Source organism: Haemaphysalis longicornis, unplaced genomic scaffold (genome assembly GCF_048455015.1).
Source record: "Haemaphysalis longicornis isolate Haplotype H1 unplaced genomic scaffold, Haemaphysalis longicornis Haplotype H1 scaffold_3, whole genome shotgun sequence".
NCBI classification, from domain to species: Eukaryota; Metazoa; Arthropoda; class Arachnida; order Ixodida; family Ixodidae; genus Haemaphysalis; species Haemaphysalis longicornis.
In genome coordinates, this window is record NW_027526335.1 from 45,324,182 (window position 1) to 45,396,270 (window position 72,089).

At 47.7% G+C, this 72,089-nt stretch overlaps 1 protein-coding gene across 2 annotated transcripts; it reads left to right on the top strand.

Annotated features, from left to right (window-relative positions):
* The first annotated feature begins 3,449 nt into the window (after positions 1 to 3,449).
* On the top strand, positions 3,450 to 35,693 carry LOC144174377 (beta-1,4-glucuronyltransferase 1-like). Of its 2 annotated transcripts, XM_077703051.1 has the most exons (4): positions 3,450 to 3,596; positions 19,697 to 20,875; positions 30,654 to 30,925; positions 33,212 to 35,693. In XM_077703051.1, the coding sequence occupies exons 2-3, from the start codon at positions 19,715 to 19,717 to the stop codon at positions 30,918 to 30,920; spliced, it is 1,428 nt and encodes a 475-aa protein (XP_077559177.1). In that variant the 5' UTR covers positions 3,450 to 3,596; positions 19,697 to 19,714; the 3' UTR covers positions 30,921 to 30,925; positions 33,212 to 35,693. The 2 variants fall into 2 exon arrangements, with proteins under 2 accessions (XP_077559177.1, XP_077559175.1); XM_077703049.1 differs by having other exon boundaries at positions 30,654 to 35,693.
* The last annotated feature ends 36,396 nt before the right edge of the window (positions 35,694 to 72,089 follow it).

Sequence of the window (72,089 nt, forward strand, 5' to 3'; positions counted from 1 at the left end):
TCTGGTGACCCTTCCTTATAGGTACTTTACTGCTCTCCTTATGGAGGACTATGGTAGCTATGGACCGATGGTAGATATCCTCTAGTATTCTTACGTTATGCCCGTCTACACCCTGTTTCCGCAATGCCTGCATGGTTGCTGAGGTTTCTACCAAGTCAAATGCTTTCTCATAATCTATGGAGGCTATATATAGGGGTTGAGTATACTCCGCGCATTTCTTTATCACCTGACTGATCGTGTCAATGTGGTCTATTGTTGAATAGCCTTTACGGAACCCTGCTTGTTCATTACGTTGAATGAAATATAAGGTGGCAGAAATTCTGTTGTTGATTACCTTGCAGACGACTGACAGTAAGCTGATCGGCGTGTAATTTTTCAAGTCATTCATGTCACCTTCATGGAATAGGATGATGTTTGCGTTCTTTCAAGATTCCGGTACACTCGCGGTCATTAGGCATGCGTATACAGGTTTGCCAGCTTTTGTAGTACCCGCCATCTTTCAAAAAGTCTACTGTTATCTGATCCTCACCAGGTGCATTTCATTCAAAGCCTTCTTTACTTCTTCGGCCGTTACTTGTGGGATGTCTATCTCCTCTTAACTACTTTCTCGTTCGGTTTTATCCTGGATGTCGCGGCTACTTTACAGATGTGTATAGAGCTCCTCGGCTACTATGACTATTTTATCCCTATTTGTGATGACAATGCCTTGCTTGTCTTTAAGTGCTGTGGGATTATAGGGGTTAAAGTAGATTGGTTTACTTTTCCCTGCAATAGCAAAACCGGCGACGAGAGAGACTAATCAGTCTTTGTCTTCTCGTTTCGCCCCGCTAGCAAGCTATCTCCCACCCCGCGGCTGCGCGCTGTGCCGCGCCAGCCGCGGCGGGCCGTGGCTCACCGGAACAAAGGAAGCGACGAGTGTTTTCGCTCATTGACATTGATTACTGCATAATAAACATCCAAAGAGCATGCAGGCTTGCTGGTTGACGGCGAGGATCTAGTTCTTCGCCCGGGCAATTTAAGGGAATCGAGAGGTTCGATTCACCGCGACAACAGTCATCGCCGGGGCGCCGCCTCAGCGCGCTCGCGTTTGCCTCGCTGAGACACCGATGGCAGCCATTGTCGCCCTCCTTTTTGCCCGATCCTCGAAGGAAGGAGATCACCAGGCGCGTCCTGACGCCTCGCTTCCTGAGCTCCGACCCTAACCTAACCTAACCTAACCTAACCTAACCTAACCTAACCTAACCTAACCTAACCTAACGAAAAAAAAAATTTGCACATGCTGAAATTCGCATAACTATTGCATGATCGTTGGTGAGTTTTCGCAATAACACACCTTATAAGCTTGGCTCTCACACGAAATCTCTGAAGTGCACTAATGATGCGCATACGGGCTTTCACTAGTGAGAGGCCTATCTATGCCTTATCGACGAAAAGAAACAGGTACCTCAAAAAATTGCTTATTGCTTCCCATTACAAAAATTGTAGGCATACCGCTCACGTTACTTGGGATTGAAAGGATATTCAAAGCTCAACATATAGTAAATATGAAACACCGTGACAGATCGACAATTCGATCTAAATCTGACCACTCCATGTGGTACAACAGCAGTAGTTCAACTCCACACCATCAGTGCCCTCTTTGAACAGTTCAGAGAATATCAATGATAGGCGCTCTGTGCATGCATGAACAGCTAGCTATCTGGCTATCTTGTATGCAGTAGTTTTGGATGCTAAATTAAAAATTAGCATGGTGAACGTGGCACATTTTTGGGGAAATTAGTCGCTCGGCCTATTGGCAACCATTATTCAAGAAGAATTTCACGGGCAGAATGTGAGTAAAACGACATAAAAAAATAGAATACAAGCAAAAAAGACACAGGAACAAAAAATGTATACAAATGAAATAAAAACATTTTAGCAGCAATAAAGCCATAGGCCTATAAAATGCGCAAGCAACTGACACACTAAAGTCAAAATCCCTTTGTGAGCCGGCCGATAACGCTAGTCATAAGTGGTCACATTCCGTTCTCAATATAAGCCATTTTTGACTTGCCCATACGCGTGCGTGTCTGCACTCGTGTGGTCCCCGTGCGTTCAAAATACAACGAAAAATAAATGAATAAAATGAGCTGTCGGGGTTCCCCAATACTCATAGCATCCCGATCCAATCAACCTTAAATCAATGTTCTCACCCCCTTCTTACGCAGACACAAATCCCTTCTCAAGCTGCATGAGCATATGCTGATAGAACCGCCATAGCTTGAAAGAACCATACAGCAGTGCTTATTTTCACTCCAATAAATGACCATTTTGAAGTTGGTGACGTGCTCATTTTTGTTTCAAAAATCCTTTTAACAAAAAATTTTAGACGAACTTTTTAGGATTTCAAAACCTAAAAACCTGAGCTAAAAGTCGCCTGAACGGCTGAGACCTCCTTAATTAAGAGTTCTGTTATCCAGCATCTGCGTTCAATTCCGGCAATACGACTTTTTCCTTTTTTATTTTTTAAGCAGTGTACGTGTCCCACTAGAGAGTGAAGCTTAAGGCGAATATATCCGCCGTTCAAATACGTACAGAAAAAGTGTTTTTCAGCGCTGCATTGCATTCAGCACAGTGAACCTCCCGCCAGGGGACTATTAATGGAATCTCTGCCGCCGTACATTACGCAAATGTCAGCCCTGAGAAAAAAGGAGGAAGGGTGGTTGTGTCTTTTGCAAGAGTTCATTGGTAAAATTCAAAGATAGCAGCTCAAGAAAAAAAAAAAAAGGACGCAGACAGCATAGCGCTGCCCTTGTCGTGTCATGTCCATCCGTGTCTTTCTATGCGCTGCAATCTTTGAATTACGTATCAATAAGATTAATACACCGCGTTAGCTGGTGAGAAGGACAGGACATGTCTGTACTCCCACACAACTCCCCACACCCCCTACTTTCGCGAACACAAACGGACCCCGCGTCTTGACGTACAGGTGCAGTCAAAACTAAATGGAACGCGGTCTTGAAAGTTTACAGGAATGTCTTCTTCGGGAAAACTGCCTGGCGGCATTGGTGTGCGTTTAAAAGAGGCCTCATTATAGAAAAAGCTTTCTGGAAACCAGTAATGACTGTTGTAAAGCCAGTAAGACCAATATTTTGTCATATTCAGATATCCTTGTTCCAATTACTTACGACGGCATCTGTACGCACGTATACTCACGCACGCACGTACGAGGGAATTTTCGCTCGCAGGGAGGCATATTTGATATCCTATGACGAACAGCTGCAGACGAATGCGCACCCGGCACAGCGGTAAACGAACAGGAAGAATCGCTAGGCCCGCAGTTGGGTTGGGTGTGGGACCTGACTGCGGAAGCCGCGCCGCGGCGGCGGCGGCGTCGTCTGCTATCGCACCGGCGGCGGCGGCGGCAGCGGCGGCGCTCGGGTCCTCCGAGCGGCGGCGCTGCCCTCTTCCGCCGTCTCCCCGGACGCCCTCCATCCTTCCTCCGGCATCACCAGAATGAGACGGTCGGCCACCACCACTCCTCCCGCCACGGCCGAATGCCTCCTTCCTACGCCCCCGTTCCCCAACCAGCCCCGCTGCCCCCGAAGGACCACACGGTGAGTCGAGGCCTGCGGCTGGCCGCTTCCGTCTGCCGTGTCGCGCCTATCCGGCTTCCTCCGGGCATCGTTTCCGACACTCTTATATTGATCCTGGCTCTTTCAGCATCAACTCTTCGTCACCTGCTCTCTCTGCAGAAGTGAATGCGGGCGTTAGCGCAATTGATACCCCTGGAACTTGCCGCTCGCGTTCTGGGGCGTATCAGTGAACATCGGCTGGAGACAGCTGGCGAAACGGGTGTACTTGCCACAACCGCGCTTAAACTGAAGCTTTGAGAATTGTTTTTCTTGCTTCTCTTGTAGCATGCAGTAGATCCCTCTATGTGAGCTTGAGTAACATCTGCCCTTGCAAGGCGTGTAGACTATATTCCCTTTTTTTTATCATTTTCGCCCCCAAGACGTAGCGACTTACTGCATAGCGTGTAGCCACCGCTGAATGCATTCGAAGAGAAGAAAACCATGCGAAAGGAGTGAGCCTTTCTGGTAACTCGTGATTTCGATTTTCGCCGTATTTGATTGCTTAGTTTGATAAATGTATTACGCACCATAATTAAAAATGCAGGGTCGTGTAATTAAATGCAAGTACATTTTAAGAATTCACAGCGACCGCGTGTACGTTATTTTGCGTCAGCGTTTTATGAGCTAGTTTTTACGTTATAAAGTAAACCCAGTCTCCCAGTGCCTCCAGTGTGCGGCTTATCGAAAGGCAGCTCTCTTGTGTAGTCCTATTAGAGCGCCAATTTATTTTAAAAACCGAATAAAACATTTAGTTCTGTTTGTTTTGCTTCTATTAATACTTTTTTCGGTGTCGTCGATGTTTATTTCAGTCATTGTGGGGTTTAACGCGCAGAAGATGCGTGCCGTAGGGAAGGGCTCGGGATTAATTTCGACAACGTGGGGATCTTGAACGCGCGCTGAAATCTCGACACAAGGGCTGTTTCTCTTTTCACCTCCGCCAGGAAAGCTGCCGCCGCGACCGGTATCAAACCCGCGTTTTGGGCTCAGCAGCACAACGCCTTAGCCTTGTGCATCGATGTACCCGAACGGTAGTGTATTTAGTTTTAGCGACCACATGATATTTTACTGTCACTGCCTGGTGTGAAATATTACATTTTGAAAAGCTTGGGAGTTTCTCCCGCCTACTCCAGAGCTGATATCATTGGACACCAAGGGGGCCCTATGTAGGTACTACAACCATTCTATTTGGGTGACAAGAACACGCTGCCATCAGTACAGGAGTCAGACGCCGCGATGCATTGCCAGCAACCTCCTCTGCCGTCCCCGGCTGCTCTGCAGTCCGTCACCACACGGATAGGAAGCTGGAATCTCACATCAGAAAACAAAGTTGGGTGCAAGACATGATAGGGCAAATGACGAGGAAGAAGTGGGCTTAGGTTGGATACGTAATGCGGGGAATTGACAGCCGGCGAGCCACCACCACGGTAGCAGATGGGCTGCAGGGAGACGGGAACAGAACAAGAGGAAGACAATTAACTAACCGGACGGAGGGGCCCAATAAGGGAATTCAGTGGCAGAAAAAGAGAACTGCGGCACCGCAAGACAGGGACGGATTGGGAAACACAGGAGAAACCTTCGTCCTGCACTGGACACAAGCAGGCTGATAGGCCTGCTACGGAATTGAAGGTGATGATAATTTCTGAGATACCATTGGCGTCCACTTCAATTTGGCCCTGGCTTCGTTTAATGCAATTAGCACAGCTGTGGAGCAATTGCTGGCATCCCCTGCAAGTCTAAGTAGTCCGCCTGTTCACTATAACAATTCTCACACTCTCGCTGACTCCGGAGGAAATTCAGCGACATTAAATTGGACATCATAGGGTCAAGCGGAGCGTTCAGAGTTCCTAACGGGGGCCACAACTTGCATTTTCTGAAAACATGTATCGGCAGACAGGATTCCTTATTCACAAAGACGGGAACATTTAACAGCGTGAACAAATGTGTCGTAACAATCGTGCAAACTAGAAAATTCAAGCCTCCGCGTAAACACATGGCGATAAGGATAAGCAAATGTCCCGAGAAGATGCGTCAGCGGCGAATAATGCTACCCGTCCCCCTATTTCTCACTCTGTAGTAAGGACAGACGGCCGCTCCAAGTATAAGAATGAGCAAGACCACTGCGATAATGCAGTATGTGCGATGAGAACAGGAGGCCCACTGATGAAGTTTGCGGATGAGAACAGTCTAAGAATTATGAATGATTTCAGCTGATTCACAGGGGAATAAAGGAACTGGACGCAAAAAGACCGGAACGGCAGCAAACATTAAGGACTAGCACAGAAGTAAATTAAGATATGAAAACAAAGGAGCCTTTTGTGACGCTCCTTCGTTGTACCAGAGTCCTTCAATGCTTAGGACTCTGGTTGTACGGAACAAAACAGCTCAACAATGCTCTCGCTCTCTTCGGCCATTGTTTGTTGTCAAGACGAAAACCCATTTGCTATAACGACGCGCTATACCATGACGTCATTTTTCTTTCTTTCTCTCTTTTTTTGCATGCATTAATCGAAGAAAACACTAAGTTTTCAGGGGCAGAACTGCCATCCCTTCGTCAATGAATTGCTTCGTCCGGCAGGGACAATAATGTATTATAACTGTTCACCGTTGTAACCGGTCTCTGGAAGTGAAATTTTCTGCTAGTGTAGAACGACACAGTTAACCTAAGGCGCGCAATTGATGAGTAAAAGGTAATTAGTTTTCAGATGGATGAGTAATGCTGTAGCGTCAATAAATAAAATGACAAAAAACGTTCTTGATCACCTTGTAGATGTACCACTTTGGTAGCGAAGCCTACATGGTTCAAGTTTTCAAGCGCATTATCGATATTTAGTATCCTGGGAAGACATTTTTCCAGGCGCCGTATAAGAATCGGGTACCAAAGTAGAGGAAAGGTCCAAGGACATTTTATGAAGTACCTCAATGAGACCTGGTTTTTGTTAAATGCCGCCATAAGACCCCACAGGGGCTCCGGATGAGGGGAGCTCGAGCTTCTCCTCTTGTCAAAAAGAAGTGGCTCGCCCCCCTCCCCGGTCTTCTGCCAAACAGGCAAGGAATGGCTCCATAACAAAAGAGAGAAAAAATGACTCTATTGCTCTAAAGCGTTAGGTAGAATACGAAAGGGTTATTTTGCCAGAGCACAAGTCGCGTTTGTTACGGATAATCGCAATTTGATTCTCCATTCCCGTTGTTTGTTTTCTTTGCATAAGTAGTTTGTATAACCTTGTTTTTTCGGACCCATTTCTATCATTAGAGTTTCGTGGTTCGGGATAGGCGGATGCCATAACTTCCTTCCCGTAATTTTGTTCAGGAAGTAGATTGCACCGAAGGCGAAGGCATTTGCGAGTGCATGTCGAGTTCTCCTCAGAAGGTTCGACTGCTCTTCCCTAACCAAACAAATGATAGCCTTAAATATTGCATTTGGTAGGATTTTTGAAGTGTATAAAAACTGTTCCTTGAAGCGACTGGTATTTGATTACAGAACCATTGGAAATGCGAGGACCGCGACTTCTGCGAACAATGTATTCAGGCGCCCAAACAAAAAAACTATCTGTCTTATAACCACAGTAAATGTAAAAAAATTGAAAGGTTAACGGTGTAGGAAATCTGAAGTAGCGGAAAAATAAGAATCGAGCAAATGGTTTTTTAAGATTAAAAGTAGTCGTCGTCATCAACATCATCGTAATCATAATAACAATAATTATCACAAGAGATTTTCTCAACCCCTGTCCCCTAAAACACTTCCGAAGCCTCCAAGACTCCATGTATCCACGTAAAGCGCTAAATATCGAGCCTTGTCGACTCGTAGCTGTATACTGAACCTCGTTATAAATGGAAGTCTGCGTTCAAATCTACTTCCGTACGATACATAAACGCTTTGCTGGAAAGACGTTTTTCGTACAGAGAGCACAGGAAAGGGACACAAAGGAGGGACGCGGAGACGGCGCCGTGTCCTGAGCATGAAGGATGTCAAAAGTACCAACAAGCAGCCCAGAAAACGTTGAAAAGATGGGGGAACAGGAATATAAGAGTACTTGTACAGAAATATGAAGGCTGCATAAATCCCACTAATCCAGCCGATACACCGAGCTCCTTAAAGTACGCGTCACTACTGCACACAAATGCATTGCTAAGAATACAACATTCAGGGGCTACGTAAGGAGTGACATCGAAGCACGTAGTCCTTCGCGCCCTTTATCAATAGCATTTTCGCATACGGCCGAAGTGTGACACACCAAGCGTTAGAGATTGAAAGAGGGGGCTTCCTCACCGAGTCCACATATATTTAATCATTTAAAGCGCACCCAAAGGGTGCCACGGGAACAGCCGAACACTCCGTCAAGGTCTTCGGAAGTGATGGACGTCTCCTGTCTTCATTGTTCCAGTTGTTCTCTTCCTTTGACCCTTATCCGAAATCATCACTCAGTTTTTTGCCTCCTGCCGCGCTTGTCGGCAACCTCTGGGTGGAAGTGTGATTACAAAGTGTGCACTCTCTTCTTACTGCGCTCCTCCTCCTCCATAACCACGAAAACTTTACCATCCCTTCCCAAAGAAAGCTGAGAGAAGCGTGAAAGCTTTGTCACATCGAAATTGCGTCAAAACCGCCGCTAAAAGTGCGTCGAATCGATGGTCAAATCTTCAAAGACCCAAATCACAAACGAAGAATGAACTGCCGGACGATTTATTTTTCGCCCACTAATGATACGCAACTGCGAATGATTTAAGTGTGTACCGACATATGGATTACGGGATAATGGCATACAATTGTACCCCTTATTAATGATCGATGCGTGTATCGTCTTATCTAGACCCGTTCCTCTTTCGCGATTTTCAAGCAACCGTTTCCACACACGCAAGGCCGGTTTCGCGCACGCGCCGTGTGTCCGGAGATCTTATCGGAGCTTTTCGGTCGACCAATCGGTCAATTGGGAAATGCGTTAGTTTTTTGACACGGCACCGTCGGTCCCACTAAGAAAGCTTTCTGTTTACTAAAATTTTTGACTCGTTGAAGCTCTCGACCGGGCGCACAGTCGAACCCCTTAACATTGTTCTTAAAATAGCGCTCTTCGCTGTCCGGAGCTACCACGAACCTTCCAGATTCTTGCCCATAGCGAGATGTGCGCACTCAGCTGCGACGACACATCGCCCGTACATCGATCGGGGGTCCTCTCAGGCCCCCATGCACGTGCTACACAGGCGCGCGCGGTAGTCCGTGTGCGATAACCCGACGGTCGAAGCTGCTCAGAATGACTTCGTCCACGAGAGGCCTCGCGGTGGCACAGGCAATCGAAAAAACAAAAAAAACAAAAACGCCCTTACACCCGCCGCGGTGGCTCAGTGGCTAAGGCGTTGCGCTGCTGAGCACGAGGTCGTGGGTTCGATTCCCGGCCGCGGCGGCCGCTTTTCTGATGGAGGCGAAAAGCAAAAACGCCCGTGTGTACGAGATTTCGGCGCACGTTAAAGATCCCCAGGTGGTCAAAATTAATCCGGAGCCCTCCACTACGGCGCGCCTCATCGCCTGCGTTGCGTCGGCGCGTTAAAACCTACAATCAATCAATCAATCAATCAATCAATCAATCAATCAATCAAAAACGCCCTTACGAATGAATGGTGAGGGATACTTCTTCTACTCCCGATAACTCTATTCATGCAGGAAGCATCTTGCTCTGTGTAAAGTCCCTTCATAGAAGCGTACGGAGGCACTTTAGCTTTATACATAGTACTGACCAGCCGACGGACGTGAAGTTAGTTGCAGACAGAACTCCTAAGAAACGAGGAAATAATCACGGAATGCAAGAGAATTAAACATTATGAAAAAAATATAGTTAGAACCCTTTAACTATACTGTGAAGATGGAAGACCAGCGAAGCTGCATCGGTGGATAAGTATACTGAGCTATGTATGTGCACTATATTGATGAAATGACGACAAATACACATAAATTTCTTAGAATTATTTCTGGACTAATTATCATATAAATTGTTTCAGGATAGCTTCTGTGAAACAAGAGTTGCAGCTGTTTTCTGTAACGGTACCCCTTCCGTAGACGGCCTTGAATTGAAAGCAGACGGTGATTTCGTATCGTACCCGCCGCGGTGGCTCACTGGCTATGGCGATGTGCTGCTGAGCCCAAGGACGCGTGTTCGATTCCTGGTCGCGGCGGCCGCTTTTCTGAAGGAGGCGAAAAGCGAAAACGCCCGTGGGTTCGGGATTTTGGCGCACGTTAAATATCCCCAGGTGGTAAAAATTAATCCGGAGCCCTACGGCGCGCCTCATGGCCTTCGTTGCGTCGGTGCGTAAAACCCCACAATCAATAAGTTCGGTAACGTTTTCCCCTCCACTGCGAGTTAACTAATTTTGACAAGCAAATGAAACTAGCAGCCCTTTCATTTGCTTTATTGCCAAGTTTGCCGTATTTGCCGCATTTCAATACCGTACTTATAGAGTAGTCTCAGCGGCCAATTTCAGTTGGTTTTTCCCAAGATACCTACAGTAAATTAAAAACTACAAATCATTTTACAGCAGCTCTGGAGCGAGCGCGCGCGTTTCTTTGTCAGTGCGACCCCGGATAGACACGCGCAATGTTGGTCAGAACCAGTGTTGTACACGTTCCTCTAAAACAGGAACGAAAGCTCGTTCCTCGTTCCTTCCCAATTTTGAAACGAGTTCAGTATATTTTTATGAAAAGAATTCGCTCTTATGCGTAGCACACTTGGGTTACCAGCTTGGGGTTTTCGGGGGTTCGGCCGAAATATTTATGTACACGCGCGTAGGAGTTTTCGTGTTGTGATAAATGACTCGCGTCATTGATCTGGCTTTCATAATAGCGCGTGAAGACGAAGTATGTATAGGTGAAACGTATGTAAAAAACGCCTTTACCCCCCCCCCCCCCCCCACAAAAAAACAAAACAAAAAAAAAACAAAAACAGAAACAACAGAGGAAACCTGCCGTGGTTAACCAAGATAAGCATCGCATATAAAATTTCTTTCCAAAATACTCCCACCGGCGGCAAATTGTATAGCTGCCAATACAGCTTACACTAGAGCGTAGATGCGTGTCCGCGCCCTGTAAGAAGTATGGCGTTCTGAGGTCCACTTTGGCCAGAACGAGGCTGCGACACTGAGCCAGGGCAGAGTCCCCGAAGGACACCGAGAAATCCTACACAGGCCGGCAGTCTCTTGATTAGTACTCGACATTATCGGCGAGCCGGGTCCTCGCGACGCAGAAACCAGACGCCGAAAGGGAGCTCATCTCCCAAAGTGAGCAGCTTAGGTCCCTCTCCCGTACGCACTTAATCGCCCGCACGTATCACGCGCTCCCTCCAACAATATCAACGCGCTTTTCGAGGCCGATTTCCTCCAGCACCGAACAAGCAACGGTTTCTCAGCGACAAAAGATTTACTTTTTCTCATTTTGTTGTCGGTTGTTTTGAGTGCTTTTGGGAAGTATTGTGAAAAAGTTGGCTTTCCTGCAGGACGTATTGGTGTACCATCACGGAGGAAAATAAAGCTCCGCTTTGAAAACGCAACACAGCTTCTCGGCTCGTCCTTTTTCAAAGTGAAACTAAGGCTGACAAATTTTTCCCGCTGATGGACAAAATCGTGATTTGCTGCCCATCCCACTGGGCATAGAGTTTCATACTTAAATATATTAGTATGAAACTCTAAGCCACTGGGCACTCTCGCCTCAAGGGGCCAGCGATGTGCACAGTTCACTGCTGACCGCATACAGCTATCATCGGATTGAAGAGGGAGAGAATTCGTGCGCATAGGAACAGACGCGATTAGCTGCCATTGTATTGTACGTCGATACGAACTTAGTCTAATATATAAAATGAACGCGACTTCTTGTAGACCTACCTCTGAGGCAGCACTTCCGGCCGCTGTGACTGCAAATTTCGTCGTGCACAGCGTAGCTGATTGCTGCAGTAGGACACAGCAGTGAAACTGCGATTGTACGCGGAATGCCTGCGTTGTTTATACGAACGTTGCTTATAGCCGAACAATGTATTTTCGTTCTTTCGGGGTTGGAGCAGCACTTGGCAAATGAGTATTAATTACCAAAAAACTGTACGAATTACCTTTACAAAAAGCAGCCTCTACGTCTCAGTAATAGCTACAGGCGGGAAAAAAACCAGGCGAACTGTTTGTGAAAGGATGGCCTAAGCACATTTTGTAATAAGTTTCATGTGCATTGTGTGTTTCGTGTTTGATGATGCTTAATGTTTTTTTGTTGTCTGATGTTTACCCACTTCTGCTATGCCTCGTGTAGCGAAACAGCACGCAGTATCCGCAAATAAATAAATAAATAAATAAATAAATAAATAAATAAATAAATAAATAAATAAATAAATAAATAAATAAATAAATAAATAAATAAATAAATAAATAAATAAAATGTCTTAGTTGGTGGTCAAGTCGGGCAACGCATCTGGAGCATTGAAACCCGAGATGCATAAAATACTTCCTGTCTTCGTTGTAACAAGCATGGCAGGTTTCACTTGAACGCACATTTCGCTTGCATAAACGCACTATTCACACGGGTTACAGGTTGCAGAGGGCAGTTGTTACAAGTTTAGTGCAGGGGCCTCAATCGCTGTCGTCGCTGAGATCGCTTTGGTTGTCGTCGCCGGTCACATCGCGCATGCGCGTAGCGCAGCAGGCCAGGATGAGCTGCAGCACTTTAAAGGTCACTCAAAGATTGCAATCCCGTGCGCTCGGGGGGGGGGGGGGGGGGGGGTGGGAGAGGAGGATTTAGGCCAGTTGCAGCCTGTCGGGCAAGAAAGTCGTTGCCGGCTCGCAGTGGTGGTACTCTCAATACGCGCAATATATTTCTTTGTGCCCCGTTCCGGAGATGACATATGTGGCATTGGTGTGGACTCGAGGCGTGTATGCACGCGATAAGTTTGTCTACTTTCAACCGTAACCGCGGAAGATCTCAAGGACGCGTATGTCCCGATGCATCGTCATCATCAAAACCCGGGTCTCCCTAATCTGTAAGGATGATATGAAGTCGCGCAGGTTATGAAAGGCAACGGACGGTAATGCCGCCCTTAACGTTAGCGTGGAAACGAGCGGTGGGGAAGAAAGTGCCCGATGAAATGAAGCATTCCCCTCGAGCGTGCAACTCGTTGAAAACACGACGGGGCTATCGGCAGTCCATTAGCGGCAGGGTCGTTTATCATCGCTATGCGTCGATGTAAATCGGGGTTGGGACCCGGGTTAGTGTTCCAGGGGACAAACAGGCAATAGAAAGGAGTGCCGGCGAAAATGGGGAGACGCGGCATTGATCAGCGCGATTCTTACTGTTCGTGACCGGTGTGCACTTCGGAAGTGGTCGATGGTCCACGATTTAATCGATGCCCCGCACGCTAGCTGCTTCTTTCTGGAGCGGCTAGAACCGCCTTGTAAAGGGGAAGGGGGGGTGGGGGGCACTCCTGGTACATCGGCTTCGCATCACGGCGTACCTGCCCCGCAGTGAAGCCCGCCTGGCTCGGCGTGCATGCTAGACACGGCGTGTTGCACGGGCCGTCCCGCCATCTTCTATTCGGGTTTTGGTACCCCCCCCCCCCTCCCCCCCCCCCTTTACTTTTTTCCTAATATCTCTCTGCGTTTAGCCCATGTTTTCGCCACGCTGAACGCTCTACTGGCCGCTTGTCTGCAGTGCGTAAGCTCGATGCAAAAAAGAAAAAAAAAGAAGGAAGGTCGGATAACGATACACATGTGGCTGTTTCCGATGTGTCGCACAAATGACCAACCTGTTTCCCTCTTTCATTTTATGATTGCTCGCTTTCCTTTCAATGTTCTCCTCATACATGGTTAGCGATTTTCAGCCAGTCTGATCGAATCTGTCTTTACCAAGCCGTGGAGCTCGCTCGGCGGGTGTGGAAGTTCCCCACGGACGGATCGGAGCTTTATGAATCTCGGTGTTCAGACTTTCGTCCGTTAGACATACCCCCCCCCCCCTTCCCCCCGAAGGAGATAGGGGAAGGTCTGTGTATTGGTGACGAGGGGTCCGAGTGATGACAAAAAAAAAAAATGACTTCTCGTCGCCCCGTTCTTCGTTTTCTTTCTTGGTTAGCGCCTCGAGGGACATGTGCCTCTGACATTTGCCGGTTCGATGTCCAATCTTTTAAATGGCGCCAAAAATTTTTTCGACCGCACTTTTTTTTTTGCATTAACTTCATTTCAGTAGTTCTTCCTAACCGGCTTGCTGTGACACTATTGGTCTAAAAGCAAAACGATTACAGTGATGAGATTTTTTCTCTCTTGCCAAGGTTTGAAAATACTCGAGCTGTCGAACGCTAAGAAAAAGGAAAGAGCAACCGCGACGCGGACGACGCGCATTTGGAACTAGCAGGCGGTAGTTTGCTTCAAAAAAAGAAAAAGAAAACGCTACAAGCATAAACAACAAGAAAAAAAAAACTGGGTTGGAAAAAAAAGCTGGGCTGAGTTCACGCTCTTCCTTAAGGCGATTACCTGCTTCGTTCCCGCATAGTCCTGTGTGCGTTTCGCTACAGCAACAAAAACAGGGTCAAAAAATGGCCACACAGAAAGGACACGCCAGAGTTCTCACTCGTGGATCTGCGAAGCACGGCTTGTGTAGTGGCATAGCGCCATCGTGAAAAGTCGCTATCGGGAGTGAGCAGGCTGGTTCAGCATTTAATTCCTCTCTTTGAGAACGCACTTCAGTCGTGAGTCATTCATTTCCACATGGTGTGCTAAATAAGAGCAATGGTGATGGAAGGAGTGCGCTGCGAAGAAAAAAAAAAAGGCAAGCGATCTTTCCCCGAGAAGGTCCTCGAGTGCATGAAATACATTGCTGGGACTTCTGAATTAGCCGGGAAGAATGTAAGGAAGACGGCATTGCTAGCACGCAGCTGTTATTCTTCTTGGCCAATCCCCCGGGTGAATATGTTTCATGTGTTTACTTATGCAAGCAGGGGCCTTGTACACGTCTTTTCTCGACACCTTTGACCCTACAGGTTCATCTAGCCTTGATCAGTATTTTTGCCGTTGGTGGTTCCACTCAAGCAACTTTTACAAACTAGGATAACTAGTCTCCCCAGCCTCATAGATTTTACGACGGATCATAAAAGGCGCGCGCGCACACTTGCCCACATACACGCACAGCACACACACGCATACACTGGCAAAGTGCACTGTTAGGCGAGATGGTTGGCAATATTACGTAGATGCAGTGAAAAGGTGAAAAAAGCTCATGCAAGCACCATGCAAGCCCTGCAAGCAAAGCCCATGCAAGCAAAAGCTCATGGGGGCACCATGCAAGCCCTGTTGGCTCGGTCGGCTCTGGCTGCGATGCTCGGCGAAGCTGGCTCGGAGTTAGCTCGGCCATCTATCAGCTCCATAAAGGAGAGACGGTGCACTTTGTGTCGAGTTCAATAACGTCACGGAAAAATTCGAAGGGATACAACATGGAGAAAAGTGAGATTTAACCGTTTATTTTTAAGCAACAAAATAATGCGCCATTTCTAGCCGAGCAGAAGCTGAAAGAGTTAAAAAGGGGTGATCTGTCGTTCAAAACAAAATGTTACATATACAGTAGCCCGCCGTTTCTTCGGACTCCGAAAATTCGGACTCGCTGGATATTTCGGACTTTCCCGACGAACCGCCAGTTGTCCCATAGGAGTAATGACTCACGGATTTTTCGGACTTCTTTTTTATTCGGACTATTTTTCGTTCCCTTCCGGGTACAGAAAAATCGGTCGACTACTGCCGCTAAATTAATGAATACCCCTCCCCCCTATGTGTTCCTGGCAAACATTATGCTTTCAGATTATGTTTGAATGTTAGGCAGGACTAGTGTGACTAAAAAAAAAAAAACTACCACCTCCCCTCGCGGGAACCCCTGGGTAGATGCGACGCATAGGGGGTTCACGTTGCAGCGTTGGACAGTGGAGGAACGGCGCTGGAACGATGGAGCGGAGCGGCGCAGGCACCGCGTTTTATTGGCCGCGAGGCCCACCACTGGAGAGGCCGGCGCTGCGATCGTTTTGACGTCACTTGTAGGATCACGATTCCTACCTTGCTGCGCAGTTAGCTTGCAGCGCGTGACACTTCGCTTAGGAAGCGAGTTCTAAAAGTATTTTCGTGTTAATTTCCTTCGTTTGAAGTTAATTCTCAGTGCGTCAAGCGCAGTTCGGCCTCATGGGGACTTTATAACCGTATCAACTGTGCTAGATTATCCGAAAACACCATGAGCGTGGTGGTGTATTACGCTTGCGACCGAAGCCTAGGCAGCGGCTTGTTTCCGCGATCAACAATGTGGACCACGACGATCGCCGAGTGAAGTTTCTAGATTTCCCTTGTTTGCAAGAAATGTATAAAGCAGGAAATCGTGGAGCGTTAACTGCTCGCAGAAGCACACGCACCCGCCGTGCCTGCCCGCACAGCCGACGGTGCGGCTCGAACCGACGCAGGTCGCGGCAGCAACAACTTGTCGCCGCTTTTTAAAATCACACAAGTCGTGGAAAAGAAGTTCCAGATTGGTGAAAGTGGATGTTAGTGTGATGAAAAATTCTGATAGGTAGTGTCATCAGCGGTGGTTTTCAAAGGGATCGATGCTCAAATATCTGCCGCGATTTACGCCGACCGGCCACGGAGGTCGGTCCCGGCAGCTCCGGCCCGTTAACGGTGCGGCGAGTGGCCGAAGGATGGCTATGCTTGCGAGCAAGTATCGGCCTAGGCAATGTAGGTATCTTGATCGTCGATCGCTTCAACGGAAATCACCGCGCTTACAGAGTTCCCAGCACGGTGAAACATTCAGTTAAGGGCAGTCACTCGCAACTCTAACGGCGATGAAATATCTGCTGCGACGCCAAGCCTAATGTTCCCAACATCCGATTACATGCATCCGAAGCCGGCTGCGAGCTGTTGGAGAAGGCCCTCCCGTGGCGCACGCGCGTGTGGCGTTTGGGTTCCCCAAACTTAACTCTTCGGGGCCCCCAACACTCGGTTCTCCTATTCTAAATACCCCCATTACCCGAAATCATTAACGACGCGTTTCGCCTCGTACGCAGCCTCGCCTTGTGCGAGCAGTCCTGAGTTTCGAAATTGATGCTTGAGAAATGCCGGCTTACTGTAAACATACGAAACACGCTGCAATTATAAATTACCACGCCGAGCACCTAATGAAAACTAAATATAGCCTTGTCCGAACTCGCTCGAAAGCGTTAAAAACTCGCGTTCATACCGTTCATACATTGCGGACAAGTCGTGAAAAGTAAACATCAGCCGTGCAGAGTACAGACTACGGCAGTGATCGTTAATCAAATCCGGGCATGAACATAAAAACATCTTAAGAGAAATAGGCACTGATTAAGCCAAACTGCAGACCATAATAATACTTTTAAGCATGTGCGGCGAAGCCATCTGATCACCGTTCTCGCGTCATTCATTTACCAGGCAATACGAGCAGTTCGCGCGCTGAGATCATAAGTGAGCGACGCGTTTCCGTCGCTGTTACAAGGTGTTTGCTTGCACACACATGTCCCGTCACAAATATTTTATAATGAATTTACAGCGCACTTTTCTCGGCATCAGTTGCATCGTGCTTGGCGTTAGCTGGATGCGTATGTAAGAGCTGTGGGTCGCGATGGTAGCAACTACCTAAACGTGGCGGTGTCGCCGGGAACAAGCGAGTCGCTGATTGCTTGCCCGAATTATTTGGTTTACAGACAACTTTTTTGGTAATTTGCATGAAATCCACAAGGAGGGGGCGAGACGGTGGCCCCAACAAAAAAACACGCTTCCGCATACGCACGGGAAATGTGTTGTAGCAGACGACAACACTATTCGGCGTCCTACAAGTGACGTCATTCGTAGGTGGCGCCACGGTATGTCCTCGAGGCCGCGCATAACGGCGAGGGGACGCGCCGGCGCCAGTGCGTCTGCCGCGGCTATGACGCAACACAATCCAACACAATCCACTTTAATCCAATCCAGGCCAAGCCAAGCCAAGCCAATCCAATCCAATCTAATCCAAGCCAAGCCAATCCAAGCCAATCCAATCTAATCCAATCCAATGCCCCTCGCGAGAGAGTGTTCGCTATCAGAGAGGAGAGGGGGCGAGCGGCGGAGAGCGAAGCTGGCGCGGCGAGGAGAATGGGGGAGGGGCGGACGCCGACAACAACGACGCCGACGCCGGATGGAGGGACAAGGCGGGTGAATGAGATGCGTGGCATCTAAAAGAGCAGTTCTTGCCCCAAGACGCCTAGCGCATGCGCCCGGCTAGGCAGGACCCAGCGTTTGCCGCCAGAGAAGACGAGCGCAAGCGACAAGCCCGCCGGGACGACGCAAAACATTTCGTACCCTCCCTCGTCAGCATTTGTGGTGGCTTACAACAGTTTTGCTGGACATCCGCTTTCGCAGAGCGAGTCGCCAAATATTTTTATAGCTTTCCGTATTTGCCACATTCATCTGCTTCTAGGTACTTTTTTACCTCGCGCAAATAGACTTACTCGCCCTCGTGGCTTGGTATGTGTGTTGTCCTCCCTTTCAAATTTGAGATTCGTTCTGAGATGATATTATTACAACTGAATTTGATGTTGCAACTCCAATCTGAAGTTGCAAATCGAGGCCGCGACATGAGAACTTGCGCAGTGAGCTAGCAGAAACGCCGTTTTATGTACAGTAGAGAGCTCTTGCAAATACTCTCGACGTAGGGGTGATTCGAACATTGCTTTTAAAGTCCGAACCGCACGGTACTACAAATCTCCGGTTCTGTGCCGGAGCGAGAGAGAGAGAGAAAATGAGAAAAGGTCTGCGCCAACGTTGGGGTCGCATTCACGAATGCTTTTTCTTCCTGCGATAGAGTCGAAAGGGCTGAAAGGGACTTCCTCGGCGTGCGTCCGGTCGCTTTATGTACGGCGGATCAATGCCGGTTCATACACGAAAAAAAGGAAGGAAGAGAGGGACCACCGGGGAGGGCTAGCACCGCGGACGCTGGGCGTTACTCTTGGGCGTTGGCCCGGAGTTAACGGCAGCATGGGCGGGGGAGGAGAAGGGCTCGCACCGTCGTCGTTGCTCATTCTAGAGTGAGCGCCGGCCCGTGACTCCGCAAAAAGAACGGCTGTTTGATGAAACCGCTGCTTCTCAGGGCAGCTCCGTGGCGGGCAGCACGGGGGTGGCGTTCTTGGAATACGGGTCGCGCGAGAATTGCCGATACGTGCAGCTGCAGAGCCGAGGGAGCGCGCGCGCCGGCGAGTTTTCCGTTGAGCTCCGCGCTTTTGGATTCCGCCCCGTCAATAATTGACCGGCAAAACGGAGGGGGCGGGCATGCAGCTATTTGTTTGGCTTAATGGACGTTTTGTCGAACGCGGCTATTTTATCGAACGCGGCTATATGGACGTTTTGTCGAACGAAGGGCCGGTAGCTACGTCCCGTAATTTGCTTTGAGGCGTGGACAAGGGTACTCGCACATTTACATGTACATCCAAAATGCCGTTACAAAGACAGGTAGTGTTCGCCTGAAAAAAAAAAAAAAATATATATATATATATATATATATATAAGAGAAGAAAAACTTCGAACAAGGTAAAAGCACGATTGTGGCCTACGTTTCAGCAAAGAGGCCTGAGGAAAGCAAGTTCTCTTTGCTGAAACGTAGGCCACAATCGTGCTTTTACCTTGTCCGAAGTTTTTCTTCTCTTGTGTTCTCCACCATCTTCAAAGTGCTACTACTCCCTATATATATATATATATATATATATATATATATATATATATATATATATATATATATATATATATATATATATATATATATATATATATATATATATATATATATATATACTTAGAGAGCGATAGAGAGGGATGGAGGGAGAGAGAGAGAATTTTAAACAAGGTATCGGCATCAGCCCCGCGCCTTCGTTTCGGTAATAAGACGATGACAAGTCTTCTCTGGTCGAAACGTTGGCAGTGGACTTAGGCCACAAACCTGCCCAGAGTTTTGTCTCTTGTCTGCCCACCATCTTTCAAGTTTCATCGTTTTAGATATGTGGCCCATTTTGCGGCGCAGCTCGATGAGCACACCATGATCGTGTACCGTGCCGCGTTTGCAGGTGTCTCCATAGCCGGTGATGCGAAGAGGATGTCTTGCGGGCAACAGAAGCCTGGGCCGGCGTCTCATAGCACTCGCTGTTGTTCTCGTCTTGGGCGAGGTGTTCTGCCTGCTCGCGGTCAACCGGTTCGACCTCTCGCCGACGCAAAGCCCGCACCACAACGCCACAACCTCGCCGCCTCCGCCGCGCGCTGACGCAGACGAAGTGCAGCCGGCCGGCGCCAACACCGTTCACATACTCGACCTCCTCGCCCGGCGGGCCCCGTTCAAGTTCGACGAAGCGTCCAACGCGCTCGACACCAGCGGAAAGTACAAAATCGCCCGTTCCTTCCTCACGCCAGAGGCAGATCTGAGCTCCCAGGACGCGGGCGAAGTATGCCTCGCGACGCAGGGATCGCTGGACCGGCTGCACCACCTCGTAGAGCTCGCCCAACTCTGGAACGGCCCGCTTTCCCTGGCCGTCTTCGTGGCGAACGGGGCGCAGTTCCAGGCGCTCCGGGCGTACCTGGCGCTCGTGCGCTCCTGCTCCGAGCCCGTCAGGGCCAACATGCGCGTCGACCTCGTCTACCCTGCCGGCGTGAACCTGACGCGGCTCGTGTCCTGGTCGCGCGCCGACGTCGCGGGGGGAGCCTTCTCGTGCGCGGGCCACGCGTCTCTGCTGCGGACGCTGCACAGCTCGGGCCGGGCGCGCGTGGTCCGCGGCAGCGCCCGGCAGATGCTGTACCCGCAGAACCACCTGCGCAACGTGGCCCGGGACGGCTGCTCGCTGCAGAGGCGCTTCTTCCTCGTCGACATCGACGTGATGCCCAAGCCGGGCCTGTGGGACGAGCTGTCCGACTTCTTCGGCTCGTCGAACAAGCGGCCCTGTGTCAAGTGCGTGTTTGTGGTGCCCACGTACGAGGCGCGCGAGATGGTGCCCGTGCCGCGGACCAAGCGCGAGCTGCTCGGCCTCGTGCGCCGCAAGGAGGCGCGACCCTTCCACTTCAAGTCGTTCATCTTCAACCAGTACGCGACAAACCACGCCGCCTGGGAAGCCCTAAAGCACTCCGAGGACGGCCTGCGCGCAGCCTACAAGGTGCAGCACTACGAGTTCTTCTACGAGCCCTTTTATGTGGCCGGCAAGGAGGTGCCCCGCTATGACGAGAGGTTCGTCGGATACGGGTTCACGCGGAACACCCAGGTAAGTCCTGACTATACTACGTGCGTCATTCAGCTCTTGGTCACGAAACAGCAGATGTGTCTGTTATTCAAACGGTTCTCAACAGCGCATGTGTCGGTATCTATAGTGAGTATTTGAATAAGTGCGGCGCCGGAAATGTCGTCAGTGTATCGCTTGTTACGTCTCCTGAAGACAAGGAACTGCAACTTTTGCGGCACGCAGGACATACTGCCTTCTTTGGAGTTTTGGTTTCCTGTTGCAGCGGCGAGCTGTTGTGCCCTAGAGGCCACCGAGGGGTCCGTGTCCGTCCCTAAGGTGACTACACCGCCCTAGAAAGCATGGCGCTGATTGGACACTCTCTCTAGTCTTTCCGGAATACCCAGGAGCGCGGTGTTTATAATTAGGGGGAGAGTTCCGACCCTTGGGGAGGCCCACTGTCCCCAAGTTTGATAGGATTAGAGCTTACGTCCCTGTATTGACGGTTGAAAATGAGTCCTACGATGTAGTTACGCCGCGTGAAAATTTGAACGAGTTGGTGATTCATGTTGAAACACAGCGCAAGATTAAGGCAGGCACAATAAATAGGACTAACATAGTACTTTGTCACCCCTTCTGCCTTTCGTCCTTGTATTGAGCGCTTGCGCTGTGATTCAAAATACAGCATAGTTGTAAGTCCTCTCTCAACATTATAGCTTTGCTAAGATTTCAGAGGATCGCTTCATGTGTCACGTGATCCCTCCATCTGGAGTGGGAAGCGTCGTAATCTGGTGAGCAGTATCAGCTCCACAACATTTCTAATACACGAAGTGCGAGAGGTCGGTTGTCGGTTCTCAATATTTATTTATTTATTTATTTATTTATTTATTTATTTATTTATTTATTTATTTATTTATTTACATCTTCAGAGGCACTGCAGAATATGTGACGCTTCGCCAGGCCTCGGGGTAAAATCTACTTCGGCTGTCTGACACGATGTCGGCAGTGTTCTTGGCTGCCAAAAGCCATCAAAGGAATCGGTCAGAACTTACAATGCTCTTTCGTCCCTGTTAGTGAGGATCTTCTTTATTACTTAGGACCTGGAGCACGTTTTTTTTTCTTTACTGGCGGCTATCAATGCTCGCACATCACAGTTCTAGATATCACTGACCAAAGTGGGTGTACTCTGGTGGAAAGAAGGAAAGGGGGGGGGGCACCCTCGCGCTGTCATGTTTATTTTCGAGATTTTTAAAAGACCATCTTCGGTAGAATGGTACGAGCGTAGACTACGCATTATGTTTTTGTTGGTCTGTTTATTGCTGCTTATGGGGCCAATAGGTGTCTTGAAAAACACCACGTCTTTTGCATCGAAAAACTGTTCGATGCAAAAGATGTGTTATGTGTGATGCTGTGTGATCACAAAAGCTGTGTGATGTTCTGTAGAGCACCACACAGCTTTAACCAGCTCTGTTTACACGTTGCGCGGCGTATAGTTTGCTGCTTTACGTAGGTGTAACAACTTTTGGTCGACACGACGTGTTTTACACTTCGTGGTAATTGGTTTGGTGTGAACTTTGACGTCATCAAGAATGTTCTGCGTTTTTTTCTTCCTAGGTCAGAGAGGAGGGAAGGACTTGGTTAATCTCCCTTTAAGGAACTTGTCCCAAGCGATGATGCGGGTGGGTCCTGTGCGGACGTTATAAAATTCCTTTTTTGATGAGGATGTTGATAACGTGGTGGCCGAGCTCCAGGTGGTGCTGTTCGATGGCGCTGACGATGTCCTTGCCCTTTGTGTGGTTATCCGCTACCCGCATGAATTGGTGCGCCGCGTCGAAGTCCCCAAGATGAGTGTGGGAGAGTGTCTGAAAACCACTCCCAGTTTGCAGGCTTTCAAGAGCTTCCAATCTCTTCTGAAGTTCGGCCATCGTAAATCTCTGCGTTGCAATTTGCGATTTTTAGTTGCATAAATTTGTGGCAGGGAGTTGGATTTTGATTTGCCGGGGGGAGAATGTAGGGTGTGAGATTGCAATGAGAAGCAAAAGATGCAATGCCCTCCTTGTTGACCTGTTCCGGGACTTGGAATCCGAACTGCGCTGCCCTCTCCGGGAGTGGGTACTGCTTCATGGTCGTCCGTGCTGTGAGTCCAGGTCCGCCCCCCAGGATCGCTCCACCGCCCGGCGCTTTTGTAACTCTCGTTGCTTCAGCAAGAATGGCACCTTGAAGCGTTTCGGGCAGCCCTTGGCAGCCGTAAAGTGGGACCACCCACAGAAGGTGCTCTGGTGTCGACAGGAGTCGCCATTGGTTTGAGGATCTCATAGGCTGCGCCGCATGCACGGATTGGCTGGGCACATACCATCACCATGTGTGCGCCTTCATGACAAAGGTCGCAAACCGGAACAGCCTTCTCGTGGAGAGCAGCATATGGGCATTCGGCTCCAAAAAAAGTGACGTAATATACCACCTTGGTTCCAGCCAAGGAGATAACTACGAGGTGGGGTGGCTTAATTTCCTGCATGCATAAATTTAGTGCTCGGATTGGTCCATGTTTCCTAGCAGTTAGGCTTCTAAGAAGGGCACCGGTAATCCCTCATGAGCCCTTCGACTGCGTCATTAGGGGCGAGGGCGTACAAGTGTACGGGCTGTCTCTCTTTGTCAAGCTTAAATTGGCTGACTTGGCCGAGAGCCTTTGCTGCGATCTCGGACGTGGCAATGGCTTCGTGCTCCGTGTGGCCTCAAAATGAACTTTTCGTTCGGCCTGGCACCAAGTGAAATTTACGGAGTTGAGTAGGGCGAGATAAATCTATGTAATTCTAGATTTTCAACTTACAGGCAATATTGCGGTGTAACACTCCCTAATAACCTTCCTGGGAAACTAAATGGGCATGGGAGTGACTATGCGACGGCGCTGGGCCTTCTTTGGCGACGTCAATCTACTTTTAATTCGAGCTTTTCTCCGATATAAGTTCCGCATGTTCTCCCAAAAAAATTTTTGAGTCATATTTATTTCGGTTTCACCTGTGTTGAAGCTTGCAGAGCCCTCGGCAAGCTCCCCGGCGCTGACGGCTGAGGTCGGCATTGGGCATGCTCGAACAAAGCCTAACGCGCTAGAGTAGGGCTAGCACACCTGGTAAATATTGGGGTTCAAGATCTCGCGAAAGAGTCCCCACAGAGGTTAAAAAAGTGTCCTCCCATGCAAAATGACAAGTTGAGCAAGTGTTGGTGGTTAAATCGGTTCTCGTGTTGAATTTCCGCACAAGTACAGTTCGAAATCGACCACAGAAAGTATTCGCCCTCTGCGCACGTGCCTTCAGTTCCCGAAGAAAGGAGAGATACTTTATAGAAGATTTAAGAAATAACAGAAGGTGTTGGCAACGTGCACCACCAAGTATCGTGCGACCGCTCATTTTCTCAGAACGAATTAGCCATTTTCTCGCACCAAGCCGAGCATTGCTATAAGCCGTTGTTTGACCGGTTTTGAATTAAACGCTTTGCAGTTGCGGTGTCATTTGAGTGTTTTGATGTATACGTTCGTCTAAGGTGTCTTTACAGATATCAGGTTATGCCCTGAGGGGTCAACATCAATTAATTTCAGTTTGTGTCGTGTGACTGTAGCCATGGGTCTGGCGTGATGAACTTTAGACATTTTGGACGACGATCCTAGTTGAGCTTTCTTATTTATTTCTCACATAGTCGCGCGAGGGGCGAGGCGACAACGTCCGCAGCAACGCGCGCTGCGCGGGCATCAATTCAAACTAGGGATGTGCGAATATCGAATTTTTAGAATACAAATCGAATACGAATATCTAGCTTCGAATATGGAATCGAATATCGAATAATTAAGGGGGACGTGGCTTTCGAAATCAACTTCTTGATGTTCTGAGAATTTTGATAAAAATTAGCAATGCAACTGGAAATGCTTCTGTGATAACACCATAAAAATTTATTTCAAAGTAATATTTTAAGAACTTTGCTATTTATGAAATTTTCTTTCTGTTCACCTTGCACTGAGCTTGAGTGGCCTACAAAACATAATATAAAACTTGTTCAAAGTGCTTTGCATCCCCAAATGAATGGGTGTGGTCGTGACAGCCTGAGATTTTTTTGTTATAGCTCTCTTTTTTTTTAGTTTTCAGTTCTTCAGATGTGAATGTACAACAGGCATATAGACCAAGAACAACAATTTGTATAAAAATTCACAAAAAGTAAACCACAAAAACCAAGAGTGTTACAACCTCAGCTGTTTATCAAGGAACGTAACGCAAAGAACGGAATCAAAAATAGACTCGCGGTCACGAAGAAATCACTGGAACAAGAGACGTAGGTGGCAAAAAATAACTTTTGAGAAACCGTTTGTGCGTGGTTCTTTTTCTGCCGTTCGTGTGTTCGTGAATAAACGAAGATAAAATAGACGGCCAGGACCGGAAAGAAGATCGCTCGGCCGATCCAATGGTACCAAAATGGCCGCGCCCGGTGGCACCGTTGCGGAGATAGAGCGCTCCGAAAATTGCCGTTTTTTTTTTCGCCCTTGTAAGCTGACATTTTCTCACCACAGCTTCACAAGTATTTTTTATCCCACTCTGCGACGGTTTTCGGCGGAAACACTTTGCAAACGCCCAGGATAGAAAACATAGAAGCCGAATATGTGGCTTTCAAAAAAACGATGTTTTGGTCATTTTTTTTTTCGAAGGTGAAAGCCGCGTCCTCCCCTTAACAATCCAAATATTCGATAATAGCCGAATATTCGAACCCTTTAGAATATTCGAAATAATTCGAATACATTCTTTTCGAAGCGAATACGAATATAACTGATTTATTATTCGAGTAATATTCGAAATTTTCGAATATTCGCACACCCCTAATTCAAACGCTTTGCTCATAGAGAACCAGCCGGTGTAGCATAATCGGTAAGTTACCGGCTTCGCCACAGAGAGAACTTACGCCGGTATCGTCAGCGTCGTTTTTACTTTCCCTAGCTCAGACGAGGCTCTGCTAGGCTGTAGTAGTGTCCGATGCCCCCAAAACAAGCTGTGAGCGTAGTTAGGCAGCGAAGCCAAACGAGTGCAAGAAACAAAACACGATTGTTCGTAGTTTTCTAGAATACTTCTGAACAAATTACCTTCACGAAACTTGGAATGATTGCAGTTGTATCACAGGAGACACACTAGAAGGCTGTCCGTTTCACAGTGGTTTTGTCGTGCTGTTGTAATGGCCTAGTAGCGGCAGCTTCATGTTCTTTGCATCGGGACAGCTTCGATGAATAACAAGTTGGAGTCGTTTTATCTAACCAAGTATACTTCTCCCGTAGAAGCCCATGTACTGGCAGACGACAAGAATTCCGCCTTGCTTACAGTTCCACGGGCAAAGTCTAACGAAGAACTGCTACCACGTAAAAGCTGTTGCGCATGCGCACTCAGCACAGGGTGACATCTTGATGCACGGAGAGAGAGAATAAACTTCTTTATTAGCAAAAAAAAAATGTGGAGTGCACGGAGATCGTGGGGCGACTATGCCGAGAGATAAGGTGGGGTGGGGTCTTCGCTAGCAGCACAATTCGTGTTGAGTTGAAGATTTGTGTTGCCGAAATGAATTCCCTTCACTCTTCTTCCCCATATCTCCCCATTCATCCACTCCTTTTCACAAGCCCTCCGCTTCCTTCACGCTCCTGGTGACCTTGTACTGACCGCTCTTACTAAGGCTTCACAGGAAGGGGCTCCATGACGCGCCGTGAGAAGCTAGACGGGGTCACAGATACTGAGAAGGGGGTGGGGCTGCAGGCCAACGGTGTGAATCACGTCAATGAAGATATATTCATGATGCGACTGGTCCACCCCTGCCTCTGCGTGTTCAATGGTACAGCGGTTCTACTTCCCACACGATAAAGTTCAACACAATCGAGACTTTCCATTGCTCTGAGCGTCTGCCAGTCATCTGCTGTGAGTGGATCGATCGGTCGTGCTCCCGTTTCGAACACGCAGGACCTGGGCTCTATTTCCTCGAGTAACTCTGCTCAACTTTTTTTTTTCGGCTGTTGAATTACTAGGCCTTGTTCAGGAGGCTGGGCAAGGAACTATAAAGGTATAGTACAAAATTGGCCAAGTTCACTAAGAATGCTAATCGCAGTAAAGCTTGCTCTCATCAAAGACAATATTGGTCTCCTAGCATCCTTTCTTTGTAATGAAGCGAACACCAAGCCGTGTTTTACATACTTAGATAGATAGATACGACTTCATTTGAGCCATTGAAGTCACCGTTGAGGCGGCCTCCGACGGGGTGGTCCCTTATTCACAGGGCCCATAAACGGCCAGCACCTCCAGGCCCCGGGCCACTAGGGCCGCGTGGGTCGTTGCGGCGGGGCTGGACCGTAGAATCTCCCATCGCTCTATGGGGGAAGGAGGTAGGGGGTGTTGGTTGGGGATGGGATTTGTGGGATGGGGGCTTTGAGTGACGTACACTCTGCAATCACGTGTCGCAAGGTGCCTTTTTCTTTGCGACAGAAGGGGCATGTGTCTTCATATTGTTGTGGGACATGGTGTGTAGCAATGTTGGGTGGGCCGGCGACCCCGCTTGAATTCTTCTTAATACTGTCTTCTCTTTCCGTGTAAGTGTACGATGGGGTGCCGGCAGTGCGCGCCTGTCCTCCCTGTACATTTCTGTTATCTCTTTGAAGCTAGTGACGGGAGTCGGGTCGTCGTCTTCTCCTCCACTCGCCTCCTCTTGTGCCCGGCGTGCCATCTCTCAGGCGTAGTAGTCGGCAATTGTGTTGCCGATTAATGAGGAGTGAGTGGGTGTCCATATGACCTCGACTACCCTTTCTGGTCGCTCTCTCTTAAGCATATCTACGTGGACTCAACGAGAAAACCCGTCTGTCGTCTGTAAGGCTGGATGTGTCCCGGCTTCGACGCGCAGAAAGGGATATGAATAAACTTTTATGAAGCTATAGTATAGGGCCTTCATATTTCCACAGACCACTTATATTGTCTCGCGAAAGATATCTTCCTGGTGATGGATACATAAGATCATAAGGATACATAAAAGTTTAAGGAAATATTTAAATAAAAAGGCTCTAGGGCCTTCATAACTTAATATGAGGCCACTTATATTGCCCATAACATTGTATATTAAACAATACATTTGTGTACTGTAGTGAATCCTAGTTCAAAGGAGTTCGGCGTATAGCGCTCCGATCTTTAATAACTGACCGGGATGCTTTAAAAACAGGGTTTGCAGGTTGCTCCTAAAAAATGTCTTTCCAGTAATGCACTTGTGTACAGTAGTGAAGCTTACTTCAAAGGTTCGCTGCAAAGCGCTTTATAGGGATACAAGTTCGTGTGGGAGGGAAGGGGAGAGACAGAAAACATTTTAACGAGTTTAAAAGTGGGAGTGGAGCCTTAGTCCAGTATTCCATGTGTCCTAGCCGTCTAGGCCCGAGTCACCAGTAGAGTATGGCCCTTCAGTCGACAGCTGGTCAAAAGCGTCTCCTTCAGCTTAGGAGAGGAACGGGTGAGAGGGGTGGTACAGCTGGGTTGTGTATGACTACCAGGAGTATAATTTGTAGGTTACTTAATTGTTGGCAATATTTGCAGTGAACAGTGTACTGTGTGGGGAAAAATTCGGAATGGCGTACACCCGGGGTCGAAAGTTTACACGACACGATTTCGACTTTCAACATTAATTTCTCTGCACTCGGGGCGATAAGCTCCTGGCATAGTGATGATACCACGAAGCGTGGTGCTTCGCTTACAAATACAAATTGTGTACTGAGCTCCTAGAGAGCAGAGAAATTAACGCTGAAAGTTGAAATCGTGTCCTGTAAACTTTTGACCCCAGGTGTACGTACGTGCCTGTTTGTAATTGCCAGAGCGTGGTTTCCTGATTTCTGCTGTGGGTGTGGTGACGGCTCGGAAATTTTGGTCTAGTGGTTCAGTAAAACTGGCTTGTCGCGATAAGAGAGAAGTGGTACGGGAGCTGCAGGGGTCCAGGGGCTCAGTGGGCCAGTTCGCGAGCCTGTTGGTGAGAGAAGTTGCTGCCCGTTACAGGGGCACGGGCAGGTGTAAAAGATGTTGTTTACAGAGATGGTCGTGTTTTCAAGTACCCGGAATGTTGGTGCCACCGCACCTGACAGCAAAGTGAGATTACGTTTCATTGTGGGTACAAGTCCGCATTGCCGGTGTGCACCCAGCGCCATCTACTGCTTCGTTTGGAGCACTCCTATTGTCTTGCGCTGATTGATTTGATTGATTGATGGTACGGTTTAACGCGCCGACGCAACGCAGGTGATGAGGCGCGCCGTAGTGGAGGGCTCCGGATTAATTTTGACCACCTGGGGATCTTTAACATGTGCCGAAATTTCGTACACACGGGTGTTCTTGCTTTTCGCCTCCATCAGAAAAACGGCCTCCGCGGCCGGGAATCGGCGGCCGTTTGCGCGAGCAGCTATTGTCTTGCGCAACTGCTAAAAGAACGCCAATGTTCTGCTTTAGTAGCCCAGGGGTAGAATCTTGGGTGGGAAAGAACTCCCCGCGTTCGGTCCCCAGCAATGCCAATATTTTTAGCAAAAACCTGTGATTTTATTTATTGTAAAAGTTCCCGTAGCCCAATTCTACGCGTTTTTCGTATATAAAAGTGGAGTGGTGTCATTTAGGTTGGTTTAGGGGTGGGGTTGGCATATCAACACATCTAATTATTGTTTTGCATCGCACCGGAAGTGCCGGGCTTGTACCTATCTTGGAACGGAATATCGCGACAGAAAACTGTAGCAGGCTGCTTGAGAATCCGTGATTAGGACTTTGTTGGAGGATTGAATGACGGCTAATGCAATAGCCAGCGTTGCGTGGGAAGGTCGTTTGAATCGACGCGTGAGCAAATAAATGGCTATTGGATGTTGCTACTGCAACCATCATTTTGTTGTCAGCGTATCTCGCCGCACCGGTGTAGGGTATACATAAGAGAGATTGCGGTAGGTATTTAACAAAAGTCCGTGTGGCCTTCGTACTTCTAAAACAGACAGCTTAGATTGTCCAGAGAAAGATTCCTTCCCAGAAATGTTTACGCGTGCAGTAGTAAAGCTGACATCAAAGGGGCGCTCTTGAAACTCTCCACAGGAAGTCTTGCGGAGGTATTTCATAAAAAAGTGACGTCATGCTTTTGATACCCGACATTAACAATGCATTTCTGTAAAGTAGGGGCTCGGTGCATAGCTCTTCGGTATTTAATAAAAGGCTCTGGGGATTTCATACTTCGATATCAGACTGCAAAAGGTGCCCCCCCAAAAAATGCTTTGGCACCAAGGCATTTGTGTGTAGTAATAAAGCCGACTTTACTGGGACTTGGTGTATAGCATGGCAGAGACAGCGAGATTGGTACGGCAGTGAGATTCTGATTCAAATTGCGGGGTGATAACGGGCACGTGCCGAGGCTACACTTGGGCTATGAGGCGCGCCATGGTGGAGGGCTCGGGATTAATTTTCACCACCTGGGGTTTTTAACCTGCGCCAAAATCTCATGTGCGAGCTTCTGGATTTCTTTCGTTTGGTTAGTCGTCGGGTATGTGACACGCGCGCGAAGTCGTGTTATTCCGCCGATCGTTTGCAATCATAAGCGTCACCTATGATTCAGTGATCAACGACTGGCTCAGAGTTTTCGCTACTACATTTTGTTAGGGATTTAAGGTTGAGGGAGGAACTTGGAACCAAAAGATGAGCTACTGAGGATGCGGTACGGGAGAACATCCCCCAAAGCGGTATACACATGCGAAACATAACGATTAGAATGAACTCTGCTTAATCGGCTTCTATTTTTTATTCTTTCTTGCTGGCTGCCGCAGGTGTACGAGACGCACGCGGCCGGCTTCGAGTTCTGGGTTCTCGACGAAGCGTTCGCCCTGCACCGTGGCATGCAGAACCACAGGGCCAGGGGCCACTGGCGCGAGCGGCAGAACGCGCTCAACTACAAGAAGCTGGCGGGCTTCCAGCGAGACGTGCACCGAAAGTACAACGTCACCGCAGCTGTCACCAAGCCCGCGACCGGCGACAAGACGACCTCTGCTCCGGCCACTAAGCCGCTGCTGCCGTGGTCGAATCGTGCAGCGTAGATAGCGTGAGGCTGCTTGCTCATGTAGTAGATCGCCGTGCGCGCGGTGGGGAAGGTAACCCCGCCTAGAGAGCAATATATCACCGCCAAAACATCGAAGGCCCGCCCCGGTCGAAGGCGCAGAGGCTAATGATACCACACGCGAGGCTGCGGCTTCGATTCCCAACCAGGGCGGCTCTAGTCCCCATGAGGGCTAACTTTTGAAACGACTGAATAAATTAGTCTAGTCGATCCACGGCCCTTCAGTGTCGAACTCCGCATCAACGAGGGTTATGTTCGGCACGCTAAGCAACGAATTTGAATTCTCTCAAAAGTGTGAACGGCAAACCCGATGCTTTCAGCAGCCGAGAGTGAGAAAGCGTTTTGCCAGTGTGGATCCAGCTGAGCACTCGGCAAGAAAAGCACGGCCTGGCGAAAAGACTGCAAGCGTTTTAGCCTGTGCAGTGATCAAATGCTGATTAAAAAGGTGAATGCTGAATCCCCTAGGAAATCTCGGCATTGGCAGTCACCTGTTTTATTCCCTGCTGAATTTAAAATTGTATTTATTGTTGGAAGATCAAGTAGGCGTCAACTGCAGGGATGGTAAGAATGGGAGAGGGAAAGGATACATATGTAGACTTGTTCTCGCGCGAGCTAGCGTCGGCGCAGGGCGCATAAGCTTTTTTTACCGCCCAACCCCCCGAAAAGGTGCAAAATGGGTGTGATTAAGGTGCTGCAAGGAGATCGACCTTGTTTTCTTTTAGTGCCGACACCCTTGACATCCTCTCGTGGTTGAGAAAAGGGTGGCAACACACTAAAAATTTTCCCATTTTTGTAGGGTGCTTAACGGGTGTAGAAAAGATGTTTAGATGTTAAGGTCATGACTTATTAAACACAAAACTTACACCAATTTTATTTTCAAGCTCCATATCACTATTAAAATGGTTTTGTGAGGTGCATGCTGAATTGAATATGCTGCGAATCACATACGCCCAGTTTTGAAATAACAGGTAAAAGTTCAATTTTGAAACAGTCCACAGACTCGGCCTGATTATTTTCCTTCACTGACATAAAAGCAAGGAGTTGAGACACGTGTGTAAGTGGAAGCATGACAATTGACTCACTTTCTTTCCCCTTTCAGTTTACTTTATTGATTTGCTGACTATTGCGCATGTTTAATGCATTATTACATTGGTGTGTTAATACTGCACACCCACAACTATAGATGTGTGAAGGACGCAAATTAACCTTAGCCCTGAAACACCCTTCCCTGTCCAAATACTTTTAAAAGGTGCTCGACATGGGACACGATATTTTGCACCCTTCAGGTCAAAAAGGGTGTGCAAAGTTTTGTGTGATACTCAAACAGGGAGTACAAGCCACAAGAAAACGATGCGGTGTTTTGGGCCTTGATAGAGAAAACGGGAAAGCCTGCTGCACGTAGAGTAGCCGCATCGCAGGCTGGCCGCCTTACTCAGCCCTGGAGGAATGGAGACCACAGCTTTGAGCGTCACTGGGGCTTCACTTACTGCGCTGTTTAAGTAACAGATCCAAACACTGACGAATACTGCTTCCTTTGGCTGTAACAGTGTGTATTCCTTACGACAAACCATTACCATTTCCAAGTGTCGTAACTTGGTATAGCAACGAGCATGATACTCTTTTGTTTACCCAGTAACCATTTATTCTCTCTCTCTGTCTACAACTCCACGGCTGCGACCGGTGCTCAATGAATTCACTTTCTTCACCGCATGTACAGTCTGTCATTCTTACGCCACAGCAAGAGTTTCTAGTCTCCGTGAAGAATTCAAAGCACAAGGCTAATTTAGGTCCAAATATTTGTTGACAGGAAGCTGGCGAAAGCATGTTTTCTTCCCTTGTGAACTGAAGTGCTTCTGTTGAACCCGAGTGTAAGGCTTCGGCTTCTCCTGGAAGCTCCATGCGGGCTATAAAGTTTTGGTTAAGACTGTAACTCCTTCGCCATGACCCGCTCTACGCCAGCTTAAGAAAAGCGAATCAAAGCGTCACTACTTCTATTTGCCAACACAGAATGCAGTGGCTAGTAAACAGAGTGACACTTTGATCTGTTGAAACTGCAGACATATTGCAATTAGATTTACGAACTGTATTTACAGCACCGCAACGCTTTTACTACACTCGCTGTTTCACCTGTATCGCGGAAGGCTTTACAAACGCTTGCTCAGTATGGCAATGAGAAAAAAGCTTTTATCGCTTGCACGTGATGTAAGGGACATATTTTTATGCGGAAAAGACGAAAAGTTTACAAGAGAAGTTTTTTTTTTTTTTCGGTAGGGAGTACGTGACGGCCCTGGAGTTAGACTGCCATTACCTGGACTGGCAACTCTGTTTGAACTGCGGTGTAAGCTGCATGCTCAAACCATAGGAAAACTAGTGACACTGATCGAGCGGGCTTTCTACAAATTCGTCATGTCAAGGCAGTTCAAAAGTTTATTTTAATTGTTTAAATTGCAGAGTACTCGAACTTGTTGGAACTCAGAAACGAAGTCATATCTCAGAAGATGCTCGAGCTATTTGAAATGCAACCACCTTTCACAGTAAATGAGTAAAGAACCGTTGTTTGGACCAATTTATCTGCTAGCTAGTTGCACGATGAGTAAATAGGCTTTCCGGGCGTGGGGTGTATACCCACTGTTATTTGCGTAAAAGGTAGGCATTTGTTTTGGTCGCTGCCAAGCTCTCACCTCAGCATATAAAGTATTGCTAATGCTGGCAACGTTCGTTTGCTGCTTAAACTCCGCAAAAAGAATTAATGAAATATGGCATTACAGGAATATTGTCACGAAGGCACGCAACGAAAGCTCTAAGCTTCAAAGCACTCGATTCAAGCAATGAGGAACTTCCATGCTGTTTGAATTGGTTTGCAACTCTTTGTACCAAGTGCGACTGTTGACAGATAACTTTGAGATGTTTTAAAGAAGAAGAGAAGGAGTGACGTGTCAGGAGTGTAATTGGATTGTTTTTTACGGGGTCTGTTTTAAGACTTACAACAACAAAAACTTGGGGTAATGTTGATATCTGTCCAAGGATTTTACAGATTTTGCCTATCATACGTGCTGCCAGCAGACCTTTCCAAATGCCAATTTGAATGCATAAGTATACTTTAAAGCTTTTGACTGTAAAATGCCGTGCTGACAACATATTTCAACCTTAATTTAAGGCATGATCAATGCGTGCGTGAGTGAATGTTATGAATTATTGAAAAAAAAGGAGATTGGCACATTATAGATATTTTAAACGCAGCAAGTACCATACTAGTTACCTACTGTGTCACAAACTGACAACGCACCATGTTTTCACACATTACCTAAGATATGTAGCTGCCCTTGAGGTTTACATGTTGCATTCATTGGGACGAGTCACCTACGGACTGCAACAGAATTGGCATCCTCAAGGGACAAGGAAGGCAACATGCATCCTCGCCTTATTTTAAGAATTAGATTCGGTTAGGTTACTCAATCTTATTCCAGCCTCTAAAGACATTGCTTTCACAAGGGAGGGAGTGAAAGAAAGAGAGGCCACCAATTTCGGCAAACTTTCAAATTTCACCCTACGCCACATCAGCAATGATGTTATTGGCGAAGTACCAAAAGAAGACGGCAAGATACCCACACACCAGCAAGCCCGGTGAAGAGCCCAATAATCCTAATAGCATTAACAAAGTAATCAGCGTGCAACCTCTATGGAAACATTCAATCAGTGAAGTCAAGCGCAACCAGAGGCACCGCTACAATCGCACAAGCATGCTTATTGACGGTAGGAATTGTCAGCAACATACCAGACCCTGTTTAATCAGAGGAGCAGTCTGAGAACGTGACCAGTGTGTTGCCGCTATTTCATCTATTTTACATATTACCAGGCTAAAATCTTGAAGTTGTATTAAAAAAACTGGCATGATTGTTATTATGAGATGGCAATCTTCCTAACGAACCATTCTTGTTTTCTGTACTCACCGTTCCTTAATTCAGTGCATGGTTTTACGGGTGCTGTCGGCATGATTGGGGGCTCTATAGTTGGAGACCTTTTTAATACGTATCAGCCCTAAATCAAGGTGCATTAAATAATGGAAGTTGTATAGCACAAGGACGAAAGTGCTGAAAAATAAAACTCGCAAGCCTGAGCGAAGCACATTATCAATCTGTCAAATCCAGGGAAAACCACGAGCTTACAACATGTGACGAGTCACTAGCTCCCAGACCACCCTATCCATGAACAGGTTGATGAAGAATGCGGCAACGTGTTTTTACCAAAGAAGCGATTTATTGTTTTCCAGGCACTTAGTCGATGCCAGAGTTACAGAATCACATTACGTACGGTTTAGCTCAATAACATGTCTCAAATGCGCGCAATATTCTGAACAGCTCACGTAAACACGTCACACAATACGAGCGTCGGTTTTTAGCTGAGTCGACACATTCCACGGACATAACTGCTAGTGAGCTCACTGCTGCAGCGCGTTTGGTGCTTTTCGTAAAAGCTTCCCAAATCTTAACAGTGCGAGTGCATCGTTTATCAGGGTCTGCTGTGTTGCAAACATTATCTAGCAAATGTTATCTCTGTAATGATGTGCGTGCGTTTTTGCAGAAGCTGTGGAGACGCGTGGGTATTTGCGTAGTCCTGCTGCTTTGTGTTGTCTATTCTGCTGTTTGTTAAAAAGACGAAGTTTGGTCGGAACATAAAAACCGACATAAATAAAAATTTGCAAACAAAAAAGCTGTAGGAGGTGTTATTTGGATGAAATAAAATGTTATTTATTGATGTGTGTCGGCATTTTATCACGAGGGGCCTGCCATGGTGCTCAGGTAATTCAGCCACAGTAACTCGGAAGTCAAGCTGTCAATGCCCCTGTGTTGGTTAGAAAACAAGCCCTGGTTGCAGGAAAATGTAGCAGGTTCTCTGGTATAGTAGAAGTGCTAATACTATTTATGACTTACAAAATGCATTAGTATCAATAGTGCGGGCGAACCTGCACTTTAATTAGGGTGTGAACGAATTATGAAACAAAGGCCGAAGAGTTGACAGGCAATCAAGTAGTTCGAATTTTGTGGTTGTTTCTGGGACTCGCTTCCGCGGTGTGACGTCAGCATGCACCTGCAGAAGCACGTACCACAACCGTTGACCCAATGAGTTATGAAATATGTCATCACTTAATGACCAATGTCACAGAGCGTGCATATTCCACAATACCGCCATTATCTGCATCCTCTGATTTTACCAGTGGCAGGACAAAGGAACTGATTTTAAGCTTTCAATCTCTGAGCCGGCGATTCGCTAAAAGCACTGCTTCTCTCTTTACGTTGCCGCACCATTTCTTAATAGTAAGACAACTAATTTTACGTAAACATTTGCAAAGGCACACCAACATTTGAGAGATGTGACCAATACCATAAATCTTTGAGCAGAAAGGAGGAAGCAGAAGAGAACAACCACCAGCTAGGCTTTTAGATGCAAAGCATCTCTTGCTCTCGGCTTCGTCGTCCGTAGTCCATCGTCCATCCCTCCGCCGGCCCAGGACGACACCGGCAACACTGCCGCTCCAGGAGCCCTTTAAGGGGAAGCGTGCTCGTCTCGTGCCGGCCCAGGAAGGGACCGGAAACACTGTCGCTCCAACATCTCTTGGTAGGGGCTATGTCCCTCCCTTGTTGTGGCGCCATCCACACCCACACTGCGCATGCTCGGCTCATCTCGGGCTGGCCCAGGAAGACACCGGTAACACTGTTGCTCCAGGAGCCATTAAAGGGTAAGACACCACCGGGCGTTCAGCAAGCCAAGCATGCGCAGTGGGGGTGTGGACGGCGCAACAACGACAAGGGAGGGACATCGCCCCGTCGCATCTAATAAAATTACACCGTCTTCCCGTAGGGGAACCCTGAGTAGTATGCAAGACAGCCATGGGCTCAACGCAATTTCCCATTTCGTAGTTTCGGTAAGTTAAAAGTGTGGTAGTTACCATGGAAACCAAACTGTGAATATAACGGTAGCTACGTACCTCAACCTAACGGAAACGACGAACTGAAAACTAATGGGCACTTGAATCGACCCCATGGCTGCTTTGCATACTACTCAGGGTTCCCCCACGGGAACATAGTGTAATTTTTTTTTCAGAAGCAAGCTCACTGATGTCAAATATATTGTGGCTGTGCACGCTCATTTATATGTATCGACAGAGATGGCAGCTACTCAGCAACCTAGCGAGGTGCACTCTGAAATGCAAAACATTTCAAATTGTATGGCAGAACCTGGAACTACGCATCAACGCAAAGTGCGCATGTGCCGTCACGATGTTTGCAGTGGTAGTATTTGGTTATCTCCTTCCCCACAGGATAGCCCCAGGCAATGCGCACAATTTGTCTTAAAGTACCGTTGCTTAGACAGATGTCAGATGTAACAACAGTTTGAACGTGGCGCTAGTTTATCTGCGTTTGTTTTTCTTGTAATGAGGTAACGTATTTGAAAAAAAAAAGCACGCCCTTATTGTGCAATGCAGTGACAACGGCATCTAAACACAGAAAAAGACATGCTGAGCCACACAACTGTTTGGATATGTAATGTAACTCATTTGCATTACAAGTTATATCCAGGTGTCTTTTTTGCCGGTAATGTCGTTGAGCACAAAAAAAAAACGTGTACTTACTGTCGTGAAGCTGCTGGGGATTGAAACCTCATCGGGACAACACCTATTGTAAAAATAATGTGTGGTGGCCAGGTGTCGTCAGAAAAAAAGGCTCAAACTTTTCAGGCAAGCATAAAAATGAACGTGGCATCAGGGTTACTAAGCGCAAGCAGGGTACATAATTATAACACTTTTCAAAACATGAGTTACCTTATCGAGCATGGGTAAGTTTATAGATTCACGATAGCGCTGGAATTAGTGCCTTGACAAAAGTATCAAGCCTACCCCATTCGGGAAAAAGGCCTTTTTTTCATATAGTACCTCCAGGCTGTGTTTGGTACAATCGGTGTCTCCCCGCGCAAACTTCAGCGCTTTGTCTGTGAAATATGCGATACAATGTGTGATGCCGCGGAGCTGCGGTATCGCACGTAGCTTAGGTATGGAGTAGCACGCAAGGAGCAGGATACGAGGAAAGAGGTGCACCGCACAGTGTCAAACCGCACGCGCCTCAAAAATAAGACACGAATAAAACACGGCGACATCACTTTTCGCCACCGTACAGGGAGAGAGGCACATGTGAAGATCTGGAGATGAAAGCTTCAAGGCCACACGCTGTGGACACAGGGTAGCAAGCTGCCGATCGTATGCACATCACCAGTGTTGGGGGCAGAAATAAAGTACAGACAAAAGCACAGCAATGTTACCACCTCCGCCTCTCCCTCCCCCCTTTTTCGGGGTCTGTTTAGAAAAGCCTTCGTGAATATGCTGTGGACACATCGGTCGCCAGCTGCCGATCACACATCTACCATCGGCTGTGCGCACATCACAGTGCACGCCGGCCGCAAGTTGAACAAACCCACCAACAGGCATGCGTACAACCCAGGTTCATGGAGTAAAGCGTCCCTGTGATTTTTTTTTTTAGTTAGTTCGACGGCAAGCATCGATGCCCTTCTGCTGCAAACTCATCAGTTATTGGATTCTCAGACTTGCAGCAGGTAATTTTGTTTCTTTTTTTGTCAGTGACTTCTTGAACTAATACAGGAAGCTTACTGGGCCATCAGGGTTCAGTGAGCACTTTGGATTGCATGGCAGGAATCCTGAGTGCATCCCATTCTTGTTCAGGAGGTAGGGAGAGTTCATGGCTTACGCATGACACTATTTGGAGAAAACCCGAAATAAAATGACTGACATAAAAAGAGTCACATTATAGCTGCGTTGAGGGTAAAGCCTTTCGCCGCTGCTGAAGGCAGCCTGCGTGTTCAGGTGGTGGTCAGAAGTCCAACTACAATATGGCTAGGGTTCAGCGTTTTTGTCATCTCATTACTTTACTTTACTTTAGAGCACTTCTCTCGGCTATTTATTTTGGATTCATACTTTCGGGTTTATGCATTGATAGGAATGCAGCTAAACGCGTCTGCCGTTATTTATTTTTTGACCAACTTGCATTCTAGTGCGCAAAACTTGCCAACTTGCGCAAAATGACACACATACTATGTCATCTCCATTAGTAAAACTGAAACTGGAAATATGGCATGTCTGTTAACAAAACTGGAATGGGAAAAAAGAGAGAGAGTTAAAACATTATTATTTGCAGTAGGTTTAAGGGGTCGGGGTGGCCGCAGGCTCCAGCCTGGCGGCGACTAGCGTAGCCGTGTCCACGAGGGAGAGTTGTGTCCCTAGGTCAGAGCTACCCAGCGCCCCCTCCCACTGCTCGTCGGAGGAAATTAGAGGGAAAGGGTCTTTAGGGCAGCCCCACATGGAGAAGCACACACGCACTCACGAGTAAGATATTGAGTGCACGCATCAACCGAATGTTTCACTTCCAATCAATTCACCAACACGCGCGCGCACAAACACACGCACACTCACACGCACACACATACACACACACTCACTCACACATATGCACACGCACACACGCGCACGCACAATCACACACACGCACACACACACACACACACACACGCACACACGCGCACGCGCAATCACACACACACGCACGCAATCACACACACGCACACACACACACACACACGCGCGCAATCACACATACACACACGCGCGCGCGCACGCGCGCAATCACACACACATAGACACACACACACTCCCACCCGTACGCACACACACACACGCACACACGCACGCACGCACGCGCACGACCGCACATATTCATTTAATTCTCCCCACCACTGTGGTGTAAATGAAAAAAGGGAACAGGGCGTCCTTTCTATCCTTCATCGACCTGAACATTATTTAGCGTCCACATTTTTCCTTGGGTCCCCATAAAGCACTCCCCCGAAGGCCCCTTCCTCTCGTCCCTTTGCCACTCCATCCACATTTCTCGGCAGGAGAGTCAAATAATGGCTATTGCCCTCTCTCAGAGCGTCGGGACATTTATAAGCTAGGCAGATGGCTGCACAGCAACAACTGGATGAAGTAGCCTAGGAATGATAATCGCATTAAAACCTCGATTGGTTGTCACCACCTCGAAAAACGACGTACGACAAAACGGTTTTCTGAAAGCTTGGCCACCTTTTGGAGCGCTTCCGAGGCTTCCACCACGTTAGTCGCCCTAAAACTCGCTGGCTGCCGCCACACACCAGCAGTAGTTTCGCTGTTTCGCTTGAAGTAGGGTAGGTGGCCCTACCAGTCAAGCACATACGGTTTGGCTCAAATTTCGAATGTGAAAATTTAAAGCGTGTAAAACACAGAACGAAGAAAGCGCTAACACAGTAAAAAAGACACGACCACTGGCGAATGTGATTGACGGGCCCAGTGTAAAATAAACACTGACGGAAGCTCACTCTAACGTGTAAGACTTGAAGGTAGCGAAGCTTTACGCAACCTTCACGGCCCTCACGAAGGTTTAAGCTCCCGATTGAAGCCGATTTGCTGCTTCTTCGCTGCCGCAACGGTCTTTGCTGCATCTCTGTAGCTATAAGTGTGAACTTCCTTCATTTTTTGAAAGTGATAATCATTGGACATCACCTTGGAGACGAACGCACTTACGTGTCTTTCTCGTCCCGTGCAAGTGTTTCCACGATTACGGCGAACGCTGGACTTTTCTTTTGCCAATCTTGGTCAGTTTCCCTAAGAGGTTTGCTTGGCTTGACAAACGTGCGCCGGGGACGCTGGGCGGTCGTCGCGAGGCACGCACACACGAGCGCTAGGCATTTTCCTGGTTTTGTTACCGGCCGGGCGGCCGCCGCGAGGGCGGCGCTCACTTGCGCACGCTCCGCAATTTCTTGGTATTTTTAACTGCGGTCACGAAAAATCGCGATTTGCTAAAGAGCTTCGCGGTTGATATATGTTTTGTCCGGCGTCAAATCAAACACTTCTATACTCGAGAGATATGTCAGAAAGGATGCCAGAGCGGTAAAAATATTTAACGAAAAAAAAATTATGAAACACTCAAAGACGTGATTCATGAGTGAAGCTGGTATTGCTGTGAGCGCTAGGGTGCGATGGGGTTAGCGGAAGAGTGCCGAGGTTTCATGTCCCTACTCCGCAAGCACTGCTGTATTTCACGGCATCGAATCCAGGCAGAAATCAAGATCTTGTTAACAGTCTTTGTTCTAAAGGCCGCTCGTCGTCGGGATTCGCACGTCGTACGCTCGCGGCTGACGTGGGAATAGCGCAGTGCTTCAGCACTCTCACATACCGTCAGTCTATGTAAAGGGCGTAAGCCTAAAGAACACGACCAGGCGCTAGAAACCGAACACGACTTTCCTAGCGCAACCTATGTCATTCTCATACCACTGTGTTCATTCTGGCGAAACAGTTATGTCAGGCGGCTAGTCTCACACTTGTGTTTGAACTATACCAGTGGCAGCATTGCCAGTGCTGGGCGCGACCACCTTTGATGAAACTGCCGCTATTAGATGTGCAAAAACGGAAACAAAAGCTACAAAAAAATTCAGTGCCCAACCAATCTGCGAAGGTGGATGCCCAGCGGAGCTGTTTGTGGGGTATGGGTGCCACAAACTCTCTATAAAACCGCTACGCCACGCAGGGGAACGTTCAGGGTGATTGTAGCCACGCCTAGCGGCCAAGCCGACGTCTTGCGTTTTCCGCATCGCAGCATTTAGTGCCCCTAACGCTTGGCTTCCGCGGCCCAAACGTCATCGGTGGTCTCCTTCCGCTACAGTCACGCCCTTTTTCGTCCATTTTTTTGTTAATAAGTAGGCTCCAGTGTGCAACATATAATGTGAAAAAAGCCAGCTTACAAAAACCTAACTTGTTCAGATCTCATTAAAGTTAACTTCACTTCTAAAAACAAATGCATTGCTGGTAAGACATTCTAAGAGGCAATACACGTAATCTTATATCAGGATATGAATCGCCGGAGCGTACAGGTGGCCGAAGAGAGACGGTGTGCCGAAGTGAGGAGGAGGATAGCGGCTTGTCTCTGGGAATATACAATATCCTCTTCTCTGCTTTTCATGCCCCGGTATCCCGTTTTAGCTACGCCCACTTCTTTGTAGTTTACTTTCTGCATATTGCACGATTTAAACCAGAGTGCCTCTGGAAGGCAGACGTGTCTTCCTCAGGTGGATTTCGATGGCTAATATCATATTCTAACAAAATGCCTGGAATCGATTCCGTTTCTTGTTTACTTATCCCATGTTTACGGCGTATTTCTATACAAAGCTCTTCGTTCTCGAACAACCTGCTCTAGCCTCAAGAAGCAAACCCCAAATCTCGGATTTATTGTAGAAATTTTTCTACCTGTAATCTACTCTTGAACGAAATTTCCCGCGTCCGCTAACGGAACCATATCTTAACGCATCTGCCAGCCATTTGACTTTTTTCGGCGGACCCTGCTTGAAGGACGACGCCTATCGCCGAGCTGTTTCCCACAAAGGGCGCTCGAGGCGGCTCGCGGGCTGGGCGTCGTAAATAGGAAAACTATGGAATTATACTTGAGAGAGAGAAAGAGAGAGCGAGATATATATATATATATATATATATATATATATATATATATATATATATATATATATATATATATATATATATAGAGAGAGAGAGAGAGAGAGAGAGAGAGAGAGAGAGAGCGTTAATGAATACTCAAGAAGTCTGCTCAGGTCTGGCACTGCTGCCCTGTGGAAAAGCGCTGCATTGTGCGTGTGCAGCTGGCTCGATCCACTAGCCGGGTAGCGTTGGCACGAATTAAGTGCTTTTTGGGACGCCAAAAAATTTTTTTCAAGAAGATGGTAGGAGTGCTCCAAGTTTTTTGTTCTTTGTTTCCTTTTATTCTGAGCAACTTTTGTAAGCATTTAATTCTACAGAAGTCTTAAATTCGGCAGGCGCAGCAGAACGTGAGCCAATCTAAATGGTGATCATGCGTATTGTACAACAGACGGCCTTGGTGAAACAGTGGAAGTTAACGCAGCAAAAGCTGCTTTATTTAGATCTCCCGCCATAGCATGGTATCGAAACAGATGCTTATGTAGCAAAAATGAACTTCTTCTGTGGTGCCACAGCAGCTTTCTCGATATGGCCAAGGAAAGCAGGCATATTTACCCAATATCGGTAATGATCAAGAAGTTATATGCGGCTCTGTGATGCTTGCCTATGGTGGCGGCACTCTACGTAGAGATAAAATTAAAAAATAATGCGTTGTATAAATTATAAAGGAAGTTTCCTAAGGTGAAACGTTCGACTTAGGGGCAGTTTTGCTCCATTTAAGCATGTTTTGATGTTGGCGAATCATGAATGCTGCCTATCTTATGTGACAGTTCGTAGGACTTTACCAGCGCAGAAATGGTGTTTTTCAGGTTTTAAGGATTGCTGTAATTTTGGCTCTTTTCCATTCTGCAGGCACAGTACCCCGCACCCACGTGGAGTTATAATACCCCAGAAGGCGTAAGCGGGTGTGATGAGAGAGGGGAGAAATCGCCTCATATGTTATGCCGTCGCCACCCGGAGAAGAGGAGCGTTTCTTGATGTTTGATATTGCCGCTTTCAGCTCGCCTATAGAAAATGGAATGTCCATGGCAGGTACGGAGGCTGATGGCACTGTGTCAGAAACACTAAGAGAGGATACTTGAGGAATAGAAATCGTAGACAGGAGCCTACAATACTCTTTCCGTCCCCTAGTACTACTTACCTGTATTGGCAAAATCACGGAAAAATTATTTTTAAAAGAATGTTTTGGTACATGAAAAGCCAGAACCTTTGTCTACCGGAAATGAATGAGTTTGAAGAAAATTGGTCTGCTATAGACAACATCCTTGCTCTCGTGGTGTTCCTAGAAGAGGGACTACACCACGGGCACATTTCAACAGTGGTTTATCTAGACATAAAGTCGGCGCTTGATTGGGTCTCTCATACAACCATTGTAGAGTCTCTTGCTGCTCTTGGTCTTTGGGGGAGGCTGTATGCATGGATTGACAGCTACTTGGAACGACGAGAGCTTTTTATGAGCACACCGAAAGGTCCTACGTCATGTTACAGTATAAAGAAAGGGGACCCTCAGGGAGCGGTTTTGACCCCTCGGTTATTCGACATTACACTAATCTAAAGCGTGTGCTTCCTCCTGAAGTGAAGGTCGCAATTTACGCCGGCGACATTTGCATTTGGAATGCAGCAAGGTCACGTCTAAATACACAACAGAGGCTCCAGAAAGCTCTAGAAATATATCTTAATACTTTTCACCAAAGAACCTCCGCCTCTCACCTGAAAAGAGCGCTGTCATGGCCTTCACCTGCGAGTTAATGATTCTGTACTTAAGTTGGCATTCTCTGAGTCCTTAAGACGTGATGTGGGCTACTAAGTCCAGTAGCTTATCTGTCCATATATACATACCACTCGCTTGAGGGCCGTCTTGTACGCCCTTCGTAGGATTACCTTCTCCCAGTTGTTCTTCGTAGAAATTCGTGTAGGGCAGGCCGTATGGCGCTGTGCCCATTGTCAAGCGCCGCGCAAGAAAAGATGTCTGAACTCTTCTCACCTTCCGAGGCTTTGGTTTGTGACTAGTTTGGTCACTCTTACGGCTGCGTCGAAATGACATTGAGCAAGGCCTGGGTGAGGGTGCTCGTCTGGCTGGATTGAACATGCATCCCCAGTATTCGCATCCTTGTTTTCTGCGATATCTACTTGCCGTCGAGGCATACCTTGAGGCTCAACAAAAAAATCTGAAGTGCTATGAATTTGGCGGCACAAGCTGAACAGAACGACGGTAACCCCTCACGCTTGCACCGTGCGGGTAATTTGGCTCCGGAGGAGCCTTCTGCTTTCTGCGTCGTTCAGTTAATGGCCAAAACAAGGTTCAAGCGCATTAGCGGGACAAAGTGAAAGGCTGACGGTGACAAAAACACCCCATGTTTTCCAACGACCAGTTGCAGTCATTTTTTTTTTTTTTTTTTCATGCGAGCTTCTGTCCTTGCTTTGGAGGGCTGAAAAACAGAACAAAGCATTACGACGAGCCCCAATGTGTCGTAGTTAGGGGTTTTCAAACATTTTCTGGCAAAAACAGAGAGTGTCCGAGGCATTTTCTTCCAGAACAACATCGATAAAAATCAGATTACTCTCCCAGAAAATCTACGTACCACTCAGGAATAAATTTGTGGTCCGGAAAGGGGGATTTTGTCTGGCACAATGTTCCTCTTTCAAAATTGCATTGAATATATAAAGCTGATAAGTAACTGTAATTCAAGACCGGAAAATTCCACCTTAGTGATTGGTTCCCCATTAAAACTATTTCTGCCTGACCGACATACTGCAAAAAAACTTGCTTCAAAGAGCGTGAGTTTTTCAGCTTTATCAAGCAGACAATGGCGCAACTTGTAGCTGAAGCTTTGTTATTGACAAACTCTGTTTGCAGCTCATTAGTGCTGTGATAAAAAGGCAATCAGGACCTGCACGTTGTTAATTCAGCCTCTTTTTAGGCCCCCTAACGTACCGCAAACGCGACGGGGAATCACGCGAAAAACTCGTCAGAATGTTTGCGACCCAACGTTGATTGTGCGGAGATTGGCGAGGAACGTGCCACATTTGCTCCTTGTTTGCTGCAGGAGGAAAAATTACGGGTCATGCTTGTAGGGAAACGAAGGTGTGGTATAGGACGTTTTGTTGGCGCGAGTCTACGTTGGCGTGGAAGCCTTGTTCCATCTTGTGTTGTGAGGGCGGGGAGAAGGCTTGTTCCGCATTCAATTTTGAGCCTGCTGTGCCCGACAGGCGGTGGCGGAAAATAAGGCATACGGCGCGGGGAGAATCTTATGAATAATTGAACGCAGCGCGCGAAAATATTGGGCTGCGGGCGTTCAAAAATGGTCCGCGTTTGTGTAAGCGCCTCCGCTAGGGGGAGAAGCCTTGTCGTAGATGACCTGGCTTTCCCATTTTTATATCCCGACCTTTCCGGCGCTGTCTCGAATGTCACTCACGCGTGCACATTTCATGCCTCTTCTTTCCGGCGCGTGAAAGGGGACGCTTTTAGGCAAACAGTTGAAGTATCGGGGGCGCTCTTATGACGGCGCCGATCGTATAGGCGACATGACCGCCTCCATCTCGATTTCCCGTCTCTGGGCTGTACTGGGTTGGTAAGCGCCCTGCAGTTCCAAGAACTTGTGCTATTTTCTTGTGACCTAAAAGCAAGATTAACGGGACCCTATAATACTTTTTTCAATTGTTTTGAAATATAAATGCTTGCAGAACGTAGTCACCCAACACACCCAGTACTTAGATTAGAGGTTCGCAAATTAACTCAGCCAAAAATCCTTGCTCTATGCTCATCAGATAACTTGGAAACTCGCTCAAAAGATGTTTTTCTCTTTCCCAGTCTTGACGTTCTTCGACGGCCCGAATTACGTCACTGAGGCCATGTAGCGGCTGTTAGCCGGTTTTCCTTCAGTTGCAGCAGTGAACGCTTTTCGATAGCAACTTTAAAATAAAAATAAAGCCACAAAAACAAAACAGTAACGGAAGGCGTATCTGGTGTGACGAGCAAATCACACAGTGTCGCTTCGTGTTGGCGATAACTGTAGCTTTCGCAGGGCTTGCAGACCCGAAGGAAAGAGTGAGAGCGTTTATCGAAAGTGTTGCAGGGTCCCTTTAAGAGTGTTCAGCTTTGAGCAACGTGCACTGGCTAGAGGATTCCTGGAAGAGGCAAAGAATAGGTTGAAAATCGACCAAAGTGTTTTCTATTTGTAAGTCGGGTGAGTCACAGAAAGACATGGGGGTTGTTTTAAAAGCGGCATGCTTTATGTTACTTGTAACCAATTATTTGGTTTGCATGTGCATTATTTTCTAGTGGGATGAACGAGATGATGTTCCCATTTTCGCGCTATCGTATGAAATAATTATTTGCGTTCAAGAGCCGGATGACCGATGAGGCGCGGGAGCGCACTTCTGCCCATCGTTCCTTCCCCACGTCCCTGAGGAGCGGGTCGAACTATTGGTGCGCATTCCTACGTTAATTTGTAGCGGATCATCACCAGTTACTGAAAAAGCGGTGGTGGTAATGCGTCATGATGTCACCTTCACCAGTAAGAGGCAACATTTGTTACCAAAACCACCACCACCACCACCACCACCCCCATCATCATCATCATCATAATCATAATCACCACACCAGCCTATATACGCCCACTGCAGGGTAAAGGCCTCTCCCATTATTCTCCAATTATTGCGGTACTGAACTAACTGCGACCAATTCATCCCCGCAAATTTCTTGATCTCATCTGCCCATCTAACTTTCTGCCGCCCCCTGCCACGCTTGCGTTCTCTAGGGATCCACTCTGTTACCATTAATGACCAACGGCTATCTTGTCTTCGCATGACATGCCCTTCCCACACCCAATTCTTCTTAATTTTCACTAATGTGTCCTTACCCCGCATTTGTTCCCTGTCCCACTTCTCTCTCTTCTTGTCCCTTAACGTTACACATATCATCTTCTGCTCCATTGCTCGCTGAGACGTTCTAATTTAAGTTGGACAGTTTTAGTGAGAACATTTGTTACGTGCATCAACCCACTTAAGGCTAACGCAGGACAAAGGTCTCTCCGAATATGGGAGGTTTCCGCCGTAAGCTACATCCGGGTGGCCACGTCGGTTCTAGTAAGGGTGTACTTTTTTTGTCTCGGTAGGTCCTCCTTTGTTGGCCGCACATTTCCTCCCTCACTGTTTTATCCTATTCCAAGTTCTATCCTAGCGGACAAACATGGAGCTGTACGTTTTACAGCAACTTTGTCATCCTGCTGAAAGGGTTTAGGAGCGACAGAATCATGTTAATTGAAATAAAACTGTAATTAGCCACAATACCGGTAGAGCTGAAACTCCTCACGGGTATTTTAGTCACTTCGGAAGTCAAACGTCATATAATTGGTCGCAGGATAGCTCCTGTAAAACAGGAGTTTAAATCGTTTCTTTAGCTACGCTCGTCCCGTAGAAACAACGTGTTGACAGCAGACGAGAATTCCGGATATGTTACAATTAAAATGTAAACAGATTAATTATGAGAAGCAAATGAACTTCGGCACAATGAGATAGTCATGCTAGCGGTAAGTTTTGCTACAATTGTTTTTTCCAAGATATCTACCAAGAGATGCTCAGCCTTCGTAATTGACAAGTTTCTCTTAAACAAAGGGTATTCCATCAACAAACTACATGAAACAAGCTTAACACTTGTAAACCTAGTAATCACAAGCGGAAGCTTAAGCACGCGTACAGATGGCGCATCCGGTGCGCCATCCATGGTGAGTCTGAGCGACCAAGCCCCGGCAAAGCATCCGCCGTTAAACCGTTACCTAGTCGCAGGGTACTGCAGAAGCAAGGCTTCAAGCGAGCGCTGCTGCGACGCCTCTCCGGAGCGGATAACGTGGCGTGACGTCACACCTACCACACTTTCGCTCTGGCGGCTCAAGCTCATTGCGACGCGATGAACGCCATTGCGAAGCATGGCGTATAGTACAACTTTCGCTTTAAAACGCCAACCAACGTACCACTAGCAGCTTCGCTGTAAAATAAGTCGCGGGGATTTCGATTGGGCTGGTAGAGCACTTGGAAAGCTACAAGAGTATATTTTTAGGCCGAAGAATTGTTCATGCACGTAGCCTTGTGACATGAACAGTGTCAGAACACTGTGTTTAACGTAATAAAGGGCTAAGGGTTTGCATTGTTCACTACTAATAACCTTAATGTTAGCTGTGGCTGTTTTACACCGCAAGATTTATCACACTTTTCTCAAGAATTTTCTGACATTGTCGCCTGCATTTGAGGTCAAGAGCTTTCCGCACAATGCTTGTCGTTCACTCCCTTTCGGCACTCTAAAAATGACTTGTGTCGTCTTAATTCTTCGGCCGTGCGTAGGAAATATTCTTCACAGGGCATCTGTAACTTTTCAAAGGTAATAAAAACAGCCTTATAAAGATTTACAGAAAATTTGAAGCTGCAGAATGGCCTAAAAGTTTGCGGCGAAATTTTCATAACGCATTACACAAACACGACACGAGCTTATGTGTCTTAAATAACCTTGCAGCAAATGCAGAAATTTAAATAAATACGAAGGGGAATGCAGTAGCGTTGCCGTTTTTTTTTTTTTTTGCTTAGGGTTCCCCGTCTCATTGCTTATTTGCTACTTCTCGTATTTTCTGAGAATATCGGATGCTCGCTAGCGAAGACAGACTCGTAAAAAACAGCTCTTTCCAGAACTTTGGTCATTAATTCCAACGTCGATGCAGCAAACGTGCGCTTGTTCGTTATTTTACGTGCTGTATCTTCCAAAGCCGTTCGTTTCAGGCCAGGAGAGGCAGAGCTTAGATATATATGGCCCGAAAACAGGCGAAAGTTGCTGCCCCATTTACTTTAACTGCTCCCGCTCCTGCGTTCTCCGGACGAACGGAACAGATTTCAAACGAACGCACACAAAAATCAGAACCTCCCGAGAGGATAATTATCCACTTTTCGCCGAGGAACTTTTAATGACACTTTCGTCGGCGTCCCTGAAACCACCGTCTCAAAAATCTTTAAATGTGCGCCTGTAAAGCGTGCGCGTTAGTAGTGCGCGTGCAGTTAAGGAGCCGACTAACGGGATATTTTCTCCATTACCAAAGACCGGAATCTATAGATCACGGTTTCTTCTTGGATTTTTGCGCGAAACTGGTGCAATGTTGTACCTTTAAAACTTCGTGTTATGCCGTAGGGCAATATCTCGCAATTAAAAAAAAAAAAGCAAACACAGAGCCAGACGTGCAAAGTGCGGCGAGTTTTAAAAGCATGAGTGCAAAAATGCAGCGTGCTTAACAGCACACCAAGGGAGGCGTCGTAGGTGTGCCAATTCAGCTGCAGTAGCGAAAGTGACAAAGCTTGTCAGGATTTCAGCAGCGCGCTCTAGAAGCAAAACGGCAACGACATGTGTGTCGAGAAGTAAGCCAGCGCCAGCACGTTGCCAGTTGTTGCTTCAGCAGACAGAGAACACTCAATAGCTGAAACGCTTTTTAAAACTAGCGTTGTGGCGGCGGCTGCGGCTCCCGCAGACCGCTCTGGACGCCCCTCGTACACGTCGCCGCGTAAGCTCAGAGCTTCGTTCTACACCGCTATGGCTGACGACGCTCCGGGCGCTAGTCGCGGGCTGGGAAGACCGAGAAAGCACATCACGGCGCAAGAGGGTAGAGCAGCTCGAAATGACGCTCGTCGTAACCGGCGTTCCGATTCAGTGGTCCGAAGAGAGCAACGGGAAAGTTCAACACAAAGTTCAACACCAGTTGAATAGAAAGTAAAAATAGACCTTCGCCTTCGTGCTCTTGGGAAGTTGTGCCCCCTGTAATTTTTGTCCTCGAAACGTTCAATTAATATTTCACTATTGGCATAAGCCTTGCTCTACCACGTTATTAGTATACGTGTCTAAATTCTTGTGTTTTATATTAGCAAGTGCTTGTTAATGCATACTGTACATACAACTTTTTTAATAAGGGGAGGGGGTGTTGCTGTATGTATGCGTCTCTTAACGTTTGCATTTTCTTGAGAGTAGTTCGTGGGTGTCATAGGCTTCATAGACTGCGTGGACCTCATAGACGTCATTTGTATGGGAAATGTAATGATGACCGACGTAACGAAGGCTTAGGGGAGGTGGGGAGTATTGGGGACGCAACAAAATTTCCATACCATTACGTGACGACTACCGATAAATATTTTTCTGTCGCAAGGTATGAGCCTAGCTTCTAGGGCGTCGATGATTGCTCTCACTACGAAATTATCTGAAGAACGCGCACTGCATATCGAAGATTGTATTTTTAATTGGATATTTATTTCCTGCTTTCCTTAACGTTTTCTGCACTTCACAGACTCCCTCCCCTTTTTTAAAATTCTCTCTCTCTCTCTCTCTCTCTCTCTCTCTCTCTCTCTCTCTCTCTCTTTCTCTTTCTCTTGGGACGAAATTTTGTGTTCAGCCCTGGTATTAAAAAAAAAAAAAACAATCTTCGGGGTCGGTATGTTTTTGCACCTTGTGTTGTTCTACATAAGCCGCTTGTGTTGCTCCTGCGAACAAATAATATAGAATACCAGAAAAAGGCGTCCACATAAAAAATAAAAAAAAAGTTCAACAATGACCGCTATAAGGCATGCGTTATTCCAAGCGCCTCTGTGCTCTAACATACTGTCAGAATCAATCACTGATGTGCGTGCACGCGAAGCCTTCCACCCTTACATCACTCCTCTGTATCCTCCACCCTCTTCCTGTCAAGTGGTGTCGAGCGCCCGGGTAGGTAGACTGAAAGTGGCCATGGAAGGGACGGGAAAATACCTCGCCAAAAACGCGCACAACCCCCCGTACTTTCGCCGAATTCGTTCTCAGCACATTACTGTACAGGCATAGCACGACACCCAAGAAAGAACGATGACAACACGTAGCTCCCCCTCAGTTGCCCGTGGCCATGCTCAACCAGAATCGCGAAGATGAAAAGCGAGGAAAAAAATAAGGTCGATGAACCAGAAGCTCCAGTCGGTCCTGTCGAAAAAAGAACCTACTCGAACGGAATTGGGGAGTGAACCAAAGCAGAAAACATTCACGCATCTCCCCGAAGTGAATCATGACGAGTGAGTGAAGCACTGGGTATCGTTCTTACCGTAAAACACCCGTGGCGTTGCCCGCTCGCGCATGTGAATGAGTGAGAACGCGTGTGTACAGCATATACAATTCCCATCCAATCCAATCTGATACATTTCAATTTAATCCAATCCAATCCAAATCCGATTTAATCCAACCCTGCAACATTTTAGGTGGGCTGACATACACATATTCGGTTTATAACATTGTGTACACGGACGCCAAGGCACGGACAAAGCGAGGTCCTAAGGGGCTTCGCACCTAATAAATAGACCGACCGCGGGGTGGAACGAGGCTGTCAGCCCGGGATATGTTCACCGCGGCCCCGTTTTAGTGGACGATTTTGAGAGTGGCCGTACATCGATTAGGAGCGCCTTTCTGAAGCTGGATTTAACTGCAACACATAACTTGGTCAGCAGCTGCTGAAGTGACCAGCAGGCTAATGAAGCAAAAAAGAATAAGAGACACCAAAGACTCCTTACGTTTGTTATGTGCGAAAGCGTATGTGCGGGTGGGTATGTTTATGTCGCAGCCAATCAGAATAAGTGAATAGGCAGTGAGTCTCTGATGGCAGCTGTCATCGTCACTGGCCAATCCGCTTGAATGTGCATATGAGATTGTTTTCAAGCGTATACTCAGCCTTAACCTAGGTTGCCTTAGCCTTGAGCCTAACGGCGCGTGCCATACAACTCATTGCACTTCAGTCTTTGGGTACCAGTCCATGATGTTAGACCAAGCGTAACATTAGGCCCAACGTCGGCCCGTCGCGTACTCAGTGATGACGTCACGCCGCCAAATACCTGCGTTCGCCGCCACGTGACGCGTCGCAGCCAATAGGAGAAAGCCAGAAAAGCGCATCACCGCGTTCGCAGACAATGGGTTATGGTCTTTACCATAGATCTTCAGTAACATATCTTAGTCACGCCACCGAACCATACTCGCATGCTGAACGGGCCGCAAGTACTTTCGCATAAATGTGGCCACCAGGTAAATAATTGTCCTCTGGCAAACGTATTTCGTACAGCATCGTCTACAAGCCCTCCTATGTCCATCAAAGTGATTACCGCCAGCTTAGCGGTACAAGGCATCATCAAAGTTGCATCACGGCTGTTGCGCCGCCAATCGCTTCCAAATGCGGCCGCGCACGACCACGGCTGCAGGGGGAAATTGAACGGAAGGGATCGAAGACGGAGGAACTAAATTAAAAGCAGCCCGCTGCTGCGAGCGAGTTCGAGCACGTTCCATTAAGCGGGCAGCGTCCACATTAAGGCTCCGTACAGAGCGACGTGCTTGGAGAGATCTCCTCCAGACGTTTCGATTCGCCGCCGTCCTGGAAGCCGAGCTGCGCCGAGCCCGGCTTCTGAAATAGAATTGAGAAAAATTGAGAAAGACGCCGTTCTTTGTCCTCCCGGTGCCGTCCGAGTCTTTCTTTTATTTATTTGCAAAGTAAAAAACGCAAAGCTGAAACGAAACCGAGAGATAGCGCTCTCCGCTTTTGTTTTGATATCGACCAGAGACCGCCCTCCTCCCCATCGTCTCAAACACGCACGCCTGCAGGGAGCACGTCTGCGCGCCACACGGTCATGTGCCGCGCTGCCGCCCAAGTGGCTGGACGTCCGTCCATTTGCCGTTGCATCCTTGCGGGTTGGGCGTTCGCCCGATGTAAGTTGCCGTCGACCATTTGCGACGACGCACTGAGGGTCATGCTCGAGCTTTAGGCGAGATGAGTATGCCCGCCCTCCTCCAGAACAACAACAACGGCCGTAAACTAGCTGGAGAAGAAAGTGTTGGCTCCTGATACGCAAGGCTCTTTTTTTTTTTTTTTTGGGGGGGGGGGGGGGGGAGTAGCAGCAAGAAAGACAAGTTCTGGGAGGATACTAGACGACGTGCGTTTGGTGTTTGCAATATCCGCAAACTTTACTGGAGTTCGAGGCAGCAGTCATAACTACCTAACTTATTCAGTGTTCACCTTTTAGACTCGCAGTTTATGAGGGTCTTTGCATCATGCATTGTACATGTTTTTGCCGGTTTGGTAACTAGTTTCTTGATTTCGCTGCTGCAACGTTTTGCTAGGCCTCAACTGTATACATCTACGGCTATTGGTCCGACATTTTTCTGCTCGTTGGTAAAAAGACGAAGTTCTTTATTACACAAATGAAATAAAATAAAAATGAAATAGTGTAACTAAGCCGCATGAGTAACCCCCCAATTCGGCGTAGAAGGATGTAATAATGTTGTGTTGGGCCTTACCCGTCCTCTCGCACATCTTCCTACTGCTTTTTAAAATCAAATAAAACCAACAAGCACCCAGCTTTGCCATAAATCTTGATATTTTTGTTTGTTTTGTTTTGTTTTTTAGTCTTTGAATCAGCCATATTGTGGGCCATCCATCGACCATCTTTTGTGCCGTATCTCGTCCTTGACAACGCCAGTCTTTCGACCTCCCGAGTTAAGTAATGCTGTCGCATTAAAAATACATACCCACATTGATTGATTGATTGATTGATTGATTGATTGATTGATTGATTGATTGATTGATTGATTGTGGGGTTTAACGCGTCGACGCTACGCAGGCGATGAGTCGCGCCGTAATGGAGGGCTGCGGATTAATTCTGACCACCTGGTGGTCTTTAACGTGCGCCAAAATCTCGAACACGAGAATTTTCGTTTTTCGCCTCCATCAGAAAAGCGGCCGCCGCGGCCGGGAATCGAAGCCGCGTCCTTGGGCTCGCATACCCGCGTGCTTTCGACACATCGACAACATTGTCCTATTGCCACGCCCACAAATTCTCGACAATTCCACTCCAACGTGGATTCATACTGAATCTCCAGTGAACGACAGCCGACTGAATGCAGCGCTTTGGGTTTATTTTTCATACCTCTCGAACATCCGTTCCGTGCGCCGGCAAACACTCGGATAAGCGCGACTACCCTTCTTTCTATTTCATGTTTGTCGTTGTACGCCTGCGCCATACCGCCAACAACTGCATACATCGTCCGCCCAATATCCGGCGACCAGCCTTAACCCTCTCCCATTCGCCAGCGCGTCCACGGTAGTGGACGACCTCGAAGACTTCGACAGCGGAAGCAGGACCCGGACGCAGCCAGTCGTTCCGATAAGAACGTGCCATCCGCGAGTTTATGAACCACTTGAGCGGCCGCTTCGTTTCTCGTTGTTTTTCTCATCCTCTCTAGTTCCTAATTGTTTTGTGTGTTTTTAACTTTTCCTGTCGTTATGTCCAACGCGCTCACGTACCTCTGTGATCTTTTTTTTTCCTTATCATTTTCTGGGAAACGGAGCAGAAGGACGCGCTGGGGTAGGAGGGGAGGGTGAGCCACGGCATTTATTTTCCCACACGGAACGAACGACAGCCGTCTGAGAATTTGCTTGGGGGACTTCTTTTCCCGTCTGCCCTCTGCGAATGTTCGGCTCTTTTTCTCGGGGTTTCGGTGTCTAATGGCTGCTGGCGACGAACGTGATAAATTGAAGAGCTGCCTTGTAATCTACCTAACGAGTTCTCGCCGCACGAAATCCGGCGTCGGATGCCTGGGAGAAATGGGTGTCTTCCCGCCTTTAGGGGAAGAAAAAAATAATGAAGACGAAAATCGTTCACCCAATATAAATCTATGCGTACTCTACAGTCAAAGGAGGCAATATAAATTCTTCTGAAACTTTTGCAATTGTTGCTAGGAATAAATGCGCGTTAGGGAGAGACGCACATTGTATGCTTAGATAAAATGCGGACATAATTATACGCGATATTTGGCCCGGCTTTGCGTTTCACATCTTAACTACCGTCTTAAGCATGCCATATTCAAAGGAAAACAGCTTGCCGATGTCATTAGTGGGGAATGCAGACGAAAAAAAAAAGGATGATGATTGGAAGAGAACATTTTCAACCCGTTGGAGGTGCGTAGAATGCGAACACAGAACAGAGACCTTGCGTGTGGATTACGCATCGGAAATATAACAGAAAACGCGGTCTTACACTTGCAAGATGGTCTTACAGGACTTCTTTTCGACCGCTTCAACTCTTGGTCGGAATGGGAGGCTAAAAATTAGGCGGCAGTTTCCGCCTAAAAAAGCCTGTCTGCCGTTGCACGAAAACCGTTTCCATTGTAAAGAGTTGTTGCGTTGGAATGGTGCAGGGATCTCATTAAACTAAAATCTTTGTCTGTGCTTTTCTACGCTATTTGTAATTTAGGCAAGGAAGGAGTTTAACTGGCCTACTTAATTTGTGAATTGAAATCTCAGCAACCCTCCATTTTTTATTTTGTTTATCTTCAGACCCGTTCCTGCCCTGTTTAAGTCTTGGCTGCAGTTTCTGCAAAGGAAAACCTGCCGCGCGCGTGGTTGAAGCACTAATTTATGACAGTAATTAGAAGCCCTGCAAACTTATTGAATTAGAAAAATGCCGTGTATAGTTTTTGGAGCTTCCAAAGCTTATATTGTCACAAACGGTGCAAATTAGGTTTTTTCCCCCTCAAGTTTTTCAATGTATGTGTAACAAACCATAAAAAATTATGATTTCGATATTTGTAACGACAATAGGTATAAATCCATTTTTTTAGATTTCTTTTGAAATTGCGGAATCATAAACAGCTTTAAAAATTAAAATAGGCGGATATATAGCCAATGCTCTTTAGCAAGAAGTAGCTGAATATTTTTTATTTGCAAGGTTAAGCCTAGGTAACAACTAAAAATAGTGAACAGCCCGATATCCATGCACACTTAGTCAACTTCGTAAACGCTCGTCGTGACATACCTTATGTAATGCCTTGGCCTCCATCCAAATGTAAAAAAAAAAATACAGTAGGAAACGTATTAGGCGCTAACAAGAAAAAAAAGAAGAAAAAACATTACTCGCCTTCGAGTGATGTGAAAGAAACATTAATGGCTGTCTGGAAATTCGCCGGCGGGAGGGATTCTACACCACACGCCCACTAGTTTATTCCCATTCGACATCTTCCTCCTAAATAAATTCATTCATTCATTCATTCATTCATTCATTCATTCATTCATTCATTCATTCATTCATTCATTCAATTATTCATTTAATGTCACTGCTTCGACTCCAATGCCCTAATTTTGTAATGTGCTACAGTAGCGCGAAACACAAATCCCAAAACCCTCAAGAGTCCCGTGCTTTTAGAGTAGCTCTCCTCCTTCGATTAAATTTCCATTCAGTTTCGCGCACTTTATACAATCCTCGTGGAGCGGCATCTCATCATGGTGTAACTCCGAACAATAGAACCACTTTATATTTCATTTGTGTGTGGAATGAACCAGAACTGTTTGAAAATATATGTACCGGCTATGCGAAAAAAGGACAAAAAAAGGAGTGCAGGTGAAGACCTGTTTTCCAAGTACGTTAAATTCTCGGAATCGGCTGGTGGCCCTAACGGATCAGGCATTAATAAAACTCCTGACCCGCTGAGCTTGAAGTCGATAGCCGCCTCCCCACTGAGTTGCTTTGTTGGAAGACTGGGCCGATCTGAGGGCTGGAGACCGAAGAAAAGGAATGTTAACAAAAGGCAAGGTTCTGTTCGTGTTTGAAAGGAATGCTGAAAAGCCCTCCTGTCGATGCGGACTCTATGAGAACCTCTTGCACAATCTCTCTCGGCTTCTGTTGGCCGTTCGAAAAGAATAGTTCTCCAGAATTTTCCTTTTCGCTGCTAGACTCGGCTTTTTGAGTAAGCTCAGCTTATGTTTTCAATTATTTTAGAGCTGAATACAGGTACTTTCAACAGCGTAAGCTCTCTCGCAGGTTGTAATATAATTTGTCTTTGCTTTTACTTAGATACAACACGTAGGATCACTTATTTTGTGTCAACCTGGCAGAATCCTTGCGCCTTTGCATACAGTCTTGAAAATTTTAAAATTTCTTAATTTCGATGATATATGAGAAAACTCCTAACAAATATTGTTACCTGAATTTTGTAAAACATTGCGACGTTCCAACATATAACCGGTTTTCGCAGCATGTTTTGTCTTCAATGACGTTTGAAAGTGACGCTGGATGCCTTAAGGTCAACCACAAATTTGCCTTAATAAATACATAATTTTTTTTACGGCGGCTTTTCAAAATTTCCACGTGGTGACTTGTCGGAAGTTTGCTGTTGCTAGTTCTCCGAAGCATTGCAGGGATGGGGGGTGGCCGTTGCCATGGTTCTATATACATGACCCGTGAGTGCAGTCGAAGTGCCATGTAGATCGCAAATATCTGAGTTAAAAATAAACTGAAGGTTCACCCTGATATTACATTCCATGACTGCCATTCCTCTGCGCCTTACAACATTTTTATCATCAAATATTTCCCCTGCTGATGCAACCAGAAGCGTTGGCTCTGAATTGGGATGTAGAAGTTGTTAAAGTGAAAGCTCTAACATGCCATGCCTCGCAAAGTCATTCATAGCCTTGCAGTTACCTCAAGCTACGGGAGCGCAAACGTTGCAGGTGTGACGTCACGCCACATGATCCGCTACGGAGACGCGTCGCCGCTGCTCTCGGCCGGAGCCTCGCTGCTGCGTTACCAAGTGGTACCGTGGCTGCTTTGCCAGCGCATGGTCGCTCAGTGTCAACACGGAAATAACGCCGGCTGGGTCATCTGTGCGTGCACTTTAGAGTAAACGACACGCTAAATCCAATAATCCAGCTAGACAGCAGTAACGAATCTACATAAAATCCATGTCTTGCAAAAAAAGATTTTAAGAAATATATCCAACGCCTTTGCGCTGTGGCTACTGCTGTGGCTACTCCCGATCCGCAAGTTACCATCCAGGCCTCTCCCATTCCCCCTGTCCCCACTCTCCGTATATTGGGTGTGCCTATCCACTACGATGGTTCCGGCGCCATCCTCCTGCCTCAGCTACAGAGAACGGTCATACAGCTCCCTCACCTAATACGACGAATAAGGGGATCCAGTCACGGCCTCAAAGAACAAGACAACTGCCACCTGGTCCAAGCATGGCTGGTCAGCCCCATAACCTACGGAACCCCTTTTGTCAACCTAAAACCACAGGAAGCCAACAAGCTGCATGCTCTCATCCGGAAAACGCACAAAGATGCCCTTGGACTCCCAACTTATACTTCCATTAAGCGTCTGCTTCACCTCGGCCTGCACAACATGCTCAGTGAACTACTAGAAGCACAGCGGACGTCCAACCTCCATCGCCTCGCCCTCACTCCCTCAGGTAGACGCGTTCTCCAGAACATTGGCTGGCCCACCCCCTCCCCTCAACAAGAACTCCAATGCATTCCCCTGTCCCTTCATCAACGCCTGAAGGTTAACCCGGTACCCAAACAGATGCACTCATCCTTCAATCGAGGACATGGCGAAACCCAGGTGAAGATGCTCGATATACGGTACGGCGCCGGCTCCCAAACACGATATACGGATATTGCTATAACTCCTGACCACACGCGCACCACCCTAGTTACTGTGGACTCGAACGAACATCTGGCCACAGCCGTCACCTATCGAAATCTGCCGGTCACCTCAGCCGAAGCGCTTGCCATCGCCCATGCAACTACCACACACCAGCATCAACCATACTTGACCATCATTACGGACTCACAACAAGCCTGTCCGCTGTATCAAGCTGGCTTTGCACCACCCCAGGCCCTCCCGGTGCTCCAACGCCTTCCCGAGGACATTGAAATTTCGAACGTCTGGACCCCAGGCCACGCTGGCCTTGCAGGGAATGAGGCGGCGCATGCCGCAGCCCGTGATCTCCTTACCCGGGCACTCCCAACCGCAAGGGCCGACACCGCCGGGCGCCTAATCTCCGACCATCAAATCCTAAATCCACTGGACTCTACCTACAAGCTCCTGTAGGACTGCCGCCGTCTTTGGGCATAGCGGAGGAAGAGAGATTGAGAGATAAGATGCGCGGGCTGACAGGCCGCGCGCATTGCCGCCCCCGCTTCTCTTAATGGCCACCGCCGCGTAATTGTTTTTTTTTGGGAGGTGAGCGCGGCTCCCCTTTTGGACGCCTCGGAATGACTTTTGAGTGCTTCGGAGATCACCGTGTCCCTGTGATCATCCGACGGATTCAGACGGGAACACTGCTCACACCGTTTTTGCTCCACCGTTTTCATCGCCGTGGGGCCGCTCCCAGTATCCCGAGCACCTGCAGCACTTGCCATACCAGGGCAGACCTACAACATCTAGTGTGGGACTGCCCCCGCTACAGTATTCCACGGTACCGTGCCCTCACCAACGTGCGACTTGGACCCTGGCCCACGTCTCTCCAGTCCTGGTCCTGTCCGCCACCAAAAGCTCCTGCTGGGTACGCTACTAGCTTGTGGCGCGCCTTGCTGCTTTTTCTGTTGGACCCCGCAGCACCAGTCGTTGGCGACCGGCTTTGTGGCGACGCGCAGGACAGTACGGTGGCTATGACTCCAGGCGACCATAGTGTTGCGTCCAGGCCGCTGACGCAGTGAATGGCGGTATTATCCTTTCCCACTTCCCCTTCCCTACCAATCCCCTACCGACCCATCTATCCATAGCAGCGCGCAAGCGCAAGAAAATGGAATAAACGTGTCTTCAATCAATCAATCCTCTCACAGTGCCTAGGCCAGGACGACGTCCTTTGTAAGCGCCACCCCTGCTTCCCTTTGCGGCCGCCGGCCTAGTTCTGAAGAGCCCAGCTCCCGTCTTCAGATGCGTCGAAAGGGCGCGCCTAATTAAGGCGCCGTTTTGGGGTTGCGTGCCTCGGGGCCACCGTGTTACGCTTAGAGTGCGTAAGCCCGGGCGGCGACTTTTGAAAGTGCTGCGGCGCCCAATGGCCACCCTGACCGTGGTAAAGCTGCCCCGTGTACGTGTGCGTGTCTTCCTGCGTCCGCTCCGTCTGGGGAGAGGAGGGAAGTGCGCGAAGTTTGGGAAGGTGGCGTTTGGCCCAACGATCAGTGGGATTCGAGATGTCGCTCTGACCAATCAGGTGTGCTGTCCGGCTTACACTGGACACGAGGGATTATACTCCCGGGCATAACGGCTAGCGGGAGACTTGGCTGTAATCTTTGAGGTCATCAAGGACCAGCGAGCCTCTGTTCTCAGGGCACGTCAAAACCTTGCCGTTTAGGGCGTAACCCAGAGTCGACCGCTAAGGTCTGATACCTAGGGCGCAACTCGAAGGGTCGATCGCCAAGACAGCCATGCTTAAACTAACCCTGTAACCAACTTCGTTTTGCTCATCGAATCCCGCCGTTCCCTTGTCTCATCACTGGCCACCACCACCGCCGAACACCCGCAGCGACTTCGCCGCCGTTAACGAACCACAAACCCTGAAGGAGGGGTTTCTACTGCTCCCTCCTCGCGCACTACACACACACACCAGAAGAACAAACCCTCCTCCACACCAGAGTCTCTCCAAGCACAAAGCTCACATATATCGGCGTCTACAAACAGAAACCCCCTACAACCACACCATCCTCTCCCACATATATCCGTCCATTTTTCCACACAACTGCCCACAATGTGACACCCCTCTCACAACCTACCACCTTGTGTATTCATGTCCCCACCAACCCCACCCCATTCACTCACCCTCCCTTGAGCAGTGGGAGTCTGCGCTTACCAGCTCGGCGCGGGAGCATCAAATCACCCTGGTGCAACGAGCCCTGGATTCGGCGCAGGCTCGCGGCCTCCTGGACGTAGGAGGCTGACCAGGTCCCTTTCCATCTCCCTTGGCTGCTCAATAAAAACGTTTTACCACCTCCCAACTGTCCTTCCTAAGCACAAAAATTAATCCGTATCCCACAAGAAGTGATGAAATCTGGAAAAGTAGTGTTTGCAGGACAAATTACTGGACCCAAATTCTGAAACAAAAACTCCCGGAATCGCGAAACTTTTGTCGCACAAACAACATTAACATCGAAATGACACCAAACAAGAAATTGCGGACCTTCTTTTCCCTACGAAGCCAAGGGGTCGCATCTTGCAGTTCCTGCATTTCCCTGTGCTACGCATGTCCATGGAAATATATTTTTTGAACTTAACTGTTTCTTGATTTTCATTTTATTTTTTCCCCAGCTCAAGGAAATATGCGTGTAATCGGGACTGCGGCGCCCTTTCTGTTATTATGACGACTGCGCGAAAAACTGTGTGCAGCTAAGAGTGTTTCCTGTTTCCTGTTATTGCAAAAACTTTCGATTGTTTGTTTTCCTCTTATTTGTGTTATTTCTTTCTCTGACTTGTGCCGTTTCATGTTTGCCCCGTACGCTGCTTAAAACCTCACATGGCATATTGTATTTCACTCCGGGGGGAGGGGGGGAGCTGGTCAAGCTGCACGTGCAGCTTTTCTTCCTTGTCCCTCATCTCGAAGCACGGAAATAAAAGGAATTTTAAATCAGGGATGTAAGCTCTTTTACTGATACACCGGAGTTGGCGCGGCCAAACCGTCCTCCACTTGCTTTACTTTTAAACAGCGTCCCCCGCAGGGGTGTATAAAAGGTACTCCCTAACAAAGTAACCTGATAACCCTAACGAATGTAACCCTAAGGTAAGTAAACCTAACAAAGGTAACCCTAAAGGTAACCCTAACCCAAAACTTACCCTAACAAAGGTAACTGTAAAGGTAAGTAACCCTAACAAAGGTAGCCCTAAAGGTAACCCTAACAAAGGTAACTCTAAAGGTAAGTAACCCTAACAAATGTAACCTGGCGAGGCATTATGTGAATGTGTACAAGCGTCTTTAAGTAAAAATAAAGCGCAAGAAAGGACCGGAATAAGGAAGAAGCGTAGACAGGACGAGGGCTCGCCCCGTTTACGTGTATTCTTGGCCCCCGTCTTTATTGTGCTCTATTTCTAGTATAATACCATTAACTAACTGGCCCAACAAAACACAATTCGATCGTAAGACTACACCGGAAGTGAAATGGTGCTCAGAGGATGCACCACTGCAGACTCTGAACACCTGCGGTGAAGGTTGACGTTAAGACGGATGAACGGGTGCTCTTTGCGATTTTGAGGCTTCAACACAAATGCGGTACTTCTCTTCAGAGACTTAACCATTGCACAGCGGTGAGCAATGCGCTGCAGTCTTATGTGAATGCGCACGTACCGGTAGACGTTGGGGCAGTTCCCTGCAGAAACGAGGGTGCAGCCATTGTAGCCGCTGTTCTTGCGACGGAAGTAACAAATGAGAAGCGCCGCGGAGCGCGTTACGTGAATGGGTATTAGTGCAGGCAAGGAGACGTAGTCATATGTGTACAGACATCTATTTGTGTTGTTTATAACCGCTGAATGGGGTGGCTGTCATTTTAAAATCACTAGAATGCAAATGTGACATGTCACCAAGTGCGAGCAATGGGCTTTTACATCTTGTAGGGAGCCTGAGGAGCAACCTTCCTAAACTTCACACAAGCAGGCCGTGTCGCGTTACGCGTGCAGATGCTGCCATACTGGAGGTATGCACAAGTGCGCGGCCGACCGGAACAGTATCTTCTCCTACTTAACATTCATTCCGATTCAAAACGAATGTGCCTGCGTGCAGCCGCAGACAAGTAAGGCAACATCCATTTTCCTATCGGAACATCACCCCCTGTCTGGCTTTCGAGATGTCCCCGGTGTTAGCGTCCCGGGGGCTATTTGTCTACGACGACATCAGTGTCCTAAACAGCGGTCGGGATCTTCGTGCCGGGCACGCATGACTCGGCTCGATACTGGGGGCTCTCGACGCGTGGAAGCTTACAATAGGCCAGCGCCCAGCGAGGGAAAGGCTGCCGAAGGGGAAGCCCACCGCCAAGGGCCCTTATACGGCGGCAAGGGCCACTTGGTCGACGCAGTGGCTATTGATTGTTTCCAATCCTGGGGCCGCGGAGGAGTGGAGAGTGTGCAAAATGAAACGACGTGTTAGTGCGACGACCAGGGCGGTCCGCCCAGCTATGGAATTTTCGATCCATATCGTGGTCACTGGCATGTACTAGGATTCTTCCAGTGAAGATACCGTTATTTTTTTTTTCTATTTGCCACTGGTGCGCCACTCGCGCGTCTCCCGCTGCTTCGACAGAATTGTTTTAAGAACGGTCGTTTCTATATGTTCTTTGCGCGCGTGTTCCGGATCAATGCGCTGTGCGTGCGAATGGCTCGATAGGGAACAGCGAAAAGAAGATGACACGCTAGAACGGAAGCCCTCCCGTTTGAAGCTGTACGTTCGTCTGTTGAAGGACGCTACGAAGCATAACTCTCCGCTCGCGGGTGTCTTTTAAAGCAGGCACTCAACCACAGATCGAAGGCTGTGAACCAAAAAGTGGCTAGAAAATAAAAAAGGACAACTCTCAGCGAATGTCACAGCGGAGAGTGGAACCGTCTGGAACGAGTTGGAAAACACCGGCAGGCCTGCATGAGTGGCTGGCGCCTAGTGGATTTGATGCCGCATAGACAAACATGAAAATAACAAGACCAAAACAAACAAAATCTGCAACTGAAGAGGAACAGCGACTGTCACCGACATACACGTCCTCGTGGTGCATCTACTGATGCGTGTTTACACAAGCGTTAGAACGATCGGGGGAAAAAACGGGGAAACTGAAAGGGTTAGCGCGCGATAGCGGCGCGTCGCTATGGAGGCTTAGATGTACATTCTGTGTCTGGCGCGCTGTTGCCGACCTACCCGACAACTCAACGTTTCGTACTTGATCACCCACTGTTGTTTAAAGCTTTCTACGATACATTCCGATCCGGCGCGTTGTTTTTGCTCCTGTTTATTTTATGCGTGTAATTTGCTGGCTAATGCTCTTCGCGTGAAAACTTACTCGTCGCGATTTAGTTAACTTCGCCGGTGTTTATTGAAGGTGTGCTTCGGGCACCAGTCGAAAATTTTATACTATAACTACAAAATGCGATGCGCCGCCGAATGCAGAGTAGTCGTTTTTATGGATATTCCTTCCTTGGAAGAAATAACATTGTTAGGCATTACCTGCGCGCGCGCTTTTTTCTTATGAAACAGCGACGACCGCACTACCGATTTTGATTTATGCAATAGATGACGTTGAGAAATCCGGATTTCGAGAAGCATACGCTGAATTTAAAGTACTGAAGGGATCTGTAGCATTATTTAATAGATAACCATGTAAGAAAAACACATGTGGTGAGATCAGCCTTTATTGGGAAATTGGTACATTGTAATTTTTTACTGTGAGCAGTCAACGTATGTTTGGACTACTGCATCTCACGCGTGCCAACGTTCGACCATGATCGCCTTTATCGACAGTGACCTGCCCATTGCAGCCGGTGACAATGGGAGCCAGCGTACCTAAATATGGCCGTGTAGGGACGGCGCGCTCCGTCAGGTGGTGCCAGATTTAATCTCCAACCTCGCTATTTTTGCTCCGCTAGCAGTGCGATATGCGACTTCTCACCTAAAATGTAGCGGCCGGACCAATCAACACTGATTGCACCCACCGGTACCTATAATACCGGCCAGCAGTGAGAACTTGCGGTTTAGCCTATAACCCCTTCTTATCTAAGCAAAGTTCAACGTACACAAGTAAGCCACACTGCTACCATTCCTGCCTGCTCAACAACAATTTTTTATTTCCGAGAATTTTTGTTCATTAAACAATTCGGAAACTTTATCGGCTTTGGTTTTACCTCGATAAGCTTTTTTTTTTAACGTCAAGCTCGTCTATGCACGTGCAAACGTTCGAAGGGAAGGCTTAAATTTGCGTAAACAGCCAGTTATCTTCAGGATATCTGTTTGAGCCACTGCATCCGTACAAAGCTATGGAAACGTGGTAAAAAAATTGCATTTGTTTTTTTTTTATTCACGACATTGAACAAAACTTGCTGATTTGTTTTGAGTTTTATGCTTTGTTATGTGCGTGCACCTCAAAACGCGTGGAACGCTATGGAACGCTTTAGCCAAGGGTCAGCAGCTCTGGGCGCTTTTAAAGCAAAGCTTTACTACTTTCGTCCAGCTTTTTCGCCGAGGGTGCGCGAGGTGACATTTTGACCGGAGCCACACCCCCGGTGACACACCCTTCGAAGCGCATCGCGTGATTCACCGGGCCCGCTTTCGGTGCTGCGCACAATGCCACGTTTTCAGTCGTTCCGCGCAGAACGAGTAACGGTCGCCGCCGCCGTTGCGGCCGAGGCAGCCGCCCACCCCCGCAGCCTCCCATGCATGCGGCGCTGGGTCGTTTCGGGTAACGTGACTCGTCTCGCACCCGGCGAAACAGAACGGTGCGTTCGCCATGAATGAACGCTGCGTTCGCCCGGCCTCCTCCTGTGAGCGTTGCACGGAACAGAACGGCATTGAGACGTGGTTGGCAATACAGCTAAATCAAAGGTTTAACCAAGCGAAACCAAGACTCAACCAGAATAAGCCAAGCTTTTGCTTTGCATATCCAAGGTTAGCTGAGCTAAGCCGCAGCCATTTTTTTGTCGACGATATACGGGTGGGTGCACGTTCAGAAGACGGAAGCGGGGTGCATGCTTTTGCCAACTTAGCCAAGTAACCATTTCGCGTTAAAAATACTCTAATTTAAGCGCACCGTCGATCTCACAGGGCGTGCGCGCTTCCTCCAGGGTAAATCGGCAAAGACTGAGCCCCACGGAGCGATAAAAAGGCAAAATAACAATGACGGCAGGCCAAGCGAATGCGTATACAGCGGAGAAATGGGATATATAAAACGCAGCGCAAGCTGGTGCAGTGGCGTTGGAAAGAGCTAAAGAAAAGCCAAACAAGCAATAACCAATTCGGTACGCGGAATCGCCGAGCATGGGCAGGGCGTCATCTATAAAGCCGGTCGTGCGTAGGACATTAAAGACGATACTTTAATGCCGACAGCGAAATAGAACCGAGAACTAAATATGTGCACAAATAGGAAATATTGCAGATACAATTCGACTTCGATGATTTCGTCTTTGAGAACTGCTCGCTATGACAATCCAGACACCCACAGATAAAAATCTAAAGATACTTACAGGAAATGGATTGTATGGTGCGTGTGTGTGCGTACGTTCGTGCGTGCGTGCGCAGCCTCCTACGTTAACGGTAAGCTGTGATAGAAGGATCGGTGTAAAAAGCTTGAAAGTCAGCCAGATACCACAAAGGAGGTGAAAAAGCCAAACAGTTCTTCAAAATTAAATTAAGGAATAGGGTTGGCTTCACCAAGCAATCATATTCTATTCAGCTGATTTCAATTATCTGCGCTGTACTGATAACTGACAGCTTCCTCGTCCTTTATGTGTTTTGTTCATTTGAAAAGGATTGCCATCTCATAATCTTGCGGAAACATCTTGGGATGTTGTTTTGTGAAAACGAGACAGCGAAGGAAAAAAATGGCCGTGTATCTGCTCCTTTTGTTGCAAATGTCGCCGAAAGACGATAGTCGACTTGCGCCCTTGGCAAGTATATGCATCCCTTCTCTTTCCCGCTCACCTCTCATGCTGTTCTTCTCCCGACTCCTTCCTCCCAATATAGCGCGTTAGAGGTTTGCTCAAATCAATTTAAATTTACCGCATTCTAGTGCTCCACGTCGGGTGCCCCGATGCCAGCGCTGCCGTACGGCAGAGACGCGCGTGAATCGAGGCACCCTGCTACAACGTTTATAGAACCACGTTGCCCTACTCCACGAGCGTTGAAAGCGGGACGTAGAGCCTATCTAGTGTAACCTTTCGTTGCTGTTGCCGTCTGATTTTAATGCAGATCATTTGTATAACTCATGATGTCACCTGTGCGTCGGCGTCCGCAGCAGCCAGCCTCCCCCTACACTATAAAAAGAAATAACAGTTACCGGCGCCTGGTTTCGATCCTACGACCCTGCGGGCGGAACGCAAGGTACATGGTGCTCTACCCACTGCGCCACAAAGCCGACACAGAATGAAAGGCTACGAACGCGCCTTATATCCTTGACTCATTCAAACTACGTCAAGAAGCTGCTGATATAACGCATTCACTACCTGTGGGCGGAACGCGAGGTACATGGTGCTCTTCCCACTGCGCCACAAAACCGACACAGAATCAAAGGATACGAACGCGCCTTATATCCTTGACTCATTCAAACTACGTCGTCAGCGGCGTGCGTTGGCGACTCAGCGGCGTGCTAGCGGCGTGATAGCTGCGTGGTGTACACGTGATAGCACCAACCCCCCAAACACTAAACGTTAACGCAATACACCCACCCCCTATGCGACGCATTTACTCGAGTCCCCCTCGCGGGGAGATGGCCCATTTTTTTAAATGCCGCCAGGTAGCGCATCAACTGCAGGCAACGGTTTTCTGCAGTTGATGTAGTATTAAATAAAGGCGCGCTTGGCAGAGAACTAGCTTGGAACCCGACCACGGAAGCGCTGGAAGCACGGTCGCTAGCCTTCTTTGCCCCTCACCCGAAAGTGTTCCTCCGCTATATCGACGATTGTTTTTGCGTCGTTCAGAAAGACGCGGCGAACAGCTTGCTGGCCCACCTCAACAGTATGGAACGTGCCATTCAGTTCACATTAGAAGAGGAGACCGATGACAAAGTTCCGTTCCTGGACGTTCTCGTGTCTCGGCATAGCCAGAGGCTAAGTTTCAGCGTGTACCGTAAGGATACACACACACGCCGCTACCTGAACTTCGGCTGCGTGCACCCCGCTTCACACAAGAGGGCTGTTGTTAGTACGCTACTGTAGCGAGCAAAAAGATTGCGCTCGAGGCCCGAGGATGCAGCGGTGGACACGAAAACATCCCCCTCGCGAGGGGCACGATCAAACGCAGAGCATTTCCGGGGGCGCACGACGTTAAGTAGTTTGCGTTACGTTAATGTTGTTGCACTTGTGGCAACTGCTGACGAGCGCTCTCGCTCGTCAGCAGTAATTTGAATGAGTCAAGGATATAAGGCGCGTTCGTTCTGTGTCGGCTTTGTGGCGCAGTGGGTAGAGCACCATGTACATTGCGTTCCGCCCGCAGGGTCGAGGGATCGAAACCGGGCGCCAGATAGTATTTTTTTTATATAGTAGGGACAACGACGGTGCGGACTACGGATGTCAACGCGGGTGATATCGTGAGTTACTGAAATGCTCTGCATTTAATACGATAGTCTTTCTTGGGCTACTTAAACCCAGAAATTTTGGTCTGTCTGTCGGTTTTTTTTTTCCTTTATTACCGGTTTCAGACATCACAAAAACGTGCTACAGATAACAAACGCTAGCTTTGCCTAAGCCAGCGTGTTATGTCTAAAAACGGGGCATAGACAACACTTTCTCTACTTCCTGCAGCCACTCGGATGTACAAGGTTGACCCTTCCACATTTCTACAATGCGATGAACGCTTTCACAGAAATACTGCCTTGCGGGCCGTCCATCAACGTCCGAGTAACGAGCTGCCAATCGAGACCTCCATATTCCGTGGAGGACCAGCAACATCAATAGGTCGTAAGGCACTCCATTATCGTTCTCAACTGCCAGAAACCGTATACCATGAGGATCCAAGGGGAGTTCCTTTTTCAAAGTTCTCTGAAGTACATCCCACAAAAAGACCGCATCCCAACAGTCCAAAAATACATGTTCAACAGTTTCTGGCTTCTTGCATAGCCAGCAGTCTGCTCCCTAGGGCACGAACAAACCCTTCTCAAGCATCCACGTTTTAACCGGGAGCACACCAACATGAAGCTTAAAGAAAAACGTTTTAACACCCGGCGGAACAACCATTGCTTTTACACGTTTCAAAACATTTTGTCCTGGTCCACTTCGAAACATGGATCTGTATAGTGGCACAGGAAAGCAGATTTCAACGAGATCTTTGTACAACTTCTTCTTCGACACTGAAGTCAAATACTCCATGGAAAAACGCGAACATACAAATTGTGTTGCCTGTACGACTTCCTTTAGATATCCGTGAAGTCCTCCGGTATAACACAAAGATGACGTAATAACAAACTGAGGCAGAAATCTACCTAACCTAACCTGAATTACAGTGCGAAGTAGGGGGTCCTTCACCTCACGCAAAAAATAAAATCTATTGACTACTTGTCGCAGAAAAAGATGCGATAGTGACAAACCACCATCACGCACACGTCTGAAAAGATTAGTTCTACTCGTGCGTTCCCAGGTCGAGCCCCAGATAAAAACAGCACATACACCATGTAACCTTTGTACATTTGCACGCGAACAATGAATAACTTGCAAAACGTACCACAGTTCTGTCCGTATGTCTGTCTGTGACTCGATTCAGCCACCCGGCCAAAGTAAACTGCATACTGCGCAATGGTCTTATATACTCACAGCCAAATGTGAGCGTCTAAGCCCGGTTTATATGTTCATACTTGTCAAGTTTGCTGAAAATGAACGAGACATCACGCAAATATAGGACCGAAAATTAATACACAAGGGATATTTACAATGTTCCTTTATTTGAAAAAATTTATGGATGCATGGTTTTTCGATAGCAAATGATAATCTACATCTACTGCAGAAAACCACCGCCTGCAGTTGCCCGCGCCACCTCCTGGCGACATATGAGAAATCACGCGGCAATAGCAACGAAAGGTTCCACAAACTCGGTTCCACGTTCTGCTTGGAACGCACGTGGAGTATAGTGCCTAGAATATTTCTAGGCACTATACGTGGAGCACGGCAACGTGGTTTCTATAAACTTTGAAGTCGGCCGCCTCGATTCACGCGCGTCTCCACCGTACCGCAGCGCTGGCATCGAGGAACCCTGCCTGTAGCAGTGGAACGCGGTAAATTCAAATCGCCTTGAGCAAATCTTTAGTGTGTTTACCTTGGGATGAGCGCGACAGAACAGGAACAGCATAAGAGATGAGCGGGAAAGCAAAGGGGGGCATTTTCTTGCAAATGTCTACAAAGACCATCGTCTTTTGACGACATTTGCAACGAAAGGAGCAGATATGCGGCAAATTTTTCATTTGGTAGCGCAAAAATCATGCATCCGTAATTTTAAAATAAATGAACATTGCACACATCACTCCTGTATTGATTTTGTGCCTTATATTTGCGTAGTGTTTTGTTCTTGTTCAGCAATTTTGACAAGTATTCACATTAACACCGGACTTAGACGTTTAGATTTGGCTATACTATCGCCTTTAAAATTGGACTTTGCATGTGGCATATAAACTTATTTATTTTCCAGTATGTGTCAAGTCCTTTACAGCCGCAGTGCCTCTTGCGGATTTCATGGTCGTTTAGGCAAGCGCGCAGTTCCACAAAAAAAAGAACTTTATTTGAACCATGCGCTTTAGCCAACAGATAATAAGAATTTGGTATTATTAAAATTCCTAGCCTCGAAGGCAAAGACCAGTGGAAAGATACGACACACATTTTTATCTTCTGCCCTTTGAACATTAAGAATATGGATTTATAACTTGCCGAGGCATTAAGGTGGAGCATTCTAAGGAAAAAGGGTGTGGTAGTTATCCCTTAAGGGTGAAACAGGAATGTATCATATATTGCTTTCTAAGAGCTAGAAAGTTTCTCTTTTTAAGAGGGAGGAGCGCGTTTCTTCCCCTAGGAGTGGAGGAAGATTTCTCATTTTCGTGAGCTAATGGAGAAACGATCCTCCCCTGGCGGCGCTACCCGAGCTAGGCTTGTTATGCGAGAAAGGCCTAGAGAGCTTATCGGTTTGAGGATCGCGGGAGTAGAAATAGGTAGGTTAATGTGGTTGTGTGCGTTTACTATGCGCTAAAATAACCAAGACATCGGGTACCGAGCACCAGAAATGCGGTTAGAAAGGCATGATGTCATCCGTATGCGCGACTTCTTCCATTCGTCCCTGGAGGCCTTCGCTTTCAGCGCGAACGCGCCACCGTTCACAGAGCAAAAGCCACAACGATTGCATTCAGGGTGCCGCCTTTATTTCCCACAGGCTTGTAACACCGCTGCTTCTCGACACACGAGATCAAAAACATCCGATGGGCCGTTTGAGAATGTTAGTCCCGTCACCTCCCCTCCCCTCCTTGCTCCTCTCATCCCCTTTTCCTTCCTCTTCCTCTCTCTCTCTTTCGTTCCCATGATACGCGCCCGTCCCATGGAACTGCTCAAGAACGAGTGCCGATAAGGTCACCACGGTACGGTGACGTCAATATATAGGCGAACACACATTGGACGCTGCAGTCGTGTACGCTCATTACGCCCTTTACACGGATGCGGTTGCTAAGCGGCTCCCTAAAGCGGCGGTGAACGTACGAGCGCCGCAATGAGGGCATTGGATCAGGATCATCAGTCGTTCGACTTGACACTTGCTGGGAAGGTAGTAGGATAAACAATAGGACATAATCATGGATTTTGACACTTTATTATACTTACAAGACTAGACTCTCTTTTTTGCACTAGCTCAGGAGACGAAAATTTTTTCTTTGTCGACGTGATGGTGTATACGCACCGACGCAGAAAATTTGCCGAGGTAGGCATATACAGCTTCTCCGTAAAAACCCCCGACGCGCATTACACGAGTCGTGTAAGCTGGATGGGAGGCTGTTATACCACTTCCGGCTGGAAGCGAATTCACAACATACCCGAGGGAACTTGGCTAGATTTTGTTCTTCGGCTATC

Bases quoted from the DNA above. Each gene is read 5' to 3' on its own strand.
- LOC144174377 (XM_077703049.1), top strand. From the start codon at position 19,715: ATGCGAAGAGGATGTCTTGCGGGCAACAGAAGCCTGGGCCGGCGTCTC. The intron at 20,876-30,653 runs GTAAGTCCTGAC...TGGCTGCCGCAG, and splicing joins GGTTCACGCGGAACACCCAG to GTGTACGAGACGCACGCGGC.